This window comes from Microcebus murinus, chromosome 23 (genome assembly GCF_040939455.1).
Source record: "Microcebus murinus isolate Inina chromosome 23, M.murinus_Inina_mat1.0, whole genome shotgun sequence".
In the NCBI taxonomy this organism is placed as follows: domain Eukaryota; kingdom Metazoa; phylum Chordata; class Mammalia; order Primates; family Cheirogaleidae; genus Microcebus; species Microcebus murinus.
The window spans coordinates 10,503,499-10,575,587 of NC_134126.1; positions in this window are offsets into that span (position 1 = coordinate 10,503,499).

Genomic DNA, 72,089 nt, shown 5'->3' on the forward strand with positions numbered 1-72,089 from the left:
TTATAAAGGAGATTACCTCTTCTTTATAGTCATCTAAAACTATAGTCACATAGTCACTTTGTTTTTATAGTTGTACTCATAGTATCTCATTATTTAAAACAATGGATGTATTATTTAACACACTATATTAATATAATTTTATTCTTTTTTTATACTTACCTATTTTTCTCTTGTAGTATAGCAAAATGTGGAGAGGCAAGATGACTTTTAATATTTACTTAAACACAACTAATCTTTCTTGGAATAAAGAGGATTCATATTAATGAAATCATACCTTTATTATAAAAGTAAAAATAATATTCACTAAAAAAGAAAAACAAAATAGTAGAAAGAAAAATTATTATTTACATTCTATCTACTCAAATGCAATGCTACTTCATGATTTTGTAAATTAGCTCTGTTTAATATAACCCTGTCAGCACTACAGTATCAGGTATATTTTTATTGTTACAAGTTTGCTGGATAAAATGATATTATTGTTGTGAACTATATATATATATGTATATATATACATAAAATATGTAAAATATATTAAGATTATATTATAAAATATAAAACATTAGATATTGTTTGAATATGTATATATGCATATGATACTTTAAAGCAGTATCTACTATAATATTTTATATAATAGTAATTGTTTTACATAAAACTTAACATTTACTTATTTTGGTGATCATCAATTAGGATTTTAATGGCTTTCTTATTGGCTTACATGAGTTGATTAAATATTAAAGCTATATAATCTTTGCCATATTTCCTGAAAATATTTCCAAGGCACCTGATCTCTACTTTTGACACACGTTGTGGGTTTTTGCATTTTATTGCCATGCGGTTAGAGTTTTGATGTATAGAAAGTCTCGTGCCATCTATTTCAAAGAATAGATTGTGTAATCTACTTAGTTAGAATTCTGAAGATGTTATCAGTGCCATAGTTTTTTCAGATGATCTGGAAAGGTTATCGTTCAGTGTTAAGTAAAAGTGTCCAATGTTTAAAAGTCAATATTGCCAAAAGCAGGGACAAAAATATATAATTGTGCAAAGCAAACAAAGTGAAATTATCTTCACAATGCAGCTGATTGGAGTTGATTAGGCTTAGAGTTATATTTATCTGCATAGTGTGGTTTGGTGAGAGGGGCTGCATCTTCCCCTCTGTCTTGTCTGGGTGGAATTTGAGTGGATTTCATTCAGTCCCACACTGATCTGGTGCAGCTATTTTCCTGTCATTCCACTAGTACTTTATCATTCGCTATCTAGGGCTTTCTGTCACTGGAGAGGTGAATGTATAACCCAAGGTGTTCAAAAAGGTACATGAGAAGTGTGAGTGAAATCTTGGGCAAGATCAAGCACTATTCCTTCTGGAAAGTGCTTGGGCAGTTTGCCTCGCCAGATGTAGGAGAAAGACCACTGTTCACTGACATGCAGGCGTGTAGCTGGCACTGGGACTCCCAGTTTCTCTATCACAGTCTCCTGTTCCTGTGATTCTTTCTCTTTTTCCCCAGCCCTTGGCATTTTCTATCAGTTTTTCATAGTAAAACTTAAATCTGCACAACAATGGATACATCAAAATATGATTCTCATAATTCAAATAAGAGATATTCCCCCCAAAAATGGAGAATCTGAAACAATTCCTTAGAGGGCACAAAACTGGACACCAAGAGAGTCTAACCCAAAAGATTCCCTGCTGCTACAGCTGCTGTTATGGACCTAGAGGGCATCTAAGAAACTGGAATTTCTGCAGGGATTTGAATTCTTATAAGTCTTTTATCTGAGTATTTGCCATAGGTTGTTTTTCTTTAAATACATGTATTGGCCGGGCGCGGTGGCTCACGCCTGTAATCCTAGCACTCTGGGAGGCCGAGGCGGGCGGATTGCTCAAGGTCAGGAGTTCAAAACCAGCCTGAGCGAGACCCTGTCTCTACCATAAAAATAGAAAGAAATTAATTGGCCAACTAATATATATAATATAAAAAAATCAGCTGGGCATGGTGGTGCATGCCTGTAGTCCCAGCTACTCGGGAGGCTGAGGCAGGAGGATCGCTTGAGCCCAGGAGTTTGAGGTTGCTGTGAGCTAGGCTGACGCCACGGCACTCACTCTAGCCTAGGCAAGAAAGCGAGACTCTGTCTCAAAAAAAAAATAAATAAATAAATAAATAAATAAATAAATAAATAAATAAATACATGTATGTCTGATCATTCACAAACATACAGAATAGTAAGACATGTTGGGTAGCTATGTCTATTCCATGTTCAAATATTCTCACACTTCTTACAGATGGAGAAGCTTTTGCCCAGAAAAGCAAAATTCACAACATAAATTATCCAAATACCTTGCACTGACTTGGACGTTTATTTGTGACTTTCTTCCAGTAAGTCTACATCCTGCTGCTAGCTTCAGACTTATCCTTTCCTCAGGCAAAATATGCAGACATCTGAATGGTAATAAATACAATGGACTTTCCATTTAGTGAGTATATTAAGAATTTGTTAGATTTCTAAATTGGAGCATATAATTTTCTTTAAAATATATAGTTGCTGAGAAGGCAAAAGTCATGAAACCACATTGAGTTTGAATATTGAGTGTTAGGCTGGGATCATTCACTAGCTGACATGCTCACTCCTGTACATCATCCTCAATGGATTAGTTATTAAAAAATGTAGCTCATCAAACTTATATCATAGTATGTATCCTGTGCACTTAAGAGGCTCAAAACTTTAAATCTGTTAATGTTAATGTATATTATGTCTATATGGTGATAGAGTAGACAAAATTGGAAAAATAATTCAAGAGATAGACACAAATCATAAAAGTAATTTAAATATTTGTTTTCATTGCATGTGACTTTGAGATTTGCAGTACTTACTTTAAAAATGAGGATCAGTTGCAGATATATCAATAGATCAATGCATCTATAATTAACTACTGTTGTACATTTTGGTAGATTTCATAGCAAAAACAAAGACAAAACAGTAATATTACTGAAAAATCAAAAATAGTGAAAAATGATGTTTACTCTAAGAAGACATTTCCCCCCTGAAGAATCTTTCGTGAAATTATATCTTTCCAAAACTGTAAGAATAAAAGAAATGAGGAAATTAAAATTTTAACTCTGAAAATGCAGCACAACTTGCTAAAAATAATGATTCAGTGACAGAAATAAATGCATCTAAGAGTATGTGAGTATAATTATGTACTACAGGTAGTAAATGTCATGTTATGTTTCAATGATTTTATGGATATCAAACTCATCTGTATGCTATTTCTAATAGCAATTTTATGACTAAACTAATAAATATAGAAAACTGTTCTGATTTTAATAATACATGGTTTCTTATGGTGGTAGTTTATTTTGGCTAATGTAAAATGATAAATCTGAAGGCTAAGGTTAAAGCAGGCCTTGAAAAATAACTTAAAATATTAAATGCAATCCTTGTCCTAGATCTTCCTAAAGTCATTATTGCATTTTTTGAAAGTATACTTTAGGGGCTTCTTTTCCACTTCAAAGTTAAAGCCATTAAACTTACTGTTCCATGTAATAAATTAATAAACAAGAATAGATTAACCAAATGATATGGAGCATTACCTTCTTCCAGTTCCTCTCTTTCTCATCTAGTTCATTGTTGTTTCTCTCTTGGGAAGTGGTGAAAAGTTCTATTTAAATTTAGATTGAATAAAGTGCTCGGTAAGATATTTCAGAATCCCAGAAGTGTGGTATGTGGTGGAGAGAGGAAAATGGACTTTTTTTCCCTTGGAGCTTTTGAATATGTTGGCCTGTGAGCAGCTCTGTTGAGTATGGCTGCCAAAATAGCACTGGCAACAGCTAAGCTCCCTCCAGAGCTGGGAAAGCAACCCAGAAACAATATCCCTAAATACTGTCTCATGTGGCTTGATGAACTCTAATATTGACCTTCTTTATGAGCCTTTACTTCTAACTTGTAAAAATACTGCACATTTTGCCATATGCCAATGAGAGAAAGATCAGTGGCAGTAGCTTGAACCTCTTCCTCTTGAACCTCTTGAACCTCTTCCTGGGGGTTTACTCTCCCTGTGACTTCCTCCAAGAAGAGCCTCACCTCCATAATTAGGAGGACCTCTCGCACTGCCCATGGCTGGTGCGGGATGTGACTTAGCAAACTGGAGCATTGGCAAAAATGAAAAAGAATGCAATCAACCATGTTACCAAGAAAATAGATGTAAAGAGGGACTGTTCCAAGCACAAAAGACAGGCCGCCCATTTATTATGGTCACCCATATGTGGCCCACATCAGCATGACAGTTCTTTCACTTTTCATATTGACAGAATACTTCCATCCATTGAAAAAATAATAATAAACCACGATCTTTTGTTCTGATAAGCATGTGTGGTCTGTAAGTATGGAACTTGGACAACCTGTTGAGATTGGAAGCATTTGGTTTATGTTAATATTATACTTGAAATTTTTTAATTTAAAATTAATTTTCCAAAATTTCCTTTAACTGATTATAATTATCTCTATATACAATTCAAACTGCCATTTCTATGTTATATATCTTCAACTAGATTCTTCTTTTCCTACTTTTAAATCCACTTCCATGAACACTCAAACTCCCCTAAACCATGTTTCCTTTCCTTTTTGAGAATCACTGGGCTTATCGCATATCTAAGGAACAAGTGTACACTAATGTGTAGAGGAAAACAAAGTTCAAAGATTGATAGGACACTGATAATGGAGTTGTTCTGAAAGAAATATACTCTTTTTTAGCAAATAACACGTTAAATCTGTTTTTATTTTATAAATACATTTGACAAAAATCAACTAATCATGTAATAAGGTTTCACAGTGTCATTGGATGCAAAGGCAGAACTATGACTTATTTTTTAATTTAATGTCTTCAAAAACTGCTGTTTTGACATCTGCCTATAATAGATAGCCCAAGAATAGTTTTAATTTACTTAATAAATCTCCTTTGATAATCCAGGTCCATTTGTTCAACAAATATTTATGAGCACGTGCAATAGGGAGACATCCTTTTAAACACTGTCGGGAAAAGTTATGAATAGGTTATATAAGGTATCTGCTTTCAGGGGGTTTATGTTCTAGAGTAGGCAGACAGAAAATAATTTAATAAATTAACAGAAAGAAATACTAATAGTGAGAAACTGTAATAAGATAAATAATTTGATAAGACAGCAAGTGACTGAATCAGGGAAGGCTTTGCTGAAGACTTGTCATTTGGGAAGTAGAGCTAAACTTGGCTAGAAAAGCCAACTTAATGCTGTCCCCAAAATGACTAAGCCTCATTCTTATCTTTTATCAGTTTCTTTTCTATCATTTTTAATATCTTGCAATAGCATCTAGTTTTCTACCTGTTGGTCAGGAATGCAAACAAACCTTTCACATTCTTTGAATTTTGTCCCATTTTCCTGTATATGAGCACTTCTGTAATGCAGGCTACTAAGTAAGAGAATCTATTAACTCTGCCTTAAAAAGGAAAAGAATAAAATTGGAAGTAATTCTTTCTTTTTCTTTTTCTTTTCTTTTCTTTCTTTCTATCTTTTTTTTTTTTTATAACTAGGGTCTCTTTCTGTAACCCAGGCTAAAGTGCAGTGGTATGATGATAGCTCACTGTAGCCTCAAACTCCTGAGCTCAAGCAATCTTCCTGCCTCAGCTCCCCACATAGGATAACAGGTGTGAGCTACTGTACCCAGTGGTCATACTTATTTCTTTAATAGGTTTTGAATTTTTTAAAAAAATGACAATTAAAATTAATCTAGACAAATAGATCAATAAAGCAGAAAATTCAACAAGTGACCCATTATATGAGGTTATCTGAATTATAACTAAGGTGACACTAAAGTAGAGTGGGGGAGAAGATAGTCTTATCATTAAATAATTCTGGGTCAGTTGGCTAAACATTTGGAGAAAAAATGTACCTTGATATCTACCCTGTATCATATAGAAAAAATTCCAAATAGATCATACATTAATGTGAATGATAAAATGATAATGCTTTTAAAGGCAATTATCTTCATGATCTTGGAGTAAGCAAAGATTTCTTTAGCAAGATATAAAAAGTGCAAGTTGCAAATGAAATCACTGATAGAAAGAACTACATTTAACTTTACAAAATCTATTCATCCAATGACACCGTTAAGAGAAAAGGCAATACACAAAGTGGGAGAAAATTGTTGCAATACATAGAGCCAATAAACTCAGAATATATAAAAAAATTCCTACAAATTAAGAAAAAGCCATAGAAGCCAATTAAAATAATTGTTAAAAACCTTGTTCAGGACCTTCATAACAAAGGAAATGAAAATGACAATTTGATAGAAGAAAAGGTGTTCAACTTTACAAATCATTATGGAAATTAGTATTAAAACTGCATACAATGTCACTGCACACATATCAAATTGGTTAAAATTTAAAAATAAAATGATACACAATTGCAACTGTTAGCAAGAATGTGGACTAATTGTAACCATTAGGCACTCCATGTAAATGTGATTTCATAAAATTACTTTGGAAAACATTTGACAATATCCACTAAAGCAGACCATATACATAATTTATGACTAGCAATTCTATTCTTGTGTATTTTCCCCAAAGGAGTGGATACACATGCTCACCAGAGACATATATAAGAATGCCCATATTTTTACTATTCTTAATAAGCAAAAATTGGAAGCAAATTTCCATCCATGATAGAACAGTTACATAAAGTATGATCTATGCATATAATTGAATGCTACTCAGCAGAGTTTGTCAAACTGTGACCCATGAGCTAATTCCGGTGTGAGGCCTGTTATTGTATGTCTTACAAACTAAGAATAGTTTTTATATTTTTAAAATATTGTAACACACACACACACATACATACACACGCATGCACACAGATGAATATGCCACAAATGTGTATGTGTCTTGCAAAGCCTAAAATACTTACCTGGTTTTTTTAAAGAAAAAAAATATTGTCCTTTGTTACACAGTAATGCAAATAAGTAGCTACAACTACACAGGACAACAGGGGTGAATAACATAGACATAATGTTAAGAGGAAGGTATCAGATATAAAAGAGACTATAACATAAGACTCCTTTTAACAAGTTCAAAACTAGGCAAAACTTATCTATGATGTCAGAGGTCAGGAGAATGGCTCCTTTGGAGACAGGTAATCACCAGAAAAAAGTAGAAGAGGGCTCCTGGATTCGAGGTATTACCTTTTTTTTTCATAATAGTGCACTACTTATAGAGCTGTGTTCACTTGAGCTGTGTACTTATAACAACGTGCACTTTTCTGTGTGTATGGTACATTTATACTTTACTAAAATTTGAAAAGAAACAAAAAAATCTCCAGATAATTAACAAAGATACACATTATAGTATTATTTGAAAAAGGTAAAAACTGGAAGAAATCTAATTATCTAATAACAGATCTGGTTAAATAAATTATAATTTACCTATATAATGGAATCCTATGCAATTGCAACACAGACAGCTCATAAAATAATATTTATTTACATGAAAAGATGCAAATAATATAATCTTAAATGAAAGAGATTTTGAAAAGTATATGCCAAATGAGTATTTTGTAAAGACACAAACAACATATTTCAATTCTCAGCCTAGAAGAATATTCCTAAAGAATGGATAATAGTTTCCTCTGAATGTGAGATTAGAGGTACTTTCACTTTATTATTATTATTTCTGTTTATTAGTACCTCCCAATAATTTTTAAATAAAATATTTTTGCAAAAAAAGTTCTATTGTAAAATTTGTACCACCTTAAGTACTTTTGGAAAAGTTTGCAATGGGTGCTATAATTTGAAAGCTAGAGAAATTGCACTAGCCAATGTCATTCCAAAAGGATTTGAAGATATGTAGAAAAATCTATTAGTATCCGCAGCTGTAGGAGAGCTCTATAAATACACTGCTTCTTGTTAGGTCTCTCAGTATAAGATCCCAACCTCAAAGAGATCTAAGGGTTTACAGAATCAAAGGTGTCACGCTGACTTTGTCATCACCATTCATTTATAAGCATCATAAACCCCTGGGGGTGATAGATGACTTCCCTCTCTTGCTGATAAAGAAAGAGAAGCTGACATTGCTTTATTATCTCTTCAAGGTTAAAAATCAATGGTTTACTTGTGAAAACATCTGTTTGTAAGCTTGTCTTTGCCTCTCTCAGGGGCCATATTTACATGCTGGGTTTTAGCATGCCAAAACATGAAGCTTAAGTTTCATTTGACCCATTTTCTTTTTAAATATGCCAGGACGGCACTCTACAAGAAAAGGGGGTAAAAAAAAAATCAACAGCAATGCAAGCTTGTGCTCATCCATTTGTAATGAGAACAAGTTAGATTTCACCTGTTAAAAATTAATGAATAACATCTCTGAGCAGGTGACTAGAGACATAAGTATTGATTTTAGATCAAATGATGGATGTAGAATAAATGCCAGCCAAGGGAATTCAAATAAGGATAACTTGTGGTTGTTGCTGTTGTGGTTGTTAGAGGAGCCTAAGGAAAAATGGATTACATTATCTCACGAAATGACCTGAGGGATTTTCATGTTTAATTGACTCATCTTCATAAGAAAAATAAAAAAAAACTATCATAAAATAGTCTAAGGAATAGTTTAGCAGTGCCCATTCAAAAACATTTGACACAAGAGAAAAGAGTTTGAGTTTTAAGAAAACACTCTCATCTGGGTCATACAATCTGCAAAAGACAGTTCATGGATGTTTTGGAGAATAATTTTTCAGATTTTTTAAGTATTCTATATATGGCAATTCAAATTCAATATATCCAAACCCTGAGCAACTCTTATCAATCCCTAAATCAACTCTTTTTTGGAGCTTTCATCTCTGTTCTATAGTCTCTACTCTCCTTTCTAGGTTTAAGTAGTTTTGCCTTCCCACTTGGCTCAAGCCCCAAACTCTGGTGTCATCCTTGACTCCACCTTCTTCCAAACCCTATACCCACTGTCAGCAAGTCCTGTTAGATCTAACTACAAAGTAGGTACAGAAATCAATTTCCTCTCATCACCCCTACTGTTGCGACATTGGTGCAAGTCACCTTATCTCTCGTGTGGATTATTATACAGTCTCCCAACTGTCAGCCTCCGTTAATGTCCTTTTGTAAGTTACTACCCACCTAGGGTCCGGAGACATTCTGTTCAAAGCAAATGAAATCTTTTCATACTTTTGCTTATATTCCTCCAGAGGCTCCCCATCTTGTTCAGAAAAAAATGTTAGGTTCTTACTCTGACCCCCACGACCATATCAGAATATAACCTTTTATTCTTTTGCAATATTTTGTGGACAAGAAAAAAACTCATGGATTCTAATTTGCATTTACATATTGTTTTCTGTTCTTTGTGGTTTTATGTAACATCTAAAGTGTTGACCTCAATTCTATTTTGATATGTTGTCTCCTAATTTTAGAGGGTTTTTTTTTTGTATCATAGCTAGTAGACTATATTTAGTGAATTAAGCATGTTTAAAGATCATTTTCATACAAATGATACTGTACCATATAGGAGGAGAATCATATATCCATAAATAGTTTAATAAATAAAGTTTAGAAGACTGCACATGTTTGCTTTTAAAAACTGATCTTAAGGCTAAAATATTGGTAAATAGGACTACAACATTCATAAACTCCAATGATGAATACACAGTTATATTATTTATGCGGTTACCCTGAAGCAACCATGACTGCCTGAGGATTTTTTTTTAATTTTGAATAAGAAGCAGAGGGCAAACATTGTGTATACAGCTTATAGAGAGTAATTAAATAATCCTGGATGTACAGATTGACCAAATAAAATCAAAGGCTTGGAGAGAGTATGTCCAGGGCAGATGTTAATCTCAATAAAGAGACCAGTACAGCCAGAGCTTAGAAGTCCTAATAACAGCTTCAGTTTCCCAGGACTTTAGACTTTTGCAAACAGACAAGAGAAGGATCTGGTTCACCATTAACATGGTTTATTTCCCATCCAGATTGCCTATGAAAACAGTGGTGTATTCTCAGACTCACTTGTATTTAATCATAGATTTACAGAATATTTGTAGAAGCCTCCAAAGCATGTATAGTTTACCTTTAGCACTCACCTGGAAATAAAACTCGAATCATTCAGAGCATGGTGTTAAGGGTTGTAGTCTCGGAGACAGTTCAGCTTGGTTATAAGGCCATGTCTAACACTTACAGACTCTATCCATCGGCAAGTTACTTAATTTCTCATTCCCTCTGTCTTCTCCTTGAAAATGCTGACGATAAAAATAATTCCAGTAGTTAGTAGAGATGTTATGAGGAGTTCTTACATATTAAAAATATGTTTTGTAAGAGTGCAATAAACATTATCTGTTACCATCTCTTTACTAACAGCTGCTACTGCCACTCTAATGTGCAAATTTAAATAAATTAGACAAGTAGTGAGCTTATTTTCCATTTGGTCTTCTTATAAGAGATATGTGAATTTGAATATTTGTGAATTCTCTCTTGATTCAGTAAAGTTAAAGTTACATTCTGCAGCACTAAATCATGCATTTATTTGGTTAAGCAGTGCTTTTTCCATACTAATGTGGTTTAGAGGAGTGGTAGTGGTCTTTGTTTGGATTCCACCAGAAGCCAACCCTATTCCAAGGATTCAGATACAGGAATTATATTTGGAGATAATCCCAGGAAACTTCAGGAAGGGAGTAGAGAAGTGAGAAAGGGAGGCCGTGGAAGCCAGAAAATAAAAAGAGTCCCACTGGTGAAATCTGGGTGTCAATGGAGAGCACCAACCTCAGTTATTCCACCTAAACAGTGAACAAGATGGAGTACTTTTCCCCCAATGCCCAATAGTCATTGGCCAGGTGCTGCTTCTGGGGGGCAGAAATGCCTTGAAAATTTCAGTCTGACTCATGAGCCCAAGAGTAGCCTCAGTTAGGATCACGGGCTCTGGCAGTCAGAAATCTGACTTCCATGCACACTGATGCTAGGTGCCAATGGGTGTGGGCACTGGCAGCATCTACTCCAAAGCACACAGAGGAAGAAGAAAGGTCAGAACCAGAATAGTGTTTATAAATGCCCGTACAATGTAAAATATAGGTGTCCTATTTTGAAAGATAAAAATAATCTTAAAATTTATTCCTGGAATAGTTTGAGGGAAAAAAGGGGATTTGGGGGCAGTTTAGATTTTAAAATCCCCCTAAGAAATACCTAAACAATTCATTACAATGTTAGAATGGAATAGAAAGAAAAGAGCAAAAGAATAATATGAGTTTCCAAAGACATTTAATGCTATTTCAATTCTTCACATAATGATGAATTTTATTACACTGTAATTCTTAGTTATTAAAAATTTTGTGTTTCAACAGCTCCAATGAGAGGCAACTTTTTGTTTTTATGTGGGTCCGGGGAGCGTTAGAGAGGACACCACACTCATATAACATATTAAGCACGGCATCACTTGCACATCAAACTCTAATAAATTTCTGCATCTTGTGATTTAAAACGAATGCAAGGTCCTGAAAGGTTAGAACACATTGCAGTCTTAAATTTTCAAATGTGAACCCCTGTTTCTCTACAACTCATAAGGAGTTTGAACATAAGTTTTAACTAGGTTTGCTTGATAAAGCATTATTCATGCTAACTTCTTATAGATTTTTGTTTTTAATTGACCCCTGCAAGAAAATATGGCTGATAATTATGGCAGGTGAAGTGTAATATTAAATAAAAATAATAGGATATGCATAATAACACTAAGGTAAATCAGTTATGAGTCCCAGCTTTAGAATTAGGTAAGGACAGTTTCTTTTCTTGTAAGAAGAGCTAGGATATGTGAAAAATGACTAAAATACTAGATAAATACATATTTTTTCAGGAACATTTAAAGGGTAGAACAGCTGAAAAGATAGTGAAATACTGCCTGGCCAAATAAGGAAACATAAAACCTAAATTCAGAGCAACAATTAGTACATACTATGCCCAAATTATTTTTGCTCTGAAGGTACCACTCTGCCAATATAGTAAACTTGGACTTTGGTCTCTGGCCCCATTGGGCCATTGTGAAAAGTCATGGAGAAAATATTGCTTCTGCATTAAGTGAGAACCCCCCAAATCAACACCATCAGAAGACAAGTGAACCAGAACTGGTATCCTCACCACCACTATGAAAACCATGCTGTATGGCAAGGAGGGACATTTGTCTTGGCTCTGACAAAAGCATGGAAAACCAAAGGAAACTAAACAAATAAAAACTTTCCCTGATAAAATGTGCCAGTAATGTACTAAAGGAGAGTGTGCAGCTAAGACACACAGATCCTATGACAAATGAGAGCCAACCTGTAAAATAAACAAAAAGACTTCTAGAATTTAAAAAAATGCAACAATACATACGTGACATAGACAGTAACAAATTGAAAGAATTATGTAGAAGGGGTGAACTAGAAACTAGTTAAGAAGAAATTAACCAGAATATCTTATAGTGAAATAAAAAGTTGAAACTATAAAACGGAAGGTAAGAGACATGGAGAATATAATAAAAAGTCCTAACATATATTTAATTCAGAAAGAAAAGATAAGAATAAATGCATCTGAGGCAATATTTCAAGGGATAATAGAGAAACAATTCTAGAATTAATGAAATATACAAGCACACAGTTTCATATAATCAGGCAGGTCAACCACTTCACTTAGTAGTTTTGTGACCACATGTAAATTACTTATTTGTGTGAGTGTATGAATGTTGCTATTATTTCATTTTTAAAGATCGGCTTTATTGAGGTATAATTGTATATAAAAAGCATGTTTGACATGTCCAATTTGATGCGTTTGTACACATTCATACATCCATGATGCTATCACTACAATCAAGGTAATAATAAACATAATAAATAATAATAAACATAGCCTCTAAAGTGTTCTTATGTCCTGTTGTGTTTTTTGTTTGTTTTAGTGGTAATAATACCACAAAATGTATTCTCACGAAGTGTGAGATCTATATTCTTAACAAATTAAGTACACAATACTATATTGTTAACTATTGGTCCTCATTATACAGTAAATCTCTGGAGTACTATTTTTGGTGCTTACATCTCATTTTCACATCAAGTCAAATGTGAATATATATATATATATATATATATATGTATGTATTAATCAAATTATAGGTCAGACAAGTACAAGATAGGATTTCTTTCTTCAAAGAACTGTTTGAGGGTAAAACAGTTCTATAATTTTTGTGTCTTTTTATGGTATCTACCATAGTAGCAGGCAATAAAATGTATATATAGTAAATATTGATGACTTGCTTAATTAGGGACTTAAAGGAAATTTAAGATTTGCATTTTGGAAGATGAAAAATAAGGTACTTCTCCAGAAGGGAATGTATTTTCATCAACTTAGAAGTGGAGACAGCACAGAACATGTGAAAACTAATAAGTATTAAAAATAATACTGAGCACTGAAGAAAGGCATTCTTTCTTTTTAAATATTCTTTGTAGACAGCACCCATTTATTTTATGAGAGGAGAGAAGGGACAACCTTCAAAATTCATTATTTAAGACTTAAACATCACCTGAATTAGTTACCCACTAAGAAGACAAAGAATGAGTATCTGTGTTCTTAATTATAAGCTTAATTGTTTCACTTTATTAGGTCCTATTTTTAGAAAGAGAACATTATATCCTATTTTTGATATTTAACACAAGTATATTAATCAGACCCTGACTGTAGGCAACATCAAGTTCTGATTGTAATCTAACACTTAAAGATTTTTTTTACTTGAAGTATTCTGTGTAATTATGCCACCCACATCAGGATGAAGGAAAATGCTCTTGGATACAAATGGCAGGTTATTTATAAAAAGAAGAAACAAAAGAGTCTAAAAATACTCTCAAACCTATCTGTTTTTTGCAATTTGATTTACATTTTCAAATTGACATGGTTGGTGCCTTTCATACAAGTTACTTTTAAATCCTTTGAGATCAACTAGGCATCCTAATATATAAAGTTTGCTTAGAAAAAAAAAATCAAATAATTAACTAGTTCAAACCCCCTAGTGAGGTAATTAAAGTTACCTTCATCAACTGTGTTTGATGTTCACCTACTCATAGACAAGTGTGCAGTAAATGCTGTCATCCTATGGACAAAGTGGGGGACAAGCTTGTCATTTCCTATGAAAGAAATCAAGATAAACATATATTCTATGTAAATCTTGAGATACTTGGTATATAAATATTATATAAAATCCTTTAGTCTATTTTATAAAGTTTCTTTCAACTAAATCTCAATTTTTACATTTGTTAATAATCTTAGCATTTCTGCTGACTTTGTCTCTATGAGTTATGAATTCTTTCCTGGGACTTAGTCCATTCAATTCTGAAGGTACATTCTTAATTAGTTATGACAGGAAGATAATTCATACATGAGAATGGTAACAAATATCTTAAAAAAGGGATGTATAAGCCATATTTTACAAGTGGGTTATAAGCATGAGGGGTTATTTGTTACCTATTCTAACTTTAAGCAGTTTTTAATTTTCTTTCTTGGTGAATTTCTTAGTATTCTCAGAGAAAGTTTTGCAGGAGAGTGAAAAATGACTTTCTTCCACTTTTCTAGGTTCCTTGGCTGTACCACAAATTAAATTGACATAAGACAGATTAACAGGAGAAAAACCATATTTAATAATGTATATAATCATGAGAGTTGCAAAAAATATGAGACTCGAAGAAGGGTCAGATGACTGAAGCTTATAAAGCATCTTGAGCCACAGAAAGGAATTCTGGGAGTGGTGGCATCAAGTTATGGGAGGGTGAGAGGCGGAAGTGTATGGTGAATAAAAGTTGTCTTATTATGCAACCAAAAAGTCTCTTAGGTAATAAATAGTTGGTGATTAGGCATGGTGTTAACCTTTAGTTCCCTGTCCTGTGACACTAGTTAATATTCTCTGGTTGACAGGGTGCCCAAGTAGGGGATTCATAAGAATTGAGCTCCTTTGGGGGGAATCCATCTTTAGCAGACAAGCAGATCTCAAAGAAAGCCTAAGCCTGCATCCCCTGTTCCGGAAGTATCCTCAATTCAAAGTAATCAGCATATTAAAGTGTCATATTTTGGGGTGAAATATCATGAACTCCTTCAGTGTTTTACTGCAGTTTTAAAAGAAAATGTGAATGATACTGGTTTATCACATTATATTTATAAAGTAATTTCACATACATTAGCTCATGATTCACAAAACGACCTATGAGTTTGATGTAACAAATGTCAGGATTATTGTTTTCCTTTCTTTTTTCTTTTTGCAACAGATGCAAATTAAATAATTTGCGTAGGCGCTCACAGCTAATAAAGTGTGAGTCAATTTGAACACAGGTGTACCGAATGGAAGAACTACATCTCTTTTTTTTGTTACTGCATCCCAGTGTCTAGCAAAGTGCTTTGGCAAATAGTAGGTGCTCAATACCAGATCTAGAAACTTAATTTACATTACCTGTAAGTTATATAATGTCTATGGTATATTTTATAAAAATACCTAAAGGTCTGTGTGAACAAAACTCTCCCACAGGACTATCACTGAAGCTTGAAAAATGACTGAAAATATCTTTAGAGAACCAATTTCTTCTAAAATTGGTAGATTTTAATTGGAGTCATATACTTAACCAGTAACAATCTTACATAACTTCTTATAACTCAGAATTGGTATATGTAGAGTCTATATTTCGAGAATTTATCCCTGACACCAAAACTTCATTTGGACACCAACATTGAGTAATGGAAACTGGATTCAGGGAAGAATGTTGAGGAGGAAGATAATGACAGAGGCTCTTGTTCTTGGATATTGGAAACCTTAACCACTTCTGATACTAGTTTGAAAGAGGCTCTATAGGCAACGTAGTGTGTGAGTCAGGGACTGAGAAGCAGAATGCTGGGAAGGGCTTCCTATGGGAGAACACCAAGGCTCAGTACCTTCACCAGAGGAATATTCTGAACCTAAGTACACATGCGTAAATGTTAGGGTAGGTTTCCCCTTGCTTGTGTATGGTACAATTTGCTGATACTTTCAGAACTTGACCACTAAAACCCCTGCCATGGTGTGACTAGAATTATAAACATTCCTGTGCCAAGATCAATTCTTCCCAAGAATGAGAATGTATGCCTAAATCATCCAGGACTCTCAAAAGCTCTGACTATTCCCTGTTCACCTAACTCGGTAGATCGCAAGGTAAATTACCTATAGGGAATATCTGCAGTGAGGGATGGAAGGGGAGAGTAGAGGACAGTAGATGCCCTTGTTATAAATATTAGCCGGGCGCGATGGCTCTCGCCTGTAATCCTAGCACTCTGGGAGGCCGAGGTGGGCGGATTGCTCGAGGTCAGGAGTTCGAAACCAGCCTGAGCAAGAGTGAGACCCCATCTCTACTATAAACAGAAAGAAATTAATTGGCCAACTAATATACATAGAAAAACTTAGCCGGGCATGGTGGCGCATGCCTGTAGTCCCAGCTACTTGGGAGGCTGAGGCAGGAGGATTGCTTGAGCCCAGGAGTTTGAGGTTGCTGTGAGCTAGGCTGACGCCACGGCACTCACTCTAGCCTGGGAAAACAAAGCGAGACTCTGTCTCAAAAAAAAAAAAATTAAAAAAAAAAATAAATAAATATAAATGTAAAGAGGCTGGGAAGAGTAGTGGGGAAGGAAGGATAGAGAGAGGTTAGTCAACAGGTACAAAATGACAGTTAGATAGAAGAAATAAGTTCTGGGGTTCTGTTGCAGAGTAGGGTGGCTCTAGTTAACAATCATGCATCATATACATCCAAATAGCTAGAAGAGGTGATTTTGAATGTTCTCCCAACAAAGAAATGACAAGTGTTTGAGGGGATAGTTGTGATAGTTACTCTGACTTAATAATTATACAATGTATACATGTATCAAAAAAATCATGCTGTACCCCATAAATATGTACAGTTATATTATACATGTAAACTAAAAAAGCCTCAAATGAAATGCATATTTTTCAAGTAAGTGTTGTAAGAATAGTATTAGTAAATTATTAAATAATAAGTAATTTTTTAAAAAATGGAAATGATTGTAAGTTTCTCAAGGCCAGGGGTGTGTTTTTATTCAGTTATAATTGCAGAAACTAGAATTATGCCAGGTGTCTAGTTAGTGTACAAACAAATAATTTTATTGTTGAAATTATTTCAAAGATCCATGCAAAACATCAATCAACTGAAGGCAGATCAGATTTGTCAATGATAGGCAAATCAATTGGGTTGATAGCACTGAGGGGTTATGGATAAGGGAAAATTCTATAAAAATATGGAAAGGACATGAAGGTAAACTTCCATACCTGTAAATACCCGAGCAATTGACAGATCTACATACATATACACTTATGAACTAAATTACTGGCAATGACAATTATCAAAAGGGAAATATAGTAGTCTCAAGTACGATAAGTCATTTAAGATTTAAGATGTACAGCATAAAAATTGGACTCAAGATAAAAGTTAAAGTGGTGAAATGCAATTTTCAAACATTCTATTTGGGACTTAATATGTATTCATCTGTATTAAAATAAAATTTAAAAAATATAATGAATTAATGCCAAATCACAAGAATCATTATAAAAATCATAATGGGTACAAAAGCAGTATAAACATACTGTCTTTTAGGAAGATAAGTGAAGTTATAAACAAGAAATATAATTAAGGAAAAGTGGTAAATGGTATGATAGAGACTGTAAATATATAGCGGAAAAGAGGAAAATTAATGTGAACTAGAAACACTGATTAGGAAGAAATTTCAGTTAAAATCTGTATCTTCATTTAATTTTGTTATCTCTCATTTTCCCCATAAAAAGAACATAATATGTAGTGTTTAGTATATGTTTATATTTAGATTTAATTGATGTTATAATAACATTTTGCCATATTTGTTTCAGAACTTTTTTTCAAATAAATATAGCTGATGTATATCATTACCATGCAAATTTATCTATATAATTATATAATATCAGGAATCTTGAGAAAAATAAAACTTTTTTAGTTAAACATTGGATAAACCAATAATACTTATTTAAAGTTTTGAAGAGTTCTATGAAGAACATAGATGCAGACATGGATATAGATATAGATGTAGATAAATGAAGTACTTCTTATTGAGCAGGGGCTTCCCACTGGATGTTTTCAGCTCTGAGGGTGAGAATAATTCCAAAATAAACTACAAATAAAGATGCTTCAATTATATAAATTATCAAACCTTGAAGAGTACTTAAAGAGTCTTAAAGAGGAATCCTGAGACATTTTGGCAAAATGTTGTGCATTATTAAAATAATGTTTTAAGCTATTAAACGCTATAGAACAAACTGCACAGTTAATACCTACCTCAGTAGAGACCCTTAACAGGATTACAAAAAGTCCCTCATGTCTTTTGAAGATTCATTTATGACTGTGATAATAAGAGTCATTAGTTTTGCATCAAGGTTGAAAGGTAGACATACATAAGAGTGAACTCTGACTAAAAGCCAACTCCCAGGTGAAACATTAAATATGACAAGAATGTTAACAGCCAATAATAAAAAAAAGATCTTGTCATGCCTCAGTTCAATAAAATGTTTATGACATAGTTATTAGATCTACTCAAATATTGCAAGAAAAGAAATATGGCTATGGTTTCAAGCAGACATTGACATTGAGTCCTCCTTATCAAAAAACTTTTTATTTTTAAATTACAAAGAATATCAGGCTAACAAATCAAACTGTTTCATTATGCTAACATAGTAAATTAGTCTTCCACAAGAAAGGACGGGATCAATCTTCTGCAAGAAAGTTCACATTATAGTTAGGTAAAAATTAAGAGAAATTGTGTATCAAAGCAGAGGATTTTTCTATATACGTCCTCCTGCAGATGAGATAGTATTAATCATTGTATTCAAAACTAACAACAAAAGTGACCTTAATAGAAACTCGTGTGTATTCTTATTATTTCTTATGATACAATGTGATTATTCCTAACACTGATCCTAATATATTTCAATCCATTTCTTTTGTTTTAAATTTTATTTTGATTTTATTTTTTTATGTTTGGTGTGACTGAGGTACAGGAAAAAGACTTTCACCGTAACTCAAACAACTTGGAGAAGTGGACAACATTCTCATTCTCCCCATCAAATAATTTCTTAACCTTGACCATGCCACAAAACACTTTGATGGACCTCAGTTCCTAATATTTCTATATTATGAGGTTATGGTATAATATCATAATGTCACTTGCTAATACTATCAGTTCATACTTCAGTTTTCTGTATAGGCACTGTAAATTTCCCAATGTGAAAAATACAAATGCTAAGTTGTGTATTTCCAAAGATAATTTCTTTTGTCTGTCTCCTATTTAAACAAGCAAGTGTTTTCTGAGACGTTTTAAACAGGGTTAAGAGAAAATGAGAATTAATAATTAACCTAGCCAAGTCAAAGTATCCTAAATATGAACTAATTGTCTTTCTTCCTGAATTCATTAGGTAATTTAGAAGTTCCCATTTGTCATTGTGAGAGATCTACATCTTATTCATACATAAAATAATTCAAGCATTCAGCATGTTCAAAAGACAGTTCATGCTTTATGTGATTGTGGCTATACTGGAAAAGTAGAAATCTAAGCAATTATTCTCCAATATGGGTAATATGAGCAAATAAATCAAAAAATACTTTTTTCTTCACTAAAGGCTTTTTGCCAGTTTTAAAAAATCAAATGTTGAGATTATAATCAGTGTTCATGACTTACTGCAGGTGAGAGTATTTTGTGGTGTTTAAGAGTTTGATTTTTGGAATCAAACTAAGTTCCAATTTCTGAGGTTCTGATTAAGTGTCGACCTTGGGAAAATTACTTTAAATTCTTACATTTCAGTTTTCTTAACTAAATAATAATGACATGTAGATTCAAAGGCTTAATTAATCCATATAAAGACCTTAACACTACGCCAAGAGGAGAATAAGTATTCAGTGAATATCGGCTATCACTATTGCTTCAAATTACCATCTACTTTATTATAATAAAAATCCCATAATACCCAAAAATATAAATATAGAAATATAGTGTCTTTTATAATATTCTAAGAAACTCTTTTCAAATGTGAGAAGAATTTGTATACTCAAGTTTATCATCATAATTCTCTACATTTTCTGTTCAAAATGAAGGTCCATCTGTAAAACAACTGTTAAAAATGTTGGGCAACTGTTGTATTTGTAAGTGCCAGCTCTCAAAACTGATTGATTGATTCATTTTTGTCTTGAAATATAATATCCAAACTACCAGGGAAAAAAAAGTCCATGCTGAACCAGGAAGAGAAAGTATCTGAAACCGAAACAACAAAGAAATGATAGCCTCTTAAGCATTCATGAAAGTCAAATAGCCAAAACTAATCAATGGGGTGTTAGTTCCTATTAAGGAAAACTAAAGCCGTCACCCCTAATACTTTCCAACATGAAGTTTCCACCTATAAGAAATGAGATATAAAATGTCACTTTAATATCTTTAAAATACAATTTAAAAAACAAAAATAAGTTTTAAAATGGTCTTAAGAAGAAAAGGCTTATGATCTCAATACAAGGACATATTTATCCAGAAAGACTCACCTTTTGAGGAAAGAGACATTCATGAATCTGTAAGATTTTCTGTAGTATTCTGTAGTATAAGGGGAATATATCTGAATTGGTACTATATTTTCTCAATCCCCACTATTCTCATATGTTTTAACTATATTATTGTTTTTTGGGTTTTTTTTTGAGACAGAGTCTCACTCTGTTGCCCTGGCTAGAGTGCCCTGGTGTCAGCCTAGCTCACAGCAACCTCAAACTCCTGAGCTCAAGTGATCCTCCTGCCTCAGCCTCCCAAGTAGCTGGGACTACATGCATGTGCCACCATGCCCAGCTAATTTTTTCTATATATTTTTAGTTGGCGAATTAATTTCTTTCTATTTTTAGTAGAGACAGGGTCGCTCTTGCTCAGGCTGGTCTCAAATTCCTGACCTTGAGCGATCCGCCCGCCTCGGCCTCCCAGAGTGCTAGGATTACAGGCGTGAGCCACCGGGCCAGGCCTATTAATTGTATCTTTGGTGAGGTATAATAATAACAGAGGTGGATCAAGAGAGAGAAAGTGGAAAGAGTTTGGCAGTTTTGTTACTTACAGTCCCATGAGGAGAATACTCCACACCACATGGGGCACCCAAGGAAAGTACCTGAGTTGTTCGTGAGGCAGAGAAGGAGAAAGCAGAATTGTGGACAAGTGCCTTTATTGTACTTTCTGCAGGAAGAAATGGGTGAAGCAGGGTAAACAGGTTTGGATTGCTGGGCTATATTTGAAAGCGATACTCTTAAAATTTAGATTCACTGTTGCTGTTAAAGTTTAGGGTTTGGGGTTATCTGACATCTCCAAATCATTTGGGGTGAGCCAGGGTTTACTTGTGAACAATGACTATTTTCTAGGTGTTAAAGCATCTACTGATAGAAATTAAAAGTATGATTAATACACCATGCAAGAGCTCTTCTGTTATGTGAATGTTATTTGTCCTTGGTTTTCAGAGAAGTCCTACATGACTAGCTCAGAACACAATTTATAAAAGGTGCATTCTCCATATGCCACACTTCCCTTGCAGTCTTGTCTTCACTTCTTCCACATTTACCGATCACTACCTCAGGACATATCATTTATTTTTTGTTCCTTTCCCTCCTGGAAGATGTCAATGGGATGATATAAATTAGATCAAAGTAAGAGTAACTTAATTTGTTGCCTCCCTGGAGTAAGGATTTAACATTACAAAAGGGTGTAGCATGAGTGGTCTCAAACTTGGCCTCGCAGTTCTATCAACTGTTAAGAACAATGACTTCTAAAAGGGTGCTACTTTCAGAAACTCTGATTTAACTGGTCACAGGTGTAGCCTGAGTGCTGGGATTCAAAAAAACAACAATAATAACAACAAAAAAAACTCCCCAGATTTTACCCATGTACAAGGAAGCTTAAGAAACACTATCCTAAAACAATGATTTCCATGCTTTCCCCTGTATTTCTTATTGTTAATTGATGTCACATTTTGATCAATATATAAATTGATCTCCCAAGAGTTTGTGATATAGCATTTTGAGAATCAAAGGATTAATGAAAGGGCAGTGTTTTACAGAACCAATACTTTACCAGTGATGGTATTTGGGTCACTGATGAGAAAAATTCTCTCTCTTGATAGTGCCTTACAGATCATACTGCAGATAATATTAATCCAAATTAGTTCTGTTTTTGTAAAAACATAAATGGTGCACTAGCACTCCTTTCTACAGTAAGGCTCGTGAAATTTATTGTCGCAGATTTATGTGGAATCTGCTTCCACACAAATTCATAAAACATCTTTGGGAAATATACCATGAACAGATTTAGTGGAATCTTCTGAAAGTTCTTCCTCTCTATTTCAGCCCTATGGAGAAAGGGTGGCTTAAAATTGTCCCTCTCTTACTCAGTTAGCATTTGTCAGCGGCTGCTTCAGTCATTTCCTATTGTTTTCCATCGTAGAGGACTAAAAAATATGTATAAAGATAGCGCCTTCCCTTCAAGAATTTACAACCGACCAGATAAGGATGATACATGTTAATATTATAAAACCATTTGGTAGGAACATATAGATATAAATAAATGTGTCAAAATGAGTAGTTCAGAGTATAAGGGTCCTAAATCAGAATATTTATATGTTGGTTAACAAAATACAGAGATGTGGAATCAAGGCAAAAAGGATAAACAAAAATATGACCCATCAACGAACTATAGCTCATGGATCAAATTTGGCCAGCTGCCTGTTTTTGTATGGCCTTCAAGATAAGAATGATATTTACATTTTGAAGCAATTGAAAGGGGAGAAAAAAATAATTTCTAGACACATTAAAATTATCTGAAATTCAAATTTAAGTGTTCATAAATACATTTTTATTGGAAGACAATCACATTCATTTATTCACATCATGGCTATTTTTGAATTTCAACTGTACAATTAAGTAGGTGTGACTGAGATCACAAGGCCCAGAAAGGCTGAAATATTTACTTCCCTTACCAAAAAAGCCTGCCCACTTCTGCTTTAGAATTTCTTAAAAAATGTAAACATTTGGATAAGTAAAGGGAAAGGTTGAGCTTTATGAAGTTAGAGTAATAGTGAAAATAAAAATTGGAGGTTGAGAAGAAAAGAACCTGGCCACCATGAAGCTAGTTGGTTTTAAGAATTATGAAAGTTAAGCTAGTATACTTTCATTTAAGAAAAATTTTTCAAATGCTTGTTCTATTTAAGCAATATGCTAAATTATGAAAGTATAAAGAAGACTTATTTATGCCCTAATGGAACTCATGTAATAGTTGAAGGGAAGCCACATGTGCACACAATGAATTAAATAAATGTTGGCTGGATTTATCTACAAGGTACACCCAGCTAGTATCTACTGGTATTTGACATCTGCCTTGTCACACATTCTTCTCGCCTTTATTTTCTATCTTAAGAATATTTATTTTCTGACATTATTTATTTCTTTAACTCCTCACTGCTTTGGTTTGCATGACATTCCTATTTTAGATCTGCCAGTGAGAGCCGATCTCATCTCATAGATAATATGAAAAGAATTATATGAAGTATTCTGTATTCCTTTTAGTATTAAAATATTTTATAACTTCCTTTCTTGACTCATTAAAATACTAGAATCGGAATCCTTCATTATGCCTGTGTTCCTCATGTGAGACTTATGTAAGTGTTAAGCCCATGTCATTCTGATGCATTCTGGAAAATAATTTAAGTGGTATCCTTGATGTTATAATATCAAAAGTATCTAGATAAATCTGGGAAGCTTTTATAGAGCAAATTGATGGATAGTGAAAATCAGAAGAGCTCACAAGATGAAGATAAGAAGACTGAAATAGAGCAAAAGTTTTTCCATTCTGTCTTTCTTGATAAAATTTCCCTTTCCTTATTATGAAAGTAGAGGAGATTATTAAGATAAATTGGAAACAAGATTATAATATGTAAAAGGACCTAGGCCACATAGGCTTCTGGAAATTCTTACATTGTTAAAGTGAGATTGAGACATTTTAATTTTATTTCCTTGATAACAACTGACATTTTATGGATAAAGAAAGTGCCAGGAATCTAGAAGTTAAATTGGGCTTTGTCTTCATATGATCAAACCTCAGGGTGTCCATGCCTATGGGAATATGGGAGAGGGAGGTGGTGATAGAAAAATGAAGAAGTCATAGTTTTTAGTTCAAAGCGAAGTGTAATCACCTTTGTTTATCAGGGTATGATGTGGAGTAATTGAGAAGTGTTTCACAAGAGAAAAGAATCTTGATAATTCTGCTTATTACAGTTGATCCTGAACAAAATTAATTTATGCAACACTCTGTTATTTCACTATAAATCATGAGAAAATTAACTAATTCACAGATATATCATAAGGACCATAGCCCATGATAAGTAGATATATATTATAGTAAGATATAAGGGAAAAATCAATAGATGTAGTAGTACTTGGATATATGTCATGAAAGAGTGTAAAAAGCCAAAGATGACTGGACATTTGAACCTGGGATGAAGAGAGAATGGTGGCACAATTAACGTAGCATTTTGAGCTCCTTTGAAGAGATTAATTCTATTCATTAAGGCCATATATTGCATTGCTCAATAAGCCGCCATGAATTCATGCCATGCCACGTGACAGGAGGTTGTGTTTCAGTGAATCACAGTTTAAATCATTTTCCGCCCTTATTGCATTTAATAAACTCACTTCATCTAATGTACAATGGTTACTTAGAAACCTGCTGTTATTTTGTTTAAGCTGAAATCAGTACAAGTTATGTTGTACCTCTCTTCTATCCCAGTCAACTGGCTACATTCTAGGACTTTGTTTGTGTTGCTTTCATCTTTGATCTCTTGGTTCCTAGGAAGAGCTCACAGGTGGCGTTGATGCCAGGCACTGAGGCACGATCTCCATGGCAGGTCCACTGTTAGGGCTTAGGGAGCTTCAGAGCTTCACAGAGCTTTTAATTTGGTTTAAAGCTACATATCATGGTGACACATTACTCTCTCAGTCTGCTGCTAAAGGACATATCGGACACACTTTGATTTATTTCTTTCTCCTTTTCTGACCATGGTTAATAAGGAGCAATTCTAATTGAGCATAGCTCTTTGATCCCTTGTAGCATATTGCTTTGAAAGAGTTTATTGCAGTTGTTAAAAAGAAGCTATAAAAATACAGATCCTAATAAAACATCTTATTTGGTTAAACATTAGGGAAGGGGTTGTTCAATAGCTATTAATACTTGTTTTCTCCATAAAGTTATTCTCAGATATCAGATTTTCACAGGATGTAGCCAATTTAATAAAAAAGAAATTATAGGTAGAGAGGCATTTGAAACCATCATTGCAATTAGGATAAGCAATGGATGAGATGACCTAGCTGCAAATGTTTATACTCAATGCCCGAAAAATTGGCCAGTGTCAATGTTATTTAAATATTTGAAAATAGGGTAGAACTGGGTAACATAGCAAAGTGTTGCAATAGGAAAGTAGAGCAAGTCTTTGAGGTACTCAAAATGGATACAAGCAGCCAGTAGGCATTCAATATTTTGGACGTATAATATGTAATACCAATAATATATGTGCTGGTGGCTAGGTGTCTGTCATTGGGTTGGTTGTTAAGGAAAGTGCTATAGCCCCAGGAAAGGGAGAGAAAAGAGTTAAGGTAAGGGACTGTGGTATTAGATGGCTTGAATAGTAATTCAAGAATAGTGATTTAGAAAGATTAGAAGCATACATGGATGAGAAAATTATCAAGTCAGGAACTTGGGAAAGGAACCAATGTGGAAGAAATAGGGCATATGGGATTTGATGTATTATCTCCCGGAAAATGTCATTTATTTTAATGACTGAGGCTACCATGTATATCAAACATGGAAAATAAAATGACATTTTCCTTCCCCATGTGTTAGACATTGCAAGTAAATCATATGCATTTTTTTCCATTGATCTTGGACCTAGCCTCATAATTCTTCTCCACATGCTGCTCCAGATAGGCACCACCAATAACTTTGCTTTCCAAGTGAATCTGTTTTTTTTTTATTTCTGATGCATGTACACACGCATACAATAAAGGTAGGTACATGATCAGACAGAAAGATAATAGATACACATACACATGTATGTTATCTGTAGTGTCACAAAAATAAAACTAGTTCAACTTGAATTTTTGAAAGAACATAAACTATTCTTTTTTAATATTCTCTTTTAAGGTTAATTGTCATTTTCCACATAATGAAACAATAAAATAACAATGGAGACACTCAACTCATTTTTCTCCTTATCATGAATTCATTCACTAATCAAGTTCATTCTGCTGTTTCTTCTTTAGCGTTGAACAATAAAGAAGGGTGACTGGGTGTCTCATTTACAAATGTAGAAGAGAAACTGGTTAAATGTTCTTCATTCTTCAAGTTACTGATAATTCTATAAACTTGAAACAGAGGAACCCTTCAGATAGCAATTTCCATAGAGAAGGGGACAACAGACATTCTGGCTCTCACTACTCTTACCTTATCCAGGAAATGAGAATATTTCTTTCTATCCTCTACTTGCTGCCCAAATTTCTCATGCATTAATTAATCAACTGAACTTCAAAATATGGTCATTTTTAAACTTCCTTTTGAATATGTTTCCATTTGTTCAAAAACATCATTTAAGTCAAAAATCAACTTTTAGGCTCTTTCTTTGGTCATTCTTTCATTTTACAAGTACTTATCAAGGGCCAGGCACTCTTATGGGTGCCGGGGGTAGAATGCTTAGCACAGCCCCACAACAGGCAGGCACTGCCGTTGCTTTTATGAATCTTCCATTTCAGTGGAGGTGTCAGACAATGGGGTTCAGACTCAGAAAGATCTGGGGTAAAATGCTTAGTCTACTGTTTGCAAGCTCTGAGACAACAGGGAAGCCACTTAATCTCACTGGCTGCTTTTTATAAGGGCTAACTAAAGCTTTTTTTTTTTAAAAAAAATTCCAATAACAATTTAATTACCTTGAAATCTAAATTAATTTGTTTTTAGACAAATAATATAAGATATATTTCTACAAAGATACTATTTTCCCTTCTATCATTCATAAGTCTTCCAAAAAGCACAATAGAAACTATTTAGTTCTCTATTTATAACACAATATCAAGAAAAAATACACATATGTACAACCACAATTAAAATAACATGTATTTTAATAAATTAATAAATATAATGCTAGAGCTGGCCAGATTTTTCAAAAGTCTTATGATAGAAGTGTGTAGGAATTTTATGTCAACCCCCAAAACATCTCTTTATATACTTCAAAAAATATATGAATGTAGCACTCTTGTTTCTCATTTATGAAGATTACTATATTTGGAAGCATCCTCAATTAAATACAAGTAAGAAAAATGTTGCCAGCATTGATGCTAAGCTGTTCTATTTGGATCTTAATTCTTTCTTTCAGGACAGAAATGCAATAAAAAAAGAAAGTTACCTGCCACCTGGTACAATGACCCAAACCATAAGGTGTTTTTGTTTTTTGTTTAATTTGCATGATCATACACATTATTATTTTTTTCCGAGATGGGGTCTCACCGTGTTGCCCAGACTAGAGTGTAGTAGCTAGTCATAGGTGAGGTCATGGGGCACTACAGCCTCACATTCCTGGCCTCAAGGCTCCTTCTACCTCAGCCTCCTGAGCAGCTGAGACTACAAGTGTGCACCACCACACCCAGCTTCACATTTATATATCCCACAAAATAACCAAATAAAGAAGCTATCCTGGGAAGGGGGGTGGCAAGGGCAATATATATAACCTTAACATTGGTACCCCCATAATATTCTGAAATAAAAAAAGAAGCTATCCTCACATACTCCTCACTGTCCCTGTCTCCATGTCTCTGACATCATTATAGCACCACATTTGCATAGCACACTATCTAATAGCAGTCCCTTCTAAATTTCCCCTTTTGTATTGTTTTCAGTTTACCATTTCTTTTACAAATAGTTTTTGAGGTTACTATATTTAATGAACTCTCCTATGACCAAAGTATGTGGTAGAAGAATGAAAAGGTTATACAAATACTGTTTGAACATACCTCATCATTTTATTTTATTTTTTTTTATCTTGTTACTAGAAATGTAGTTTCACTGACCCCTCAGTCAATATTTACCCCCTACAATCACAATACCTATAGATCACAGATCCAGTGACTAAACATTCCCCTGAGCACCTACTGTCTTAACAGATAATATATCTCCTCAAAATTTGTGTCATTATTTACACAGATAAGTTACAATCACCATGTGATGGTTAAGGTGTTACGCCCTAGACAGATTTTCCCCAGATGTACTGCATGAAATTGACATTTTCAAGTTTCTTCAGCAGGATATAAAGATTTTATATCAATTGAAATTTTCCATTTCATAAATGACATTCTAAATGTTATAACTGACTTACACAGGGACCGGATGAGAACTTTTTCATCCTAACTTATGAAATAAGGAATTATGTTGGAATGAAATCTCTAATTTTAGTGGTTTCTTCTATTCATTAAAAATAACTCTTTATTGATTAAATGTTAAAGCACCTAACTTCATAAATATTCTTCTCTTTCTTGATTGTTTTTTATCCCCAACCATCAGAACAATGGGACAAACAAATTAAATGGACTGGATGAAGCCTTCCCACTTGTGCATACAAAAAATATATAATATAAGAAAATCTTGAAAAAGAGAGAAAAAAGTCCCAGGGTAATAGGGTCTCAGGCACATTAAAGGCAGTGTGACAGGATGGTGTCTACTTGATTCCTGCTGCTGACACCACAGGGTCACCCTGGCACCTGCACTCCTGCATCCTGCTTGTTCAGTTCTCCCGACTTTCCACGCCACAACTCCCAGCATCCATGCAGCAGTTATTTTTACTCTAGTTGTTTAACACAGTAAAAATAAATTCCCACTGCCAGTTACAAAACAGAATTTGGTAAACAAGCTTCTTTTGTGAATGGCCATTTGTTTTTCTTTAGAGGATTAATACTGATAAAACATATCTATAGAAAGAAGCCAACCTGTGAGGATGTCCAAGTATTGCTTTGTAAGACCTCCCACAATCATTTCATGTTGGCTTTAATAACACTCTATAGTATAAATATAAACAGCATTTTTTTTGGGCCTTTAAATCCAAAATACAATTTTCTGTGGACTTTTTAATGTGTTTGTTGTTTTTAATATAATGACATTTCTTTAGACAATTTCAAGTCAAGGACCTATACCACTATTTTACACAAATTTCCTGATATAATTATTTTCACAGAGCATGCTGAGCTGGAATTATTTCCTTGCATTGTGATTTCTGAAAATAATTTAAAATATCCCCTACAAAAGTAACAGCAATGTATTTACTTAATGTGAAATATTATTATTGAAAGTATTAATATATGAAACATGCAATACCCCTTTCTCCAGATTGCCAAGCTTAAAGCTTTTAATATATTTTATGTTGCCGATGCTCAATTTCTCTTTCTCTCTCTTTCTCTGAGTTCACGTGTTTGATCTGTCCCAGTTCTCAGGAAGAATCTCATCATTGCCAGACAACATCTTTCTCTCACTCTTCCTACATGTCTGCAGTTCTGTATCTTTCTACCTTTCAGAGTTTCTCTCCCAGAGTCCTTTAAAGGTTTATTTTATGCACCAAATCTTTGGAAAACATTCATTATAACATCACTCACAATGCATAGTTGTGGAATTTCAGTTTATTGAATTTTTAAATAGTTTTGGGTTATGTAAGCAATAGATGATCATTATAAGACATCTAAAAATAGACAGTAAATCAGGTGGAAAAAAGTATAAATAAATCATAGAGAAAAATGAAACTCACACAAGGTTCTCCCATCAGAGACAAGATCTGTTAATATTTCAGTGTAATTTCTATTCATAGTAACTCAGTATTGTTCTTTGTGAAGTCTGGCTACTGTCCAGATTTTCACCCATTTTCACTCCACTTTCTTTAGCAATAACATTTCCACATTTTAGCTAGCCATGTTGCTACTCACCCAAGGACTGCATTTTCCCCGCTTCTTCTAGCTTGGTGGGATCATGTGACTCAATTCTAAATCAAATGGATGGGAACAGATGTTTTTCTGCTTGGTTATGCCCATGAAAAGAAATGAGTATCTCCTCCTCTGATTTTTTTTTTTTTCACTTTTCTCCCTATCTAGGAGTCATTGGTTCAAACACATCGATCCTAAAAATAGAAACCGCATATTGAAGATGGCAACATTGCTCTAAAAGCTCTGCATTGCCTACCTCTGGACTATTTGAGAAGAAAGAAAAGGAGCTATCTTATATAAACTTTTATATTTAAGGTCCCACTATTACAAAAGATTGGACTACATCTAATCCATCCCAGAAGTTTGTACTGGAAGGAATCTATTTTTTTATTATATTATGGGGATACAAATGTTTTTAAGGTTTCATCTATTGCCCTTGCCATCCCTCCCACCGCAGTCAGAGCCTCAAGCATGTCCATCCTCCAGGTGGTGCGCATGGCACTCATTGTGTAAGTACACGCCCACCCCCTCCTCCCCCTCCTACTTGCCCGACACTCGATAAATGTTCTTTTTTTTTTTTTTTTTTGACATTTTGGCTACATTTTATATTTTTTCCTCTACCTAGGAAAGGTTAGAGGTATGCCCTTCCCCTCCACAATGCTCACCACATCCCTAAGTTGTGGGTCTATCCCCCCTAATCCCTCGTGAACACCACCACCATTTGAGCACCATGATTTTAATCAGTCCAGCAATAGCATTGTTGGGCATCTACCCAAAAGAGTGTAAGACATTCTATTATAAAGACATCTGCACCTGAATGTTTATGGCAGCATAACTCACTATTGCAAGGACATGGAAACAACTCAAGTGCCCATCAATTCATGAGTGGATAATTAAAATTTGGTATATGTTCACAATGGAATATTATTCAATTCTAAGAAATGACAGCGAGCTAGCACCGTTTATGTTATCCTGGATTAAGCTTAAGCCCATTATCCAAAGTGAGGTGACACAAGATCAGGAAAATGGGCTCCACATGTACTCACCATCAAATTGGTACTGGAAGCAATCTGTTGATCTCAAAAAACAAAGAAAACAAAACAAAACCCCAAAATACATAACACTGGCTTAGCAGTGAATGAGGATGGCACAGATAATTGTGGGGCAAAAATTCATTGTGATAACTTGGGAAGCAGACCCTGTACCAACAAACAAAATTAGTAACAGTCCATGCCCAGTTTTTCATATGGACAAAGGAAAACACATTAACATGCTAGAGAAAGGGTCAAGCTGAGCCCAGGGACCAACCAATAAGTGAGAAACTTCAAGTTTAAAACTATATCTAGACACACTTTGCATTGACTATCCCCTTCACATGGAAATGAAACAAAAAGCACATTCAATGCATCCACTAAATTATTGAAGGAGTTTTATTGCCAGGGAAAGCACAATCTGGCCAAAGATGCCTGTAATTATTTCACTCCTCAAGCAACTTTTGTGTCCCCAAACTGAACAAGCTCTGTAGCCCTCAGGGGAACACATTTTCCAATGCACACTTCAAATGTGGTCCTAGAAGAAAATGGAAAAAGACACCAGAGATCAGAATGGACAAAGGAGTTCCTCCAGAGACCAGAACAAGAGCTAACCAAGGACATTTGCATTGCCAACACTTGCTCAACAGGGTTTGATCATTGCTATAGGCAATGAGTGTTCTGTTTCCCTTTATTCTCATTTCAGAAGGAGATTTTTATTGAAGTTATTTTAGTATTTCTCCATTATTGTTTAATGTGTGTGGAGATGAAACATATAATTTCTCTATTAGTTTATAGGTCACAAAACACCAGGAAACAGCATACTGACTTCATGGAGAAAACCAATTAACATTCAGAGGTCTGGCACTTTAAACTAAAAGTAATGACTAGATGTGGCTTTGATTGCCATCCATAGATGTGCTAATAAGAGCTCTAATTGTGGAAGAAAGGGGTACAGATGGATATGAGGGTAGCCACCAAAATGTATTCAGGTATAGACTGCTAGTTGTCCCATACTATGTATCCATCTCTCTTTAATAACAGAACTCCTAAATTTTAGCTGATTACATACCCATATAGCTAGAGTGTCCCCTTCTAGACTTCCTTGCAGCTTTGTGTGGACATGTGACAACATTTTGACCAAGAGGGAATGAGCAGAAGTAATTATGCCTCTTGCTGGTTATACTTCTAAAAACAAATTCGTACAGACCCTCCTGACCTATTTTCTTCCCTGCTGACTAAAACATGATGTGTATAGAAACGACCACCTGACAGTCTGAGACTGAAGTCTTATGTTAAACATGGCAAGGTAGCTTATCAGCTCTGAAGCACTCACCTCTATAAGTGACATAAGAGAGCAATAGTGTCTAATAGTGTCTAATAGTGACATAAGAGAGCAATAATTTAAGCCATTCTCTCTTGCCCACAACATATAAATCTATAATCCAATGCATTTGTCTTTTCCAAGTTTTCATTATCTGTTTCCCAAATCAATGCACAAAATGAGGCCTAATAAGAAGGCAACAAAGGAGTTTTCCTCATTAGATGATAGAGAAGGAAAAAAGATTGAAATATTTATAGATATTTTTTGTCGTTCTTCTCATAAGTGTAATTAATATTATGCTAACATATAGTTTTTTACTCTTTTTTTTAATTTACAGTCTTCCAAATTATTGATCAAATACTTCCAGCACCTTCATTCTGCATGCCAAATAAAAATCAGGTGAGTGGCAGTCATTAAATGGAAGTAGATTTCTGTGGCTATATTATCTAGGCTGCGAGAAAGAAGATGGCTGCACAGACCATTGGCTGGTCAATCACAGGGTCTTCGGGTCAATGGATAAATGGTATGGAAAAAGCAGGAAATGCCTTAAGGATCCCGTTCCAGGCAGTTAAGCGTGCTATTTCTTGAGGTGAAGCATAAAAATTAACAATCTCTTTTTCTTTCTATCGAACTTAAAGTTAATCAAATTTCTTCTGAAACTGGATTCCCTCTAAGCTTAGTGTTTTATGTTGCGGGTTTTTATTTTTCTTCTTCTCTGACTTCCTACATTATAATTGCAATTTGAGAGTTACATGATTATTGGTTATTGACTACCTCCTCTGCTATAATAGAAGACTCACTAAGGACAAAGTTCTTATCTGTCTTGTTTTAGCACTGCCTCCTAATCCAAGAACAGAACCTGACACAGAGTAAGTCCTCAAGAAATATTTGCTTGCAGAAAAAATAAATGAATGAATGAATCAGTCACTCACTCAATCAATTAAATAAGTTAAGAACCATTAGCTAGATATTCCCTCTTTGTATTTTTCTCTTAAGTTACTGTCACATATATAAGTAATGAATTACTCAGAAAATCAGAGTGTGGAAAGAAGAATCTTTATCTGAAACTTCAAAATAACTATTCATATTAATCACACGTAATGGACAGTTGCTCATCATCATGTTTTCCTTTACTGATTTTCCATTGAACATTTTAGGAGAATATCGTATAAGAAAATTCTGACCTTGCAAAACAGTATAATTTCATAGCTAAGGTCTCAGCTTTGGTAGATTAGTTTTTTTTTTTTTTCTTTTCTTCGGCTATAGTAAAAATTCTTGAACATAACCTCAAAACTATCTTACACTGGTTCAAATTGAATGCAGACAGTATAACCCAATATTAAGCACTTTTAAACCAAACGTGGTCTCCATCTGTCCTATAAGTCATTTCCCCAGCCAAAACTATCAGTGAACAAATAGCTCTTCTAGGAATGCTCTCCAGGTTAATAAATGCTGGCTTTATCAGGTGGATAAAGGGAAGTAAGTTTAAAGCTAATGGATCTTCAAAGATATATCTCCCACTCCATGATTCCTCAGATAACAGCCTTCAAAACATTAGGGGGAATGGCAAGCTAAAGCTCAGGTTGAAGAGAAGCATTTGTCAGGAGAGAAAGGAAATAATAGGAGATGTTCCTTAATGATTATCTCTTTAATTAAAATTTTCATACACGTCCAGATTGAGGCATTTACTCATAAGATATTGAGATAATGCACCCTTCTAATCCACACTAAATGTTGAAACCAGTCAGTCTGTCTACATTAACCATAGTCTTTTGTTTTTAACTTTTCAAAACTTTTTAGCATTTTGTCTTCAACTCTCTCTACCCAAATACCAAAACATTGACTTAATTATACAAATTAAAAGACAAAGTAATATATATTTACTATTATTTAAAAAATCAAAAGTATTAAGCCTTGGATTGGATGCAAGACTTTAGAATTTAGGATAGCCTGGACTTAGGGCCAATAACTTTTATTTTTAGACAGATGATAGTGACCTTTCAAACTTCACATGGATGTAAGTAGAGAAATATACTCTTTAGCTTAGCTACAGCATTTTCTATATAACCTTCTGTCCCTTCCTATGGGCAGCTCTCAGTGGGATCAGCAGGTTTTCATTGAGCACTGACCTCAGGACAAACCACTGTGTTGCCGAGTTTGTTGGGGCACCTGGCCGTCCTCTCTCTTTGCCCTATTCTTATTTTCCCTTTAGCCTTAGGCCCTTAGTACATGCACTTCGCCTGTCAAAACCTGCTCTCAAGAAATGATCAGAAGCAGATTCACACTAAAGAATATTTGACCGATACCTATTTCAAATATGCGGTTTTCAAAGTAACTCTAAATTTAAATGTACCAAAGTCACAGTCACCCAGGTTGTACTGAAGTCCCTACAGTGGCATTTCAGTTCTCAGCGACTTTCATCCTCCTCTTTTCAGATCCACAGTCCCTCGCCCCTTCACCTGCTCCTTCCTTCATGGATGGGAGAGTCAAGTGTTTGTGTTTGCATTGGGAGAGTGCGAGAGCATGGTTTGTTTGTGCATGTGCGTGTGTGTACGTGTGTTTGGAGGGTGTGGTGTGTGTGAGTGCATATGTGTGTACATGCGTGTTTGATGCTGCTGTGAACATGCAGGGTGGGCTTCTTGGACATTTGCAATCACATCATTTAGAGTCACCATCTTTGAATTATAAATCCAGTTTTGCTTTCATGTACACCATGAAAAATGGTAAAGAATATATTTGAGAAGCATCCTATGTTAGGAAAGATATTTAAAGGTGATGAGCAAGCGCATATAATTTTTGAAAGTTCAAATCTTCTTTCAACTTCTCCTTCCTCTTAGACTTTCTGGTTTTCTTATTCGATGTCATCAGGTTTAAATCTAGTGTGAGAAAACATGAAGCTTTTTTTGACCTAACGTTTTTACTATAATTTAAACTCACTTCCTTTTGTAACAAATTCTTGGGAATACTTACTTGCTACACATATTTCAGGTGGGAAAATTTGTCGCTGCATGTCTAAAGCCACCTTTGAATGGTCCGGTTATCTGCCGAGCAGTGGGGAGTTCTGCAGGACACTTTCCTTCCTGTCTGGACCCTTTCTGTGAAGGAATTCCCCTGTGAACGTGTCACCAAGGGATTTCTGTTCTGTGTGTGTGTTTGCAGACTTTATCAGCACAAGCAGCAGCAGAAATGCTGATACCACTGTCAGGGAGGAGGGGAAGGGCGCAGAAATCGCGAGGAGTGAAGCGAGGGACTGGCAGCCCTGTCGGTTCAGCATGCACCTTGGAAAATAAGAAAAGGCTCAAGCTGCAGACATGTTTATGATTTTCTTATTAGGTGTCACAGGCAACTCAATCCCTTCCAGAATATAAGAACAATATTGAGAGGTAGGTATTAAAATTTTAATCAGTAACGGCTGAAATAGAAAATATAGACAGATGACAGAGCAGAGAGCACACAGCAGTAAAAGCTTTGGAATAAAACAAACCTGAATTTCCATCTGTGATCTTCCACGTACAGCATGAGGCATATTGAGCAAATTACTCACAACTATTAGGCTCAGTTTCTTTATCAGGAAATGGGTATAAAATATCTATTGTGTACAGTTATTGTGAAAGACAGATACATAAGGTAATACGTTTAAAGAACAAATCCAGACATTTGTTCTCACAAGGCTTGCAATAAATGGTCAGAAATTCTTATCCAACCACCCCTGCAAGCTTTAAATGCCCCACTTAATTATCTTTCAATTGTTGGTTTTTATCTCTATCATCACAATCACTAGCTTGTTTTGTTTGTTTTGGTATTTTTTTTTTTTGCCCGTTTTTCAATTTGTGTGACTTACTGATATTTATATATCCAGGTTCTACTGTAATATTCTGAATATGGTAATACAAATAACAGATACATTTTAGTGGATGTTTTGTATTTGACAGGCACTCTTCTAAGTATTTTAAATTAACTTTTCCCTCTGAGGTAGTCGCTATTGTTATCTTCATTTTGCTGAAGATCTAGGTTGTCCATTGTCAGAGAGCTAATGGATTTCAGAACCTGGATTTCAAACACGGGCATCTGGGTGCAGACCCCGGCTTTTGACCACAGTGCAATTATACTGGAGAAAGCATAGGAGGGAGACGAGATCTAAATTAGGTGGCAGGGTGCCACCCAGTGATAAAGCCTTAGAATAGCAGTGAATTAACCAGAAGTCTGGAAAGATGCAAGCACTGCTCTAACAATCCAAGGAAGAATGGTCCAGAGAGAGCAGTGCTAGGGGTACAATTGCATGCGGTGCCATTGAGAAATGGAACCATTGGTGGCGATTGTAAAAAATTTGAGGAATACCTGGTTTATTTCATTTGTTTATTTGGAGTTTATACCTAGGTATACCTGGAGTATTGGCCAACACTAATGTATCAAAAATGATTAAAAATAATTTTAAAATGTAAACATTTAAACACTAAATACTTTCAACATTAACAAAAATGCATTCACAAGGCTGACAAATAGATACTCTTGATACTTGCCTTGAATGGATGACTGCACTACAATGCTTCATTTTTCTGGGTTTTATGGCTGTAGGAAGCATATTGAGTAATTGATTTAATTTTTGATTGAAATAGTTATTAACACAATTTGGTATTGGGCTCTAGGAAGAAGGGAATATATACTGAATGATACCTAATGGATACAACTGTGAGTGTTTCAATGAAAATGAGGCCAGTAAGACAGTAAAGTGAATAAATACTAAAATCATGAGCTACCATTATAATCAGAAAAGTAATAGTTTCATACATTTGACTGTTCACCAGGAAGTTACTTTCTGCTCAGGCACAATCTGGAAGTTATTCTTTTAGCCAAAAAGCCAGGGGCTCATGAAACTCTTCTAAGCACCATGGTTTCAGGGGGATACTCCTCAGTGTGTATCAAAAACATGAACAAGAGAGAAACTGATAGAATCAAAAAAACTAAAACCAAAGAAGCCCTTCCCAGATATTATATAACTACTGGATTTAAGAAAAAGAAAAATATAAGAAGATGGAGAAAATAAGATTTATTTGTTGTTAGTTATATGGACTTTGTTACACATAAACATCCATTTTAGTATAATTGACACAGTACTAGGCTATTATGAGACTTACTGAAGAGGAGAGCAAAGAAGGAAAGTGGGGCTAAGACAATGCATCACAGGATCTTTTATAAAAACCTGAGCACAGGAAATGGAATTGAAGGGAACCCAGGGAGATGCATATATAACGTGTCTGTGTCTAGAAATCTCTTTCACTGAAATATCTACAACTTCAAGCAAGACTTTAGAAGGAACTGGATTGCCATGCAGTAAGCATAAATTCTCCACTGCTAATCTACTTTACCTATACTTTAAAGAAAAAAAACAATTGTGGACGAGGCAATGCTTATACAAATTCAACTCTCTATCTAAATAAATATGGAATAAAGGAAAGGAAACTAGGACCTATAAAATAAACTTGGAGATATATATATATATTTAATCTTACCTAAGAAGTTTACTTCTGGGAATCTATTAATATCTAAAGATAAACTCTTTAAAGCTAAGATATATTTTCTTGCGTTAAAGTGTTTAGCACAACGTTATTTATAATAGTTTATAAAGATTAAATTAAACAAATAAGAAAAATGCTTATAATTAATATTGCCAGAAAAAATTCAGGATGTGCAGTTGAATTCGAATTTCACATAAGTAACATTTTTATAAAGTAATACTATGTCCTACGCAAACTTTAAGACATAATTATAAAAAAAAATATTGTTCATCTGTAACTCAAATGTAACAGGGCATCCTGGACTTTTATTTGCTAAATTTGGCGAACTTACTTATGATATAATATGGAGTTTTAAAAAAACAGGTTACAAACTTTTATGTACAGATGAATTTTAGCTAGGTTAAAATAAAAAGATGTGACATTTGGTGTTTTTATGTTGTTTATCTTTTTTAAAAGAAACTTTTCAATACTTCTACGTATTTAGTGCATATGTTTTACTATTGAAACTTAAGCAAGGAACATTTCTTTTTTAAAAAAGAAATCAGACCCATCAGGATTGTTTTTTTTTAATGAGATGAGGTCTCTTTCTGCTACCCAGGCTAGAGTGCGGTGGCACGATCATAGCTCACTGCAGCCTGCCGGCCTCAGCCTCCTGAGTACTTGGGACTACAGGGTCATGCCACCACACTTAGCTGATTAATTTTTTCTTTTTTTTCTTTTTGAAGAGACAGGGTCTTACAATGTTTCCCAAGCTGGTCTGTAACTCCTGGCCTCAAGTGATCCAGGATTCCAGGTGTAAACCACCATGCCTAGCCCTTACCAGGTATTTTTGAAGTGTAGGATATATTTACAGAATAGCTGATACCTCTCCAAAAGCTTAGCTCATTGAATAGGATTTTTAATGATATTTGGTACAGTTTGTTAAATATATAACAAAAAAATGTATATATATATATATGAAGAGAGAGAAAAAATTGACACATTATTCTATAGTAATTCTAAAAATAGTCACTTTTTGTATATCCCTAATACTTCAGATATGGGCACAGAAAGTAACAAGCACTTCTCAGACCCCAGTCACTGGAAGGAAAGGAAACTGCTAATGTGATTTTAGGCCAGGCTCTGTGTATGCAAAAAGGAGGCATGTAACAAGCTAACAAACAAAAACAGCAACAGAGATGCCTTTCCCGGTCTCTGGGAAAGGCTAATTGGTAGTCTCCCCGCATACACACCTGCCTCATTATAATCCACTCTCTCCGCACTGCACCAGTCAAAATGGAAACCTCTGCTTAAAATCCTTCCAGTCTCATCACTGTCTGCATAAAGACCTGTCCTTAACACAGCCTATAATTAGGGTGACTCAGTCCCAGTGGACACCTGTTGTTCTCCTGTAATCTTTGGTAGTACCTCCCTTTCTCTCTCAAAAGAGATCCAGTTTAGACAGTGAATTATGCCGTTACCTCTCCAAGCACTTAATTGCCTCTTGATAATTATTTATTAAATAACTGAAAGAGCTACATAAACCTTTTGATGAAAGAACACATACAACCACATCTACTTCAATATGCCTGTTTACAGGTGAGTTTGTATTTGTTCTTTTATAAAAATGTTTGTGATGTTGTTTTGGACTTTTTTTGGGTTTTTTTGTGAGGTTATCTGCCAGTAGTGCTCATTTCTACATAAATAGTTTCACAATTATTTGTAAAAAAAAAAAATTCCATTGTATAATTTTGTCTTATTAACTAGAAGATATTTATAAGTACCAAATTTATTTTATGAACATTTCTTATTTCCTACATTTATGTTAGTTTGTTAGAGAATATAGTCTTCACATACTATACCACTTCCATTAAAACACCTATATATATATATATATATGTATATATATATATATCTTAGTTCTACAGGTAAATATATATTTAATAACCACTTCAGTCTTTATGATAGAGTTTTTTCAAATGCTTTTGCCAACTATTTCTGTTGTGACTAATGTCTGTGGGTCCTTGGTTTTGCTGTCTTTCAGTTCTCTTTTAGGGGACCGGGGTTCTGGAAGATTCAAAGCTTGCTATACTCACCATCTTCTCAGAATTTCTTATATTTTGCTATGCACATCCAGTGTCCAACTCCCCACCTATCCTATGGTACATATCCTGTCTTACATAGGTTATTGCAAACTAGTGAGTGAAAATTTAAAATAATAAGTATTATTGTTACAATTATATTAATAATAACAAGAGCAAATAGGTTTTAGGTGCTTGCCATGTGGCAGACAGTGTTCTAAGTGTCTTTCCTGTATTAATTCAGGTCCCTATCGAGAGAGCCATAAAAAAAGCAAAATGTAGCAGAGCATTCTAAAGCAATTAGCTTGGAACAAAAAAAGTCATTATGAAAACACAGATACTATACCTTAGGGGAAGAATGCCAAGTCCTTGTTTCAGAGAGAGAGAAATAAGGAAAGTGAATGATTTCAAGTACGTTCTGCACTTTAATTTCATGCTCAGTTTCAGGATGGTTAATGCTTGGCCTCTAACACTAATATTCTTTAATAGACACTTTGGACACTGGTATTGGATGATGACAATAAACAGATACTTTCCTAATGCTACTGTCTTTGGAACAAAGCTCCTAAAACTAAGATTTGTACCTAGCAGGTTAAAAGCATTATACAAAGAACATCCCATACTTCCTCTGATATGGCCCCAAGGTTAGGTCAAAAATCTTTCTCCACTAAGAGGCAAGAATCTCGTTAAGGAACTTAAAAGTGCTCACCTTAAATGTGGGAATACCATACCTTAACAAGAAGAAAATGTAATCTTTGTACTCCTAAAAAAGAATCCTGACCATGATATAAACAGAATAAATTTGCTTTTAAGTCTATCTATGTGTAAATAATACGATGAAATAATGAATAATCTTATTTGTGACAACATTTTATGAATATAATATTTATATAACATAATCTGGCATATCATCTAAACTTCTTAGTTTTACTTATTTATTGGTGAACACCCAACTTTTACCAACTCAACCACCATTCCCTTCTTGTTGAGAGCCTCAGGAACTATTCACTTTGAGGTTCTGGTCAAGTGAGTTTTACTCAAAAACATAATGCTTTTATTAGTTTGGTGCTGTGAGAAAGATGTAAAAAGTGAAATCAGCATTAGGTATTGATCTCACAGTTAATTAACTTCTATCCTGAAGTTAGTATCTCCCTAATTAATGATGTGCATGCTAATAAAGAAAGATGTTTTCTGTAATAGATGTGTATTTGATTCTGTTACATTTTACTCTAAGGGAAGAATCTGGTGAATGTTAAATTCCTTTTCTCTTAGTTTCAAGAATCATCCATAATCTTACTTCTAATTTAACTCCTAAAAGTAAACAAAATGAAACAGCTTTTATTTTCAAGTGTGTATGTGTTCTGTAGGCTATATATCACTAATTTTACACACACACACACACACACATATACATGTCTTTCTTTAGGGCACAAGTCTTTTATTCTTTTAGTGCAAACCTGAATCTCTACCCTGTTTTTCTGAAACTTAATTCATGAAAATATTTGTAAATTCCTTTCTCTATAATTTGTAAAGTTTAAATTATCAATGTTTCAAACATATTACCTATAGATTTATTTTTAATTTAATTTTATTATATACATTATATATAATCTATCTCTAGATATATGTATATATACATATACATATATGTATACATAGATACATATTATAAAATCTGATGTGACCCCAATCTTTATAATATATGGAATTATATGTAATATTTTAATATCTAATGTATACTAATACAGAGATATCATATATATTATACCTATATTCTATATAATCTGTTACATAGCATATAGATTATATATCTTTAAAAATATAATCTAGAGATATGTATGTGTGTGTGTGTGTATAAAATCAGATGTGGCCTCAAGGTTGGTTCAAAATTTTTCTCCCCTAAGAAATGAGAAACTCTTTGTCTTTCTCTGTACATATACACATACACGTGTTTGTGTGTGCATATTTATATATAATCTCTAGAAATAAAGTTATCATAAGGCATTGCCTCATGTAGTTATGTAGGTTAAGAAGTCCCATGATCTGCCATCTGCAAACTAGAGACTCAGAGAAGCTAGTGGCGTAGGTTGAAGGCCTGAGAACTAGAGAGCCTGTGAGGTAGCCCAGCATGAATCTAAAGGCCTGAAAGCCAGTAACGTCAAGGGCAGAAGATCAATGTCCCTGCACAGTTAGGCAAAGAGTGAATTCATCCTTCCTCCACCATTTTGTTTTATTAAGGCTCTCAACAAATGTTTTGTTACTTGGATAGCTTTTTCTAATGCTTTAGTCAGGGCTGTAAGTGTGCCCATCAACCAAATAGTATTCATTGTACCTGTTAAGTAGATTTTTACTGCTCCCCACCTCCCCCTTCTTGATTTTCAATGATTTCTACTTCTTTCTGTGCTCATGTGTGCCCATATGTGTCCATCAATTAGTTCCAAATTATTGAAGAGTACATGTGGTGTTTGTTTTTCCATTCTTGAGATATTTCACTTAGGATAATGGTTTCCAGTGCCATCCAAATTGCTGCAAAAAACATTAATTTATTTCTCTTTATGGCTGAGTAGTACTCCATGGTATACATATACCACATTTTGTTAATCCACTCAGTAATTAATGGGCACTTGGGTTGATTCCACATCTTTGCAATTGTGAATTGTGCTACAATAAATATTAGAGTAGAAGTGTGTTTTTTTGTTTGCTTGTTTTGATAAAATGACTTCTTTTCCTTTGGATAGATACCCAGTAGTGGGATTGCTGGATTGAATGGTAGGTTTACTTCTAGTTCTTTGAAAAATCTCCATATTGTTTTCCATAGATCTTGCACTAATTTGCAGTCCCATCAACACTGTATAAGTGTTCTTTTCTCTGTGCAGCCACACCAACATGTATTGCTTTTGGACTTTTAAATAAAAGCCATTCTAAACTAGTACAAGGTAATATCTCATTGTGGTTTTAATTTGTATTTCCCTGATGATTAGTGATGTTGAGCATTTTTTCATGTTTGTTGGCCATTTGACTATCTTCTTTTGAAAAGCTTTTGTTCATGGTTTGCCCATTATTCAATGGAGTTGTTTGGGTTTTTTTCTTGCTGATTTGTTTGAGTTCTTTGTAGATTCTCGTCATTAGCCCTTTATCAGATATACAGTTTAGGAATATTTTCTCCCATTATGTAATTTTCTATTTGCTGTGTTATTCCCTTTGCTATTCAGAAGCTTTTTAATTTAGTAAAACCCCATTCATTTATTTTTGTTTTTGCTATAATTACTTTTGTCAGAAATTCTTTGCCTCGGCAGATATCTAAAAAAGTTTTTTCTACATTTTCTTCCAGCATTTTTATGGTTTCATGCCTTACATTTAAATTGTTTATCCATTTTGAATTAAAAAGCATCCAAATTGGAAAGGAAGAAGTCAAATTATCCTTGTTTGAAGATGATATGATCGTGTATCTAGAGAAACCTAAAGACTCCACCAAAAAGCTATTAGAACTGATAAAAAAATTCAGAAAAGTTGCGCAATACGAAATCAATATACAAAAATCCATAGCCTTCCCATATGCCAAAAACAACAATCTGAAAAAGAAACCAATATAATAATCCAATTCATAATATCTACAAATAAAATGAAATATCTAGGAATAAACTTAACCAAAGAAATGAAAGATCTCTACAATGAAAACAATAAAACATTGATAAAAGAAATTGAAAGGGATACAAAAAAAAAAAAAATAAGGAAGATATTCCATGCTCATGGATTGGAGGAATCAATACTGTTAAAATTTCCATACCATCCAAAGTAATCTACAGATTCAATGCAATCCCCATCAAAATAAAAATGACATTCTTCACAGAAATAGAAAAAGTAATCCTAAAATTTATATGGAACTCCAAAAGACCCAGAACAGCCAAAATCATCCTGAGCAAAAAGAAGAAAACTGGAAGAATCACATTACCTAACTTCAAATTATACTACAAAGCTGTAGTAACCAAAACAACATTGTACCAGCATAATAACAAACATGTTGACCTGTAGAAGTGAATAGAGAATCCAGAGATAAACCTACACATCTGCAGTGAACTAACCTTTAACAAAAGTGCCATGAACATACATTGGGAAAAAGCAGTCTCTTCAATACATAGTTCTGGGAAACTGGTATCCATATAAAGAAGAATGAAACTAGGCCCTTATCTGTTATTATATATATAAATCAAATCTAAATAGATTAAAGATTTAAATCTAAGGCCTGAAATTATTAAATCACTAAAAGAAAATATTGGAGAAAGGCTCCAGGCTGTTAGTCTGGGCAAAGAGTTTTCGAGTAATACCTTAAATGCACAGGAAACCAAAGCAAAAATAGATAAATGAGATCGATCACATCAAGCTAAAAAGCTTCTGCACAGCAAAAGAAACATTCAACAAAGTGAGAAGACAACCCACAAAATGGTAGGAGATATTTGCAAAGTACCCATCTGATAGGGGATTAATACCTAGAATATATAAGGAGCTTGAATACTGCAATAGGAAAAAAATCAAATAATCTGATAAACATGGGAACATGATCTGAATAGACATTTCCCAAAAGAGGCATACAAATGGACAAGAGGTACATGAAAAAATGTTCAACATCATAAGTCATCAGAGAAATGCAAATCAAAACTACAATATGCTGTCATCTCACCACAGTTAAAATGGCTTTTATCAAAAAGGCGATAACAAATGTTGACAAGGATGTAGAGAAACTGAAAGCCTGTCATGCTATAGGTGAAAATGTAAATTAGTACAGCCACTATGGAATTTCCTCAAAAAAACTAAAAATAGGACTACCATATGACCCAAAAATCCCACTTCTAGGTCTAAATCCAAAAGAAAGGAAATCATTATATCAAAAATATACTTCCACCCCATGTTTATTGTAGCACTATTCACAATAGCTAAGATTTGGAATCAACCTAAGTGCTCATAAACAGACAAATGGATAAGGAAACTGTGGTATATATACAGTGGCATATTATATAGCCATAAAAAGAATTAAATCCTACCATTTGCAATAACATGGATGGAACTGGAGAAAATTATGTTAAATGCAATAAGCCAAGCACAGAAAGACAAATTTTACATGTTATCAGTCATATGTGAGAGCTAAATATTGTAACAATTGAACTCATGGAGACAGAGAGTAAAATGGTGGTTACCAGAGGCTGGAAAGGGAAGTGGGAAGGGGAGGATAAAGTGGGGATGGATAATTGGTGCAAAACATGTAGTTAATATAGTTAGGACGAACAATATTTGATAGCACAATAGTGACTATAATCAACAATAAGTTAAGGTATACTTTAAAATAACTAAAAAGAGTGGAATTGAAATATTCCTAATGCAAAGAAATGATATATGATGGAAGCGATAGATACTTCAATTACCCTGATTTTATTGATTCACATTGTATGCTTGTATCAAAACATCACATAGACCCTATTAATCTATACAACTGTGATATACTCATAATAATTATAAATTTTTTTTAAAAAAAATAAATTTTGAAAAGATGTAGACACTAATATTCAGAAATCATAAGTGGCTTGATCATGGTCATGGAAGTGAGCAAGGCATAAGAAAATCTAGATATCAGTCTCTTGATGCATTCAATAGTCCTTCAAGAACTTATATAAGACAGTACTAGACCTATAAGAAATGTTTCCTCCATAGAGGAACTTGTGAACTGAGTGGAAAGAAAAGACACACAATAAACTTATTTGCATCACTTACAACAGGATTTTCATTAGAGAATATTACCACAGTGATATACAGATACATACAGACACATATATTAAACACATTGTTATTGGGAGTAGAAATAATATTCAAAAAGGGATGTGGTATAAAGTATAAATTCTGGGTCTATGAGCATCTTAAAACACAAAGGTACAAAAGTGGGTCAAAGTTAAAGATAGAAAGAAAAGACAGAAAATCCCCCTGAATGAGGGATGGGTCAGTGTGGTTGTGGCATCTTCCCCAAGGAAGGCTGCTCATTCTCTAAGCCTAGGGCAGAGGAAGCATCAGCTCTGGAAAAACCTAATGACATAAGGCTACTTCCCTCACATTAACTCCAAGAAAATAAGGCCCTCGCCACTGTTACATACTAGATCTTCAATCTCCTTTAAAGGTTGGTTTAGGATTTAAAAGACAGAGAAAAAAAATAAAAAACTTGGGTTATGACTCTCTAGCAATATAACAAATAATTTACAGCTACACAATCATTGAACAAATTGACAAGAAACATTAAATGTCTCTATTACCAGTAAAAGTGTGAAAATATGAGAAAAATGTCATCCTGGAGCAGATCAATCATTTAAGCATTGCAGAAAGTGAGCTCTCAAAATGTTACCTTGAAGATTTCTAACTTCCTTTGACAAGCTGACATGCATCCACCATCAATTAATTAATCTGAACTATTCTTGAATCTATATCTTTCAACAACATTGTCTTTCTGGGAAAAGACTTTCTTATGTTTATAATCACTTTCAAGTGTGAAAAGTAACCCTTATGCTGGTAATTAGAGATCAAATAAAAAGATCTGGTTACTGTATACACATCTCTCAAAATGTTTTAAACATCAATCATCTCCACTTTCAGCTTTTATCTTCTGAGGTTAGAGCCCTCTTTTATTTTTGTGCATCATTAAATGGAAACTGGTCAATTCCATTTCACCTTAAACTCTATTGAAATGTTCAATATCTTTTTAAAATGTGATCATTTACTGGAAAACTACTAAAATCTATTTTAAAATTCCTTTTGAGGCAAAAGCACTTGAAAATGTAAAAACCCAAATAATAAAGTTCCTTTTCCTGTCCTCTGTTTTGTTTTTAAATATTGGATGGGCAACTAACAAAAAATTGGCTTAGACTAAATCAGGCTAGAATAAAGAATCTGTTCAAGTGAACAGTCTTCTGTTTCCAAAAGAATCATCCTTTCTACACATGATACTGCCCATCGTGCTACTACTCTAGCTTTGGTGACAATTTCTCCTAGTAATTTATGGATACCTAAATAAAAACTTATTTTAAAAAAAGTAAGAGATAATATTTTAATGAATATTATACAGATAAGATTAATGTGTACCACAATATTAATTTCTGGATAATGTAAAATTGCTATCAGACATAGTGATTATGTTTCTTTCCCCCAACTAAAATGTAGCATTTAACACTATCTAGATTTTTCAGATAATACCTATGGAATCAGCAGGCAGAGTTGAGAGGGTCTAATACATTGTAAATGTCCCTTAAATATGTTTGAATGAATAAATGAGCAGTTTTAAGCAAGCATAATACCTATTCATTTCATACATAATAAATAACATTTTATTTGAATAATTTTACAAATGTTTTAAACACTAAACCAGGCAATTAAATTGGTCAGTAAAGGACCCTATTCTTAAATTTTGAGGTTAGTATTGTTGGTGTTGTGAAATATTTTCCACTACTACTACTATATTTTCCACTACTAACTGACCCAGCAAAGAGAAAATTAATTATCTTCATAGCTGCATATAGAAAAGGTACCATATACCCCTTAACTCTTCCGTTGCTATATCATTACAACTAATCTAGGGACTACCTAAAAACCTAAGTAATTGAAAAATATAAACAGTTTGTCCTCAATATTTTGCTTCTTGATAAAATGTAAACATATGACCAAAGAAATTGCAATCAAATACTTTCTTTTGTGGATTTCCTGGTTCCTGTGAGATAAAACAAATATCTCACCATGAAAATATAATTAAATATTGTCAGGAGCTTTTCAAACATGTTTATTAAATAGTTTCAATATGGTTTTAGTTCATAAGTCTTTGTAAACAAGGAAAGAATCACTACTTTTTGTTTTGTTTTTCCTTCAATGGTTTTATTTTGTTGTACTTATTTTATTTATTTCAAAGTATTATGGAGGTACAAATGTTTTTGGTTACATGAATCACTTTTGTTATGATTGAGTCAGGGTTATAAGTATGCCGGTCACCCAGATAGTGTTCATTGCACCTGATAGGTAGGTTCATTGCACCCATCCTCTCCTCCCCCCTCTCTGCCGCTTGATTTCCATTGAGATTTACTTCCCTCTATGCACATGTGTGCTCATCAGTTATTTCCAATTTAATAGTGAGTACATGTGGTGTTTGTTTCCCATTCTTTAGATACTACACTTAGGATAATTATCTCCAGTTCTAATTTGTTGTAAAAGGCATTAAGCTATCCTTCTTCGTGGCTTAGTATTCCATGGTGTACATATACCACATTTTGTTAATCCACTCATGAATTGATGAGCAGGGAAACAAAAATCAGAACCAGAATGAGATATAACCTTAACCAAGTCAGATGGATTTTATTAAAAAGTCCAAAAACAATAGATGCTGGCATGGATACAGAAAGAAAGAAATGCTTATACACTGTTGGTGGGGTTGCAAATTAGTAAAACATCTATGTAAAACAGTATGGAAATTCCTCAAAGCACTAAAAGCATACCATTTGATCCAGCAATCACACTGCTGGGTATTTACCCAAAGGAAAATTACAGCACAATCTCAGCACAATTCACAATTGCCAAGATGTGCAAGAATTACTACTTTTAATCATTGATTAATACATTCAACAAACGTATCAATACTATGTGGCAACCTCCCTGAAAAAGATAACTCATTCACAGACATTTTCATAGCATTTTTGTTTGTAATATCCAATATTTGGAAAAATAATTTTAAATAACATTAAATTGTTTAAATAAACTGCATTCTACTAAATTCTGTATAGCCTTAAATTATATATCAATAAATAATTATTTATAATAAGCTGTTAATTGAAAGAAGGTATAAACACCCTATTTGGAACCTAGTTGTATTTTATATTATTTCTGGAGCCATAACGTATAAAGAAAGCAAAATAAGTGCTATGGGTAGATAACAAAATGTATACTTTCATGAATTAGAACCAAAAACCTTAAAAAATTTTACAATTACATTTTTGTCTCTAGGTTATTTTTTCTTTTCTTTTATTATTTTAAATGACATATAATGACCTCATATATGACCTCATAACAATTGTACATATTTATGAGGTACACAGTGATGTTTCAATGCATATTGTGTGTAGTGAACAGATCAGGGTAATTAGCACATCCATCATCTTAAATATTTATCATTTCTTTGTGTTGAGAACATTTAATATCCTTGCAGCTATTTGAAACTATATATTATTGTTAAACAAAACATTAAATTTCATTATCTTTTAGAAATATACTTGGTGAAATGCTTTACTTTTTTCAATTTGTTTTTCCACATTTTCTGATTTTTCAACAAATAATGAAATAGCACTTAGTATATGATCAGCCTAAGGCAGGGACTGATGACATAATAATAAACAGAGCTAAAGTCTAGGATAGCTAAGCATGCAAGCCAGGGTGCTTTATTAGGATTTGATAGGATGGGCAGAAACAGAGAGATAGTAGGAGTTACCTGAAACCAGGTCTTAGGCAAAGGCTTTCTTAATACATAGATGCTATTTAGTCAGTAATGAATAGCGATCATGTTTATACTCAGGAAATATTATAATGAAGGCTAGTGTGTATAAATTGACTCAAGAAAGAATGAGAGTTTACATTCCATTAGAAAAGTCAAGGAGGTGGATTCATGTATCAACTAAACAATGTATATTCAACAAATGACTTTTACCAAGTGTTTTAATTCTGCTAGAAAGCTAAAATCCATTTAAAAATAAAAGATAGATAAGGCCTCTTTTTTTTTTTTTCACTTGTTGAATTCTCACCAAAGATAAGGCCTCTTAATGATTACTCCAGTGATCTGAAATCCATTCTCAGTTCTGCATAGAGACTTCATCTTGTCATGTTAGATGAATCATTTAATCTTTACAAACTGCCATCTATCAAAAAATCTTGGCGGTAATTATACATTAGGTCCTAGAGGAAATTTATGAGGATGAACTTTTAAATTCTTTTCTTTGTCAAAATGAACGATAAAAATCAAGAATCTGGATATAATTATTATTTTATGTAGAAAGATAAACACCGAAATAGAAACTTTTTTTCCCAAGAGCATTCCAGTTTAAAAGTAAAATTTATTTTGTCAATATTTTCAAAGTTTATATAACAGGTCAGGTACCTGAATGTTTTCCTGATTAGTGTTTTTGTTTTGTTTTATTTTTTCTTTTGTTTACTCTTTTTTAAAGGTGAGTTCTTGCTATGTTGCCCAGGCTGGAGTGCTATTCACAGGCACAATCATACCCTCGAACTCCTGGCTTCAGGCAATCTTTCCATCTCATCCTCCCGAGTAGCTGGGCCTACAGGTGTGCACCACTGTACCTGGCTTTCCTAATTAGTTTTGTATGAACATTATGGCATTCCTTTCCAGTGTATGTTAAGACAAATCTTTGGGATTATTCTACGGTCAAATTAGAGGAGGATTTTAATTGTATATCTTTAATGTTAATTGAACATTTCTACAGTACTGTGACTTAAAATAAATTATTGTGAGTAGATATTTTTCTAAGTGGCAAGGTTAAACTAACATTTAACATACAAGAATTCATTATTATTACAAATTTTAAAATATAGTTGACTAAAAATAAAAAGTTTGTAATTTTGATAGTGTATTTTAAAATCTTATATAGGTAAATTAAAATGATAAAGGAAATATTTGTACTTTGAAATAAAATATTGAATTGCACATTTTTAAATATTTGCTCTGCAAAAAGATTTAGGAAAAAATCTATCACAGATCTCTTTTGAATACACTTAGACTTTTTGGACAGGTTAGTACATTATTTTACATACACTTACATATATTTCATTTTATCAAGAGAAAACCTGAAATCTCCCATCCAAGTACTAACCAGGCCTGACCTTGCTTAGCTTCCAAGATCAGCTAAGATCTGGTACATTTAGGGTGGTATGGCCATAGAGAAGAATCTGCAATCTCTACAACTGAACTGTCTTTCTCAAAACCATATTGCTGTTAGTTTCTTGGTGTATGCTTGCAAGATACCCCTTAAAACAGAGCCACACATGACACCTAACACAGAGAAACAGATGCCAAACATGACATCTGACATGGTGACTCTACAGAAACCCATCTGAGTGCCTAATCCTTTCACTTGACATTCACTATAGTGGTCTATCCAGTGGTATCTTTGAAAGGAAAGAAAATTAATTAAGATAATATTTTTATGCTCCCTAATTATGGTTTATGCAAATTAATAAACATATATGATTTTTAAAGTAAAGTCTATGTATTTAGATATAGCCTTGATTAAGATGTGAGAAAGGAAAAACAAACAAACAAAAAACTAACCCACAATTCAATGATTAAATCCTGGACTTTCAAGCCAGACTTCATTCCTGAAGCTTACCATCTCTGAGAGTAAACCAAAGGAGAATTTTACAGATGGTGAAGAAATTCGAAGATAGAAAATATCAAAGGCAATTTAAGTACATAAGCTATTATGCCTTGGCTATGAATACATGAAAAATTGCTGAATATATGACTTCAAGATCCACTTTTCTATGTCAAAATATGTTTTACAATTTAAAAATTTTTTTGTCCATTCATTAGTTGATGGACACTTGAGTTGTTTCCATGCTTTGGTGATTATGAATGATGATGCAGTGAACATGGGACTGCAGATATATATCTTCAAGATACCAATTTCATTTCCTTTGAGTATATACCCAGAGATGTGATTGCTTGACTGTATGGTAGTTCTATTTTTAATTTTGTTAGGAACCTCAACACTGTTTCATAGTGGCTATTCTAATTTACATTCCCCCCAACAGTGTAGAAGTGTACCTATCGGGGGTTCGTGATGTCCCCAATAAAGACAGGGTCCCCTGGCAGACTGTGTTGCCAGAGATGAGAGAAACAAAGACACAGACACAGAAATAATATTTAAGACAGCGGGGAGGTCAGGGGACCACCAGCACTCCGGTGCCAAGGTGGCCATGACTGAACCCCAGCACTTGCTTTTTATTCTCTTTGCCATGTTGCAAAGTACAATGAACTCATGTGAAAAAATCACAGGATACAATGATCAGTGGTTTGGGGGCTCCCCCCAAAATCACAAGGTGTCCTAGCTGATTTCCTTCTCCTTTCTAAAAATGAAAAACACATAATTCTTCAGTGGGTACAACCCTTTTGATTAAGGTAAACTGATTTTATCCAAAGCTCAAGCTATATACATGGATATCAATCCTTAACTTCAGTACCTGCGACCCATTTGATCAAGGAACAAGGAAACTACATGCTTCCCATTGGGAGACTGGTTTTACATCAACGGAGGCATTGTTGAGAGAAAGGGAGAGAAGGAACTTGGCCCGGGGTTCAGACACTATGGAAGCCTTGAGACCCTTCTTCCTGGCTGCCATATTGCAGTCCACCTCTACAGCCACGAGAAGTTTTCATGTCAGGCTGCCCAAAGCTTTTCATGCATGAGACCCCTTAGGCTCTGAGGTTGGAGCATGCTTTGCTGTGCTCCCAGATCACTGATATATGCCCCCCAACTAGGCAGTTAACATCTGCACTTATTTCAGGCTTCTGCTCAGGCAATTCCTTCACCTCCTCTCCTTTCACCTCCTCAGACAGAGCATCCCTAAGTCCCAGTGGTCTTAATCCCATCAAGTACCCTTTTCTCCACAGCCTCACCAACACTTGTTGTCTCTTGACAGTAGCCACCCTAACAGGTGTGAGTTTATATTTAATTGTGGTTTTCATCTGCATTTTCCTTACGATTAGTGATGTTGAGAACCTTTTCACATCACTGTTGACCATTTGTATGTCTTCTTTGGAAAAATTTCTATTCAGATCTTTTGCTAATTTTTAAATTCTTTTTCGTTTTTGTTTGTTTTGCTATTGAGTTGTGTGAGTTCCAGATATATTATGGATATTAACACCTTATCAAATGTATAGTTTCTAAATTTCAAAGGTGATTTCTTTAATCTGTTGATTATTTTCTTTGCTGTGCAGAATTATTTTTATAATTGTTTGAAAAATTCTCACTTGTTTTATTTTTAGTTGCATGGGCATTTGGTATATAAAACAAAATCATTGCCACAACCAAAGTCAAGGTGTCAAGAACATTTTCCTTATGTTTTCTTCTAGGAGTTTTATGTTTTCAGATCTGACAGTTAAATCTTTAATCCATTTCAAAATAATTTTTGTATATAGTGTAAGATATGGGTCTTATTGTTTGGCATATAGATATTCAATTTTCCCCATATCACATATTAAGAAACTATCTTTTTCCCATTGTATGATTTAAAGAAAAATGTTCCTAAATGTCTCCTTCCTTCTAATGTTAACGCTACAATTTTCTTTTATGGAATCAGGCATTCAAAAGGCATGAGTTAAAATGCAAATAGGTTGCCCAGAAGGCATAATATCTCAATTCATTAATATCTACTCTCAAAGAATAGACAAGCTTGAATTGAAAGAAATGGGACTCAAAATAGTTCAGTTTAAATGATGTAGTTTACCCACGAATAAGCCAATGCCCTGGGAGAAAAAAAAAAAAAGTCGTGGGTACCACAGTGAAAACTAAATATGAATGTTGAACAGACAAGGCAATGAAAATGTCCTCTATTTCAAAATAGTATCTAACCCTGTCCATAGAGAAAGCAACACAAGTTTTGAAATCATGAACAAGGAGTGAGGAATACTATCCTAGAGGAACAAAGGTTTAGGAAAAAATTTGAAAAATAATTTTTAAAAAAGGATAAAATAACCATTGCCCTAAAGCTCAGTGTAGCAAATAGAACCTTTTGATTTTTCTTCTGTCCTTTCTTGTCACTCTTTCATATCCGTTACCCTGCTGCAGTACAAGTGATCACAGCAACACTATCGACCACTGTCATTGAGTCCTCTGTGTCTTCCGCATACCTGTTGGAGGCCTCTTATTCATGTCAGCATTTTAGGCTTGCTATGAAATAATGCTAGGAGTGTCAACCTCAGGTTTCTGGGCTTCCTGCCAGCTACTTGCTTGTCATTCTCTCCCTACGACAGCAACCAGAATACATCTGCTACTCCTGACCTTGTTATTTTACTTTCCTTCATTTTCTTCTTCTATCTTGGAACATCTCCTCAGATGAAGAAAAAAAGGAAAAGAAAAGAAAAAAATATTTCTAATCACTTGCTATACTGTTTCTCCGACACCTAAAAATTGCATTATAAGTTCTTTGGTTATAATTTTCATTTACCCTAATAATGATTTCATAGTTTCTGTGCTGAAATTTCAATGTGTGTGTGTGTGTGTATACACATATTCAATTTCATATGTGTGCATGTGTGTATATGTATGTATATAGATCTAATAGCCTAACATTCCATGAAAAAATTTTACAAAATGTGGCTTCAGCAAAGAAACCATTTTCTTCTAACGCTCTTTGCATGCCCTTCCAACGACATTTCCTTTGTAAATACATTGCTTTTATTCTGGAAAACTAACATAAAATTTTTATAATAAAAGTAAAAGTTGGTTGTTGGCAACCTCTAAGATGGCTCCAGAGTCAAACCTAATGTACTGAAATCCTGGTTCCTCTACTTCTCAGCTAGCAAGATTCATTAGCTTGTAAAATTACTGACATTGTTTAATTTCTCCGTCTTCATTTTTTGATATGTAAAATGGAAATAAAATCAAGGACCAGCCTACAGTTGCTGGGATTATTCTTTGGCATAATGCAGACAAAGGGGCTTGCACTGTGTGTGATGTGAGTGGGACCACAACATATGTAAGTTGTCACAACTCAGCTAGTGATTATATCAACGCCCAGAATGATGACTTAATACTGTGAAATTTGGCAAGTCCTCTAAGTATCTAAATGGGCATTTTCTCCAAAGAGAGTTGGAAAATTATCTATTTCTTCACAAAGAGCTTTAAAGAGTTGGACATGGAATGTTGGAGGATGCTCCTGAATTTTTGGCAAAAGATTTGCAACTATTGAAATAACAAGAAAATTTAAACAGAAATTTGTACATTTCTGCTTCCTTTTATTTTCATCTATATCTCAGTTTTTCAGATATAAAATAAGAATGATTTAATTAATTTCTACAGCTGTTTTTAAAATGCCATCTATGTGATAATATCAAAAATACAAAAAAGAGATTTTGCTCTATTTTAGGAGGTTATGTCCAAAGTAAAAGACTGATTTTAAAGACTGTGCAGAATAAGTAACATAACTTCATGAAAAGCATGGGCTCTGGAGCCTATTTGAATTACCTGGGTTTAAATCCCAACTTTACCACCAACTAGCCCTGTGCCCTAGGGAATATATCTTAACCATCCTGTATCTGTTTTTCATCTGTGAAATGGGAATGATAGTATATCAATATGTGTAATATATCAATAGATGTGTTAAAAGGGTTAAATAAATTAATATTTTCGAAGATCTTAGAAGAATATCATAAAAGTAGTTAATAAATTACAACATTAATACAAATCAGCATTTGGAAGGATAACAGGAACAGAGGATGGGCATATGTGTTGTGAAAGAAAACAAATAATATAAAAATAAGATAAATCCTTTGAGCCTCCAAATTGAAAATAATTATTTATAACAACTATATTATTAATATTTGAATAGTATAAGGGAAGTATAATAAAAATATACCAGAGTGTTACATTTTGTTGAGTATGAGTTTTAACATATAGTAGTAGCATGAGTGTTCAAGCTAAACCACTTGCTATTTTCAACTTGTGTCACTTTGATCAAGTTACTAAACTCTATTTTTCTGTTTTCTTGGTTGTCAAAAAAAAAAAAAGAATAATAATACCTATTTCAAAGGAATGTTGTGAAGATTAGGTACATTAATTCATGAACAGTGCTTAGAAGAGGACCTGGTGCATGGTAAATATTCAGCAAATGTTATTAAAGTGTATATTTTCAAGCACAGTTATAGAATTGTATATAAATCACTGGAACTACAGCTTTCAGTTCAATTAATTGGCATCTGTCAACCCACAACATGATCTAATTAGTATAAACTCACTACCTTGCCATTTATCTATTCTTTTGCCAGGAAAAAACTGATTCCAAGAGGTAAAGCAAAATAATCAGGTTACTTTACCTTGTAAATTTTAGGAAAAGTTTTACTACAAAAAGAAAATTGTATAGATAATCATATATATTGTAACATTTTTGATCTCCCTCAGTATGAGTGAACGCTCTTGCAAAAAAAGCTTCTAACTTTTTTTTTTTTTTTTATCAAATTAGCTCTAGTTAGAATTGAAAACATTGTACGGCCACTTAAAAATATTGAGGAAATAACAAGACATAACGTGTATTCTGACAGAATTTTCATGTGTGCTTATTCTGTGAATATTTTTCAGCATAGGAAGGTTTTCAAAGGCTCTTTACCAAACCCAGCTGCATTATATATTTTCCCAAAAAAAATCTTCATAAAATCATGCTAATATTTAATTTCTTAGGTTTTGTCCTCACACGTTTCCCAATTAGTATTTCAGTGGTTTTAAAAGAACTATAAATATGGATTTTCTCAGGTAGACTAGATCATAACATTTCACTGTTCTATTAATTTAAATTCAACCCTATTGATGTCCTACTTATGTCACACACTGTGTACATGGTCATCAAGTGTGAGGGAGGTGTAACTTGGAATAAACTTCCCAGTGTAGATAATATCTGACCTGAGTCTTAACAAATAATGGAGAAGAATTCTGAGACAATGTGTGAGGAAATAAACTAAGCTGTTAGTAACAATTTGGAGAGCAAATGGTTTAATATTGCTAAATTGCATTAAAAAAATGTGGCCGATATAATTTAGAGATCAATGTGATTAATATGATCCATGTCACAGGTGTCTTCTATGTCTGCTGAAGAACTTGTTCCTTACTGCGGGAGAGCCAGGGAGTCATTGAAACAATTGAAATGGGGTAAAGGATAAAGGTGAGATTATACAAATTAGAGATATCACTCTGTTGCAAGAATGGAGGAAAGACTGAAGGTGGGAACAAAACAATTTGAATAGATACTATTTCTAATGGATACTCTTCTTCTAAGAGATCTTAACTAAGTGACACTAGGTATGAAAAGAAGGGTATTCTTTTCAAAAAGGCTTTCAGAAGCAAGATGTAGTAATTATTTAGATGTGCATGGTAAAGTCCTCAGAATTTGGGTTTGGGAGACCATGTGAGTCTTTGTGCCACCTCCAGAGGTAGAACATAAAGGGAGAAAAGTACCATGAGCAGGGAAGATGAATTCAGAGAATGGACATATTGTGTATGAGGAGCCCACTTAAGAGCAAAGTGAGGATGCCCACTAAGTGGTTGGATGCTTAAATTTTAAAGGATGTCATAAGTAGCACCAACTATCAACATGATAAACTGTTTCCCAGAGAGTGAATGGAACATGAGGAGAAGAAAAAGACTGAGACTATCAATATAATGGCCAGAAAAATAGAATGCATAAAAGGAAGTTAGGAAGAAAGCAAGCCAGGGTCAGCATGTCGTCATAGAAGCAAAGGGAAGAACGAATCTCAAGAAGGTCAACAATGACCGTACAACAAATTTAGATAGGAACTAAATGTTTAATAGATTTGGTGGCTTTTAGTTTTTAGGGTAATATTTGCTAGAGAAGTTATAGTGGAATGATGATGGTGCAGTAATTTGAGAAGTAAATGGTAGGAAGAAAATTAAATGGAACAGTGATCTTTTGAGAAATCTGGATAAGAATGAAAAAGTAAGTTGGCAAGTAGAGAAATAGAGGGATGTTTGAAGAGTATAGGACAGCAAAGTATTATTATAGTTGATAAGATGACCTGGAGACAGAAAGTTTTTTAAATTGTTGGGAAAAGTTGAAATAATGGTGTCAAGGCAAAAATTGCACTGGACAAAATAAAACAGGCAAGACAGACTTTATTCAAGGCTACTATTATAGGAGAGAGTTTGAAACTTAATCTGAGCTCCACTCAGACGAAGGACTGGAGGGTTTTGAAGAACTAGGGGGCGTGGGCGGGTGGATCATAGACCATCTGATCATTGACTTTACTAAAAAGAGGAGTAAATTTTCTCATGTGTTCATGACTGGAGGTTGTTTTACAACTTGGAGCAAGGCACCTGCCAAAATTAGGCTCCTATCCTCCCAGGGTCATTGGTAGTTAGGGACATTGTCTTTCTTGATAATTCTATTTTAAAGGAATGGCTCCAGTTCCTTGGGAAAGACATTCCTAATCCTTTCAAAAGCAAGTAGCTTTTTAAAAAATTTACAGGTCAAAGGGACAGAGAAAGGATTTACAATTACAAATTTTCTAAAGTAAATGTTCTACAAAAAGAGAGATCCAAAATCTAGAGTCTGACCTGAAGGGAAGAAGCCTTTCTAAAGTTTACTCAAACTGAGGGAGAATCCTAAAACCATATTGATCTTTCTGCAGACCAAGTCCTCATTGTCGATGGAAAGGAATGAGATTAAGGGTGAGGGTGGAGCTGCTGAAATTAAAAAGCAAGAAGTGCACACCATCAGCTGAACCTGGAATATTGGAAGTAAGGCTCAAATAGATATAAATAAGTCTATAATGGTGGGGCAGGTAGTGGAGAGAATTCAAGCCTATGGCTTTCAATTTTCTCAATGCAGTAAGAAGTCAGAGAAATAGAATAATCTGAGAGTGTGAGTGGGGTGTGGGGAGAGTAGAAGATGAAATTAATCAAATTATACCCCTTTAAAATATAAAACCATTCACAGAAAAATACAATATGTTCCAAAAGAAGGCATTTCCCATGCCCCCAGCAGCATTTATAAAAGGTCCTACTATGTTTCCGAGATGTCATTTTTTTCTTCTTCCACTTAAAAGGATGAGCCTGCCACACAACTACATTTTTTGCTCTTCTTACTAACGATGTTTTCTAGTTCATCTAATTTTTAAAGTTCTGTGTCAAACCTACTATAAAGATTTCTTGGCAGATTGTTTCTTCTGTGTATAGAATATGAAAAAGAGGCATTGAATTTCCTTACCAACTTTTCTGAACTTTGGTTATTACAGCGATGCTGGGTATGTTCATTTCTCTTCTCCTTTTCACAGTGCATTAACTTTAAAATAACATCTAAGTCCCTGTCTAGCTGTTTTCACATTTTATTTTCTTCTATTGCCAGCCAATGAATTGTTCAACTTTTCAGTCTCTCTTTTGGGATTCTACTTTCATTGACAATAAGAGTTATTAAGATCTGTATAGTTGATTTTTATCCTCACTTAGATCTGTTTATATCTCTTGGGTAACTTTTCTGTGCAAAACTCCAATTACTTTATTTCTGTACTGTCCTTTCTTCGTACCGAAATTTGATTTTGTTCATTCTTACCCACAGATAATGGATTCTTAGACTCCTTTCTATTTTCTTGTCATGGTTACTCACTGACTTTTTTTGCCAAGTTTTTATGATCTCATATTAAAATATATTTGCAAGTTTTGAATACATATCTGGAGAGGATTACTTTTCATTGTTCTCCCATCTTGGAAATTTCCATAACAACTATTCTTTGGATAGTGCTTTTATTCACAATTTATTCATTTATAAAACTGCATTTGATAAGTATGTTTAGGATGTTATAATCTAGTTTATAAACATATTACAATTAGAAGTTTTTAATTTGCCTTCTTTTAATTACAATTGTTTTACACGCAGAAGAGATTGGATCAGGTCATTGTCAAGATCCTTTTACAACTTAGAACATTCTGTATGTTATAAAAATGTTTCTAAACCTCTTCTTGATATTTAAATTGAGCCTCTTTTTATCCGAGTCAGGGCCATAAAGGAGAGTAAGCAATTTCCAACCACCTGTGATCTGAAGATTCCTTCAGGCTCAAATATGCCCCCTCATTGACCTGTCTTGATACCCTCTCTCCTCATAACTGGCATGAAATTCTAATTATGACTGTGATTCTTTGGATAATAAAATTTAACTTTATCTCTCAGAGACTACAGGAGCTATATAAGTAAAGCTCCTAGGCCAAGAGTAAAATGTCCCAGATAATCATGCCTTCCAAAGGGCAATCAAGACAGATGGGGAGGAACAGGTAGAAGATACTACAGAGACTGAACTACTAAAAGGGGCCAACAGGGGCAACTTCAAAAGTAAGTCTAAATGTACTCCTGCTCTTAAGGTACAGTACGAATCTTTATTATGATGTTGAGTTCAATATTCTCTTATGAGTAACTTATCAACACAATACTGTAAGGCATGGGAACAGATTGTCTCTTTCTGGAGATTAAATTATTTTCCACTGAGAAGAAAAGACAAGTATATTTAGCCCTTCCATTTAAACACTTGAACAGGCTAATGAAGGGTACTTTTAAATGTGCTAAGTTCTTGTTAGAACTGCTACCAAAACTTTAATAAGAGGAATTGTACTTCAGTGTAAGAAGAAACAAGGCTATTACATTTTCCTTAGCAAACAAAGACAGCACATTTTTTAAAAAGCCATTTTGTGTGTGTGTGTGATCAACAGCAGTAAAATTTATGCCAAAAAGAAAAATCCTTCTGAAAATTGAAAGCTGTCAGTTGTCTTCCTGTATAGATTAACATTTCAACCTAAGAACATGTCAGAGATTCCAGACAAAGAGGCAGGACCAGAAAGAAGAGGCAACTGCATTTAAACTGTGGAAACAGCTATCTTTGAATAAGGGTTTTTTTTTCTTTTGTTTTGTTTGGTTGGTTCTAGATCTTTTAGGTTATTGCAGTAGGTAGGTTATGCAGAAGGTAGGTTATTGCAGTAGATAAAACAATTTTTGGCCTAATGGTATTAATTAATCAAAGATTTAGATCACTAAAATCAATATCGAGTACTTAAGACACCAGGCGTAAAATATTTATTATTTGAATCTGATCTTAAACAATGGAAAGTATTTATTATGCCTCAAGGTTAAGATTTATAATTTAAATTAATAATAATAATACCAAGTACTCAGATATTTAGATTTCCATAGAACTTTAAATATTCCCTCAGTACATTTATGTGCTATATAAAAGACACTGTTCTTTGACATAAAAATTGGCTGAAGGTACAAACTTATGGTTAAACTTAAAAAAATAAATTTCTTTCTTATTTTTATATTAAAAAATATATATTCTAGTTGTTTCTTCTCCCATTCCAATGGGCCATCTTATGCCTACCCCTAGGTCCAGCCACCATTCTAAGCACATGAGATAATAAAAGTCATTATTTTAAACAACTAGTGTGTGGGAAGTAATAATCTAGTGGCAATTTGACTACATATTCAACAGTCAAGTAAAGGTCTGGAAGCATTTCAGATGGTAGTTCCTATCTAATACTCTTTTCAGATGCTAGTTACTATGCAAACACTTGTGTGTACATTGCTCTTTTTCTTATAAAGATGGCACTGTTTGCTTGAATGTCATCCACAAATTGTGATATGGCTTGAAAGACTTCTTTCCTTTTCTGTGAAATACATGTGTTTACCATAGTGCTCATCTTACCTAGAGGTGATATTCTAAAGTCAGTGCACAAGATGAAAAACATACTGGGTAAAATTTCCCTTAAACATAGCTTATAATGTAACTAAACAGGGAATGATATACCATGTCAATCATCGTACTCTCTCAGTATTGAATGGAATTATTTAAACCAGTTGGCATGTTTTTAGGAGAAATGCTGCTTAAAAGATGGATATATCTTTGAACTTGAGGAGCACAGTAAAAGCAGAAAGACAGAGAGGATCTGCCTGGGACAGACCCAAGAAAACACAGTATCTTAACTCCCAAGTTGCATTCATTTGTGAATATACACTCCTCAAATAACCCATACTGTTGAAAAGCATTTTTTTCTCTTTCTCTGTCTTTCCTTCTCCCCACCTCCAAGTATGAATATATTTGTGTAATTTGGATTTTTACAAATTTCACCGTGCTGGACTTCAGTGTATCCTAACAGTTATGAGTTCTAAGATAAAACATTTTAAAAAATAGTTTAACCATGTATCCTCTTCCTCTCCTATGTGACACACTACCGTGGCTCAGAAAAAAGTCATGTGTCTCGCCTGTGAAATGTCTAGTGGCTTGCCCGGCTGCCGTGTTGTGCTGCACCCATGCCTGTGCCGAGCCTTTTGAGGCTGTGCTGCCGTGAGATTTCATTCTGTCTTCTTTTGCCTCTTTCACTTCATCTTGTCAAGCAGCTGCCACTGACAAATCCTGCTGTCATCCTAGAGAATTCTTTGCTGGCAGGACTAAATAGCTTGCCAACAGTGAGCCAAACAGTCTGCACTGCATATCTCGGCATTTACAGGGAGAACTAATAACTGCTCTGTCTTTCCTCTCCTTTTCCAAAGGGTCCTGTCTTAAGCCTCTGCATGTCATGCCAATATGCACTTAAAATAATGCATTGCACGACCATCACCCCCACTCTGAACACATAAAGAAAGAATGAATTTAAGTGGTATTGTGTCCTAAAAGATTGAAATATAAAGCTTTTAAATTGCCAGTGTGAATAAAGCATCAAGTGAAGACAAAGTCATTTCATACTTCAATTTCACTTTTCCATTTTCCATTTCTCTAAATAGCACCATTCCCCAGATATCCCAGTATCAGGACAGGCACTATTATAGTCAGCCGCAACTGGACTTGACCCATTTAGATTGCCACTTCCAGACAAGCTAATATTCTCAACCTAGACCCAGAACAATTGATGATTCCAGAGAATGAGATTTTCTGTGGCACGAAGGCTGCTTGATATTGCTCTTCATGGAATACTAGGCTGACATCTGTTCCCAGAACACATAAAGAAGATTTTCATGGGCATTCTTTCTTTCTCTTGGCAGAAGATACCTCACAACTGAGGGAGCAAACACTTAGAAAAATGTCTGATCATAGAGATTACATTCAAAATGCAATCTGAAACCATAACTAAATCAGTTGCATCTCTGGTTATCCCTATTTTTCTCATCTTTAATATAATATTGGTCTTAAAAAAATAACTGGTAGAGAATTACTGAGACATTGCTAAGTAATTTAAGAATAAAAAATAGATCAAAAGGTTAGCACTTTGAGGTTGGAACAAGTACACACATAGTAAATTTCAATGCATATCAAATTAAAAATTTTCTCATATATGAAGATGAGTCTCCTCTGCTTTCACAAAATAGGGTCTGTACCTTTTATTATATTCTGCATTTGATAAATTAAAATTTTGCTGTTCTGTTATTCAATGGTCTGTGTCATGCAAATCATTATATACAAGTATAATACAGAGAAATATGTATGGACAAATGTAATAGTAATTGGGGAATTTCACCTGGATATCTGATCCAATATATATCTCCCTAACATTCTTTCAGAAGGACAATTTCATAAAAGCAACTGATCTGAGGCTACTTTTGTCATAAGAAAAAGAAATAACTAGTCCAGCTAATGGGTGTTTGTTCTAAACATAAGCATAGAGCACTAAGACAGCTGGATCCCTCTAACATTTCAAGGCCAGGAGTCATAATGCAGCAAATCTCAGGAAGACAGGAGCTGAAGGGAGTGTGTGGATTAAAGGCTGGTGTAATAATCTTAGCAGAGAAGAAAGTTAGGGTTTTCATTCTGATTTTACATCACTAAGTAGATTAAGCTGCATTCTGATTGTCTCTTTTCTTTCCCACTAAAAGTAACTTTCTCCCCTTACCTCCTGTTCCTTAACAACATCAATTGGTACATGATCCGTTATAGAATTTTAGGCTCAACTAACTCTCATGATGTTTCAATTGACCATCAAATCCATACATGTTTTAAGCCATACTCCTAAGAAAGAAAATCTGATTACTCCAACTCATCAGGGTAATTAGATCATTGGTTGCTACACAACCTACGTGCTAGTTGTCCTTGAAACAAGTGCTCCTGGTCGGTCTAATTAGCTGTGGCCATGGCACTCATGCTCATATGCTGGAGCAGGGTCTGTACAAGATTTTTTCCTTAGGAAGAGATTTCAAGACCTTTCACCATAGCAATTAACCACCCCTGCCGCCAGCTGCATAACTAAAATGAGGATGATGAATTGATCATTCAATATATGATTAAGGTACAATAGAAACACAAAACTTACTGACCAGAAAGTAGGTGAAAACCAAAAATCTGTGATATAATTTTGGCTGGAGCTTGATATGTTACGAAGAGAAACTTGAGAGCATCAAGTAGGAACTAGAACATAGGATCATCCTTTCCACAAAGTGGTCTTAACTTCATTAATAAGAACTCTTTTTATGATTTCCTCCAATATGTTTAAACTGTCTATATTTTTAAGGTAGAACAAGTGATTTTTATGCTTTATAAACTACTCCAGAGATGCAAAGATGGCAAGTTTTCAAATTCATTTTATAAACTTGCATATTCTTCATACCTAAAAGATAGCACACAAAGTAATAAATTATGACAGAGCAAGCTTATATATATATATATATATATATATGTATATATACACATAAAATAAATTTAAATAAAATGGTAACCAAAACAATTTTGACTATATATTATAAAATTAATACAGCCTGAACAAGAGGATTTGTGGCAGAAATGCAAAAATGAATCCATATAAATGAGTACTTAATAGGTCAGAGGAAGGAACCTGACTGGACATCTAAATAAGTAAGCAAAGGGCATTAAGTAAAATTCAACACCTGTTCTTCCTTTTATCAAAGTAAACAAAATAAAATCAAAACACAGAAAATGACCCTTTTAATGAATAGTGGCAGAAAGGCCTTTATTAATTTATTTAATAGATACATAATATCTGTCTCAATTCAATAACTAGCATCAATTTAATTCTCAATTATTAGCAGTATGTCTGATAATATTAGGAATACAATAGGGAAGCACATTATCATACACTTTGTCTATATTTTTTCTAGAAATTTAGGCAAAATAAGATAAAACATAGCAATAAGAGGCATAAAAGTTGGAAAGAAGAAGTATTTATCACACTTTGCAGACAATATAATCTTAGGTAAACCCATGGCCTGCATAGACAGAAACTATTAAAATTAGTAAAAGAGATCAATAAGGAGAAAAGAGACAAATATACAAAAAAAATAACAGCAATTATGATGCCACTTAGAAATAAAAAAAATTAAGATAATATAATAAAATGAAAATATTCTGTTCAGAATAGCAAGAAAAACTATCTTAAGACATCCAGAACTACATTGCTCAGTATGGTAGCTTCTTCTCACATGCATCTGTTGTGTATTTGAAAGTCGTTTGTCCAAACTAAAATGGGAAGTCAGTGTAAACGACACACTACATTTTGAAGATATAGTACAAAAAACAGGTAAAATATTTCATTAATAAATTTTATATTGATTATATATTGAATGGTATTATTTTGGCTATGTTGGATTAAATGCAATATATTGTTAAAGTTGATTTCACCTGGTTTTACTTTTTTCACTTTGGAAGTAGAAAATTTAAATTTGCATATGTGGTTTACATTTGTGAGTAGCCTCAAATTTCTACTGGACAGTGCTGATCTAGAGCTAAGCAAATAGAAAAGCATAAGGCTTTCTGGAATAATAGAAAACATTACTGAAGGACATAAACTAGCATTAAAATAGTAGAGACAAATCCTATTCATGAATGGTATTTTATACTATAAGATAATAAATAGATCAATTTATATAGTAAATACAATTTCAGTTTTGTATCAAAATGTCAAGCGGACTTCACCAAGCAATTCTAATATTTAATAGTTAATGTAAAACATAATATGTGAAAATTGACAGGAAAAATTTAAATAAAAAACATTGAAAATTTTGCATATGCAGATAATAAAATATGTAATGAATGTATAATGCTTGAAAAATAGCTATAATTGTACAAAAATAAACAGATTGATTAGAGGAGAATGAAAACACAGAAATAGGCTTAAGTACATAGATGTCTGTAAAAATATAATGCATCACCATAGTGACATCAAATAAGTGAAAAAACGTCAAATGATTTCATTTAGCTGAAATAGTTGATTTAAGTATTTGGTGCAGGTAAAGAGTTAAGCTAATGCCTAATTATATGCCATAACAGATGTCTAATCAATTCCAGTTAATTGAATAATTACACAAAATATCATAATACTTAAACACAAACATTTATCTGAAATTATGAAGAATAAAAAGACATTTTAAGTAAATGATGAATGCTCTATGAGTAACATTTCATGTAGCAAACATGACTACCACTTGTGATGGAAACTCTTTTTATATCACTTTTAAAAAAAAGGAAAATGAGATTCAGCAAGATTAAGTAACTTGCCCAAAGTCACTCAGCAATTAATTGGTAGTGCTGGGACTAAACTCACATGTGTGTGACTCCATACCCTATATTCTCAACACCTACATCACCATAAAGGAAAAGAATAAATATGTTTTCATAAAATACAAACGTAATCAATATAAAAAATTTAAAGCAAATAATGTGGAAAATCTTGGCAAAAAGTTCTTATAAATCAATAATAAGTCTAAATTTTCAAAAAGACAACTAAAAATGAAAAGAAAATGAAAAAAATCATTACTAACACGAAGGGGGAAAGAGGGGATCTACATCATGATCAATCTAAGAAACACAAATTAAAATGACATATCAGTATTTCGTTTAGCAATTGGCTAAAGAGGGAGGATAATTTGATGGCGTCTTGCACTGTGGGTACAACAAAATCTGTTTCAGATTAAAAACCAGGCCGCCAAGCTAGAAAAGATGCATTTATTGAAGAGACTTTGAGGGACCCATTGCACACAGATAATGTTCTCTGCTTCCAGAAGCTTGAGGTTAATAAAAGTCTTTATCTGAGAGCTGGATGAAACCTTGGACAACAACATTTGGCTATTTTTGCTAATCTTAATCTAATCACATAAAGTGATTACATTTGTAAAAAGAAAAAAAAAACCATGCAGCCATTATAGAATATGATCTCAAAATAACTGGGGAATAGATTATTATATGTGTAAGGTAAGGTGTTTTTTTTTGTTTTTTTTTCCAGTATCAACAGGCGAAGTGGGGGAAGGGTTGTCTGCATCTGGGACATTACTTAGCTAGGATGCATTCTTAGCTGTTTTATCATTTACTTATATTCTCTCACTTTCACATTTGTTTCTTCAGTTAACTGAGATTTTTTTTAAATGGTGAGTTGTATAAAAAGATTGATTCAAAGATTCATATTTTTAGACCAATTTGTAATCTTTGGAAAACAATGCAGAAAACTTACCCAAATAAATGAACATATTAATATTTGGCTTTTTGTGAAAAATGCCCCAATCATAGTTTCTGAACACCAAGTTAATCCATTACTTTCTTCACATCGAAAAAGAAGATTACATGTCAAAAGATAAAATGAAATATAGAAAATGAAATAACTGTACACCTGAGTCAGATATGAGTTTGGTGATAAAGGGTCAGATGTCAGCTTATTTAATAGATATTTTCCTAAAGTGGAACTTTCTAAAAAAAATACAAAGCAAAGCTAAATATTTTTACTTTATTATTTATTTTAATGATTGATTCCCAAGATAGTGATCAGATACCCTTGAGTCAGACAAGGAAATAAGATGGCTACAGTATAAATTAAGTTTGAGAGATGGTGACAATTTGAGTTGTTTAAGCTAGTACTTTATTTTGCCTGTGAAACACATTATAGCATATAGGTAGGGAGATAAATAATATTATCAGGCATCTTGCTTCACTGAATAATCTCTCATGGTTGTTTCCCTAAGATTGCTGGTCAGACACACCCCAAATTAGCCCTGTAAAAACACATTCAACTTGCCCTTAAGAAAATAGATCATACTTATCCCCCTCCCCCACTCCCTTGCTAAAATCCACCCAAATCCTCAAACAACCTTAAAAAAGTCACCAGTACCATAGGTGGCCCCCACTGGCTGTCTGGGGATTTGAATGCATTGTTTGCTGCTAAGGGCACTTCAGTTTGTGAAGCAAGGAGATGTATTATTTGCAACATAATGGTCTGTAGAAATGGAACTCTAAAAGACTTGCCACAGGAATGGAAAACATAAATAATAACCTTTTATCCAATGCAAGTACATAAATGAAAGACACAAAAACAATATTTAAGTATTTTATTTGTGACATACACATTCTATATATAATTGTATTAGTCAATTCTTATAAAAGGCTGCAAACAACCTGACACTTTTATGTTAGCAAGGCAGTCTTATTGCTAAAGGGGAAAATAATTTTTCTTTTGATGATTTTTGAAAAATAAATGTTCTATTTCACAATACTGGATATATCACTTTCTTAGAGTGATGCCATGCATATGTTCTTCTTAGATAATATATGGCAGATATATTAATAAATGTGAGTGAGAACAGAGAAAGTCCATTTATGTTTTGGAAGTGAATGATGCAAACAATAATTCAAAGAAAACAAATGGGTAACCAAGGTTTCTGCTCCTCAACTCTTCATATTCCTGATTTGAGGGATTTTTGTGTATGAACGTTTATCATTTAAACACATCACTCTTCTACGTAAGTGCAATTTTCTCTTCCACAGAGGCTAATGTGGATTAGTAGATGAACTGCAGAGATAAACTGGCTAAAGACAGTGAGCAAATTCTGCTAAATTGGAGAGTCAGTGTGGAATTTGCTGATGCTGCCATAATTAAAGTTAGATCAGAATAAGATACATATTCTAACAATGTGCACTTGAAGAAACCATGCATCTCTTCACAGAAAAGAGGTTGTGTGTGCCTTTATTACTTATATTCATGGTGCATAATTTCCAGAAATTTTCTCTCACCTCCCACCACTGTCAATATATTTGATGTGTGCATCCATATGTTCTCAGTCAGTTAGCTTGGTGATCAGTGGGGTACCTTTATGGAGAACTCATTGCCACTGTGTGTATGTCAAAAACAACCATGAAAGTCTTACCCCCTCTTTAGTGTACTTGGTGTGCAATTTTACTTTTTTATCTTTTAAAGTTATTTCACCTAAATATTATAATAATATAATACTGAGGAGACTGAATGTACAAATTCACAGACCATATAAAACAATCAAACTCTGACTGTGCTCCCTAAACCAACCACAAAAGATAGCCCTATTCTAGCTAGCCTGCCTCTAGCTTCCCACACCGACAATCTCCAATCAGAACATACCTGAAGTTGTCACTTCTCTTTCTACTGTAAACTTATCCCTCCCTCTGCCTGTTTTGAGTCATTGGCAAATACTAGTGATGGTGGCTGACTCGGAGTAAATAGTCTGTCCTTATTCTCATTTTGGTAATCTTTTTTTCTACAACACATGCCCTAGACTATCAGTGCTCACTTTACTACTGGAAATAGAGTCATTGTTGTCTTTATATCTAATCACATTAAGTTGACAATTCAACTTAATTGTGAATTAAGTTAACCTACAATTTAGAATCTCATCCTTAAAATTTTGTTCTTCTAGAACCATTCTTGGTCCCCAAATCAGTGTTCTATATTTATTAGAATTTTCCAGGAAAATAGAACCAATAGTGTATGTGGGTGGTAGGGGCAGAAGGAAAGGGAAGAGAAGAGAGAGTGAAGGGAGGTAAGGGGAGGTGAAGAGAGAGAGAGTGGGATTTTAAGGAATTGGCTCACATCATTGTGGAGGCTGACAAGTTCAAGATCTGCAGTAGTTGGTAAACTGGAGACACAAGAGATCTGATGGTATATATACAGTCCAAAGACAGTTAGGTTTGAGACCCAGAAATACCCAATGTTTTAGTTGGAGTCTAAAGGCAGGGAAAAAAAGTCCCCACTCAAAGCTAGGTAGGTAGAGTTTCCTTTTACTCAGCCTTTTGTTCCATTCCGACCATCAACTGACTAGATGAATCCCACCCATATTAGGGAGGACAATCTGTTTTATTAATCTACTAATTCAAATGTTATTTTCATCCAGAAACACCTTAACAGAAACACACATAGGAATGGTTGACCAGATATCTGGGCATCCTGTGATCCAATCAAGTGGATACATAAAATTAATCATCACAGTGTTATTCCAAGAGGAATATGCCAAAGAATTGTGGATGCAGGTTTTTAAGATAAATAAATATAAGGAAAAATGAGTAAATAGGAAGTCTTTAAAAGTTGAGGTTTTTTTGTGTAGTATACCTACAGCAATGTTAATGAAATTTAATGAGTTACTGTTTCACTAGGATATGTCTTTATGAGAGAAGTCTTAGTGAAAAATCAAATAATATTTTGTGACACATTTTTTGGTAGGAGGAAATAAAACTGTATACTTTTCTAAATATAAACAGAAGTAGTAGTATCCATAAAATAACTAAATAATTTTTCATTATTTATCATATCTCTACAGAAATGATAGAGATAAATATCTCTAATAGAGATGTCTCTACAGATAAAATGCAATTCAGCAATAACGAGAATTTTGGTCTTTTAAATACTAATTCTTACAGAGAAATTTGTTAAGACGTGGTCAGCAAAATGGTTATATAGGATTTTCAAAGGTGTTACTAGAAGGTGGGGAAGGTGGCTTAATAAATTTGGTAAATCCTGAGTTAAATACCAAAAAAAAGTTATCTTTAAGCAAAATTCTGAATCTTTAGTATTTGCATGAGTTTTGTATCTCTTCAAGAGGGAGAAATAAAATACACTTTTCTCCACTGTACTGGAATACAATATTCTTTTTGTCCTGCACTATTTCATAGATTAGTGTTCTGTAAAACACACTTTGGAAAATGCTTCTCTTAAGTATTTTAAGTTTGATATGTTTCTAATTTTCTTTTCATTTCAAGGGAGTTAAAATATCTCTTTGTATTATGAAACTGTTATAATGACATCTTATATAAGTATAGCACTAATTAGTTTCAAAGTACTTTCACCAATATTATCACATTTTAGCTTTACAAGATTTTTTTAAAGCAGGTATAATGATGTTCATCATATGAACAAGAATTTAGAACAGAGATAATTTAAGAGATTTGCCTAAGTTCACGTAGTTACTTAGTAATAGAACTTAGGTTAGCATTTCTTCTTAAAGATACCTAGACAAAAGCTCTTTTTTCTTAATTATACTCTTTCTACAGCATTGATTCATTAATGTCTATTAATACATTACTTGAATATGAGGTTGATTAGTCATTTCTGAAGTCTAGTCAAGAAAATGACTTTCAGCTTTCTAAAACTGACTTTCAATGCTAGTTCTTCTGTCACTGTGTGACCCTGATCAAGTTTCTTGAGCATTTTGGACCTCTGATTCCTTATTATTAATAGCAAAATGGGAATTAAAAACAGTTCCACAATCCCTTTTCTAAAAGCCTCAGGGCCAGCTGTATTTCTCCATTTAGACTGTATTATACTGAGGTATAACTGAGGCATAACTCACTCCACGTTCTATCCATTACCTCACAGCCACAGCAATACCCATGAAAAAGACAATATTTTTTCAGCTAAATTTATAAATATTCATACTAAATGGGTTTGGTTAAAGACTATTATCAACCTCAAGTCAATTCAGCTCAGATTTTTTCCACCAAATAAATTTCATCATCAAACGAATAAAAATACCTTTCAGTTTTCAGAGGTTCTTGGATATCAGGACCACAATAACAGATATGAGTACCTACCATATTGATAGGATTGTTGTGAAAATACAAAGAGATGTACATGTTAGAGCCCACAGATCAGTGCCTGGAACACAGTGCAGTGTAAACACAGTAAATGTCAGCTATTGACATCATTATTATGATTATTAAGAAAAATTACCTTCTTCACATTCTTCCCTATTATATTCATTAAAAAATGCACCCATCTAACATTTCTACGTTATGAAATTTTAGAATGACCAAAAGTACATAACATTATCTTTTCTGCACTATCTTAGGACTACCAGATATATATTTTTTGTAATGAACCTAGTATTTATGTGTGACAAAAGGTAAATAGAAATGATAATGAATACAAGTCTCAAGCAAATGAAAATCTTCAAGATTTTGACAAAAGACTTAACCCCAAAAGAAACTTATGTGATATCTTTTGCTCTTTCCTCATTGTAAGCAACCAGTGTGCCCTCTTATTTATCATCTGTGCATCTAAGTG